The sequence below is a fragment of the Aricia agestis genome, chromosome 16, assembly GCF_905147365.1.
Source record: "Aricia agestis chromosome 16, ilAriAges1.1, whole genome shotgun sequence".
Taxonomy (NCBI): domain Eukaryota; kingdom Metazoa; phylum Arthropoda; class Insecta; order Lepidoptera; family Lycaenidae; genus Aricia; species Aricia agestis.
Genome location: NC_056421.1, coordinates 6,568,780 through 6,640,868, shown reverse-complemented (window position 1 = coordinate 6,640,868; position 72,089 = coordinate 6,568,780).

Here is a 72,089-nt window from a genome sequence, read left to right as displayed (position 1 = left end):
GGTACAATTTGGTACAAGACGCCTATTGAAAAATTTCTTTGTGAATCTTCAGGGGAACCTTCGGCAAAGAAGCCGAATATTCGCAAAAGATGCCAAGACTGTTCAGCCAAAAAAGACCGTAAAACGAATTATTTCATTTGCGAAAGTTGCAACTTGCACCAAACACATTTGCTTAGAACATGTTGTACCTTTCTGTGCTGATTGCACCAAAGATAATGATTAGATGTGATTATTTGTCAATTTTTTATAAAAATATTTTAGTATTCTTTAAATAAGTGCCATTAAAAAATTAAAACTGATTGTTAATTGGTAATAGACTAACATTTAAGTAGATGAGAAATATTTTGTTGACTTTTGTCGTTCTTTTTTTAAAGCTCTATTAAATATGGTTAATAATAATATAATATATTTATGTTTCATTAAGTCATATAAATACACATTGAATTTAATATAGACATATAAAATAAATTGATTATTATAAAAGGTTGGACTAATTTTGATATCTAACACACGGGTATGTGAGACCCACTCCAACGTCCGTGTAACACTTTTCTGCCCCCATGACGCCGGGTTAAAGTTGTCCAAGCGCGAAATTGATCTTAACCCTCCGTCGCCGGTCGACGACAACATAAATAACCACGTGACGAATTGACGAACTTACACCAATATCCTTCGGCATCTTCATCTCAACGGCTCATTAAGTCACCTGTTTGAACAGGGGTTGACTATTAGAATAATTGTTTTGTTCAGCAGTGCAAAATATCACCGAAATTTTTATCTTTTTGGGTTTGGTGGGTTATACTGTTGCGTTACGAAGTCTTATTTATGAAATCCTATTGTTAAGATGCAATAATAATATGATGGCACCAGCGATCATTGGCCTTTTTAGTGTAGGAGCGAAATGCTCACACTGTATTCTCATAAATTTAAAACAAAAATTAAACTCTTATAAAGGTTCAAGGACTATTCAAGATTAACGAAAAATCTCTTAATAAATCATAGAATTATAATCTAGAACTTTTTATGAGTTCAAACAGATTTACTGCATACTTACTCAGTTCTAACCATAAAGTTAATATACCTAGCGGAATAGAGCAAGCAACTCTACTCTCTAACCGAGTACACAAAATACGGATATCGCCCGAGACTAAAAACACCACCTGTCACTTTATTGTCAATCACAGTTTGTATAGAAAACGATGAAATACGACAAGTTTTTTGACAGGGGGTCAATGACCGCAACCGCCAGGCTTACTAGACAAAATCCTCACTACATATTGACAAAATATGCCAGGGTAGAAATATTTAAATAGAAATATTTCAAAAATACACAGCTTGAAAGTTGAAACAATATTATTTAACAATATTATATTTTAATTTTTAGCACCGGAATGCCTTTGATGGAAATATTTAAAGCCCTTATTTTATATGAGGACCCATAAAAGAGTTTGTTTGTCTGGAGGCACGAAATTCCGCGATATTAGGCGGGATCTTATACGGGGATAAATGCTTTAATGTGAAACAAAGATATAGATACGATAGAAGTGATAATATTATGATGACATTTCCATTGTTAAATATTGAAAATCGGTGGTAGAGTTTCAAGACAGTCCCAAATCAAAAATCTCGTGCTGTTTTTGATAAAACCTGCATAGCTGTTTGCTTTAGTATTTTGAAGGTTTTGTTTAGAAATTGTATTTTATTTCGAAAAAAAACATTTTATAGCTGAATTGTCAATCAAAAATTTTAACGGATAATTTTTAAAATTTCATTCTAAAATCATTTTAAAATTTTCATACACATCTACTCAAAGTGTAGTCCCAGACTTAAAAATTATATTATGAGAATATGAAAATCAGCCCATAGGTTACAATTATAGGTATCAAATACGGTACTACTGGTTATAAGAGTGAACAAATGTAGAGTCGCAAGAAAGACCAAGATAATGTCATAATTCAAAAATTAATCAAGGCCATCTCCGTAAATTTAGTAATCTATGGAGCTTTTCAAATCTGAGTTGTATGTAATCAAGGATTAATTTTCTACTTGGATTATTTTCAATCCGCCGTGTGGGCTTAAGATGTCTTCAATTTGTAGACTAGATGAAATAACAAATAACTAACACATTATACACGTATAAAAATAATAATTAACTTATCAAATAGTATGATTATGTTATTATTTGTCTGCTAAACTTAGGTTATGTGAATTAAATGATCTGAAAGTGTATGACCGAGAAATATTTGTCATTTTCGGCTACATCTTCAATAAGCTTCTAGAAAACTGTACGAAATATTGAGCGCAAGTTTTCCTTATTTATTTAAATGTTTTTACAAAACGTTGCACGTTGTACAGGATGTATTCTGCAAATGGGTATAAGGTGGCTCAGGGGTTAACATAGATTTTAAAAGGGGGTTACCAATCTTTTTCAGCCTGCGGCGCAAGTACAAGACACAATATATTGTCACAGCGCCCTACTCTACCTAGCTATTAGAAAAAGATACATTATTAATAAACACATTTAATAATTATAGAGGCATTCCACGTGGAATGCCTCTATAACTGTTAAGTTCAGCAGGTAAATAATAATAAACAAATATTGAATCATCTACCTGCTTTTGATAATTAATATTATAATTATTGTATTTTATAATATTTTTGTGGTTTTGGTTAATGATGGAGGATCGACTCACGGCGCCCCTCTTGCCTTTCCACGGCCGCGGCGCACAGCTTGGGAACCCCTGAGGTAGTTGATTTTCATAAAATGGGAAAAACAGAAAAATGCTGCAAGAACTTGCGTCTTGTTACCTCTATTTTGGCCAATTGGATAACTATAATCACTATAACAATAGCTACTCTTTGTTTTATTTTTCGGAACACCAAATCAATTTCTAATAATAATATTGATCCAATTGATTCGTAAATATTTTTAACTACGTTTTTATTTTGTTAATTTCGTTTCTTAGCACCTAATACAGACCTAATCTACACACAAATTAAAATAAAAACATTTAGGTTGGGTTGCACCAGAGGCGTGGTTAAAGTTAAAGTTATGGTCAAAGTTATGGTTATAGTTAAGGCTAATTTAACTTTAACCTTAACTTTGACTACAGAATTTGACAGAAGACGTTGCTGGTCCAACAAGGCTTTATAAGAACGTGGGACAGCGTTAGCTTCTTTTTTCGCCACGTGCATTTAAAGGTTATGGTTAAATATGGCGTCTTGATGGCGTCCATTTTTAACTTCCACCAAAGATTTGACATTTTGCATTGTAGTTAAAGTTACAGTTACAGTTAAAGTAAGTTGGTGCAACCCACCCTTATAAGCTAGGTTACGTTAGCCAAACAAATAAAGTCAGCTATTAAATATGGCCGCGATAGCAAGAAGCCCGCTACCATGTATCAAAGTGTAATAGATGTGTGGATTCTGATATTGTTGAAAATGTGGAATTTATGTGCCATATTTATCTTCACACCTACTCCTGAATGAAGGCTTCCATTTTATGGAGTAAGATTTACGACGGCGTTAAAATAAAATACAATTTCATACGCTCGCGGGGCGAATTAGAGGAATCTGCATACTGAATACAGTTTTTAGGGATCTACATCCCAAATAAGGTTTTGTAGAAATCAAATCAGTGTATCTTGAAATCATAAATCATTATGTACTGTGTATCGACTTAAAATATAAAATTAACGCTCTTACCACAAAAGATTTTAACAGCTATTGAACAGTTGTTTTGAGACCATTTTGTACTTCCTGTATATACTGTACTTTTTTCTCTAATCAACTGTTTAACAGGTGTTTAAATCTTTTGTAGTAACACCAATAGAGTTACATAGTATGTATGTGGGTTCTTATTTGAAATAATGGAAATGTACTAAAACTATGAAATAAGCTTTAATTTCCCTAGCCTATTAAAATTGTTATTTATCTTGTGCTTCGTATATAATATATAACCCACCCTGGGTGGGTGGGTTATATATTATATACGAAGCACACTTTCGACATGTTACTAAAATACTTATATTTTAGTAACACATCGAAAGTGGGTTTTTACTAATTTCGGATTTTAACACTTAGGTTTTTAGTTAACGGGAAATTAAAAATGAAGAAATTTCGTTTAGCAAGACCCAGTATTAGTACATAACGGTCTCAAAACAGTTGTTTTGAGACCATTATGCACTGAATTTTGTTCCTAATCAACTGTTCAACAGGCGTTTAAATCTTTTGTAGTAAGACCGTAAGAGTTTACTTGCCTTCCCTATACGAATACTTATTACATAACTTTACATGTACACATGAAATATCTACACAATACAGGCCGAGCCGCACTTTTTCGGCTTTTTATCGGTATATCATTATGACAGTTATTATGGGGAGTGATATACGCATACAACATAATGAAATTTCTGTTGTAATTCCACGGGACTCCGAGACTGCGGCGCGCGGAAACTTTTATAATGAACGAGAAACGACAGAATTTATGTGCGTTTTGTATTCAAATTTTTTACAATCTATACATTTTTAAAAGGCATCTCGTGTAAGACTTAAAGGCGCAATCGAAAATAGCTTTAACATTTAAGAAATGTCAAGAAATCAAAATTTAAAGATACGAAACGATCCTTGGTTGCGATTCTAAAAGTTGGTCGCTCTATTTCTTTTACGTTAGTTGAAATCTACATAATACAATAAGAAATATAGTTAAAATATAATAGAAAGCAGCTTGTATGATTACTACAATATTTACATTCGAAATTCATAGTTAATATAATAGTTGATGTATGTATAATAAGTAGTTAAGTAGTAAGTAAGTAAAATGAAAATTATCCAAGAAATAGAGCTTATTTCTAATGCACGAGCATTTATAGTTTTTTTTTTAATAATTTACCCAATATAGTAATTAATTCTGAATTGATTTTCAGTAATTCGGCGTACAATCGCAAATCGTCTATCTGCTATCAACCCTATTAAAGTTATAATTTATAGCGCCCTCCCACATTCAGTTAGCTACATATTATTACGGCATGAGGCAAGTATTTATTAAGGTATGATCTCATAATTAAGCACTTAATCATAAACTTGTAGTAGTAGGCTCCGCGTGAGACAAATAAGCGACAAAGAGCGCCTTTACATTAGACGATTATCGTTTTATGTCGTTGATACGAATTCAATGAAAAAAAAAAATAGAAATATTTAATAGTAATTTATTATTACAATGTTAACACACTAGAGGCAGCACTAGCATAGACAGTAAATAAAAAGTTTTGTTTGACGTTTGACAACGTCTCTGTCAATATTCTGATATGAGTTATGACGTGTGCAACATGTCAGATTTTGGTGAGATTATTTACTGTATGCGGTAGTCCGTAGTAGCGCCCTAGCGACCTTTGCGACATAATATTATCTATTGCTTATACTGTAGTCGGCGAAACATGGCGGTAGCAGTCATTGACTTCCTGTCAAAAACTTGTTATTTTACAGAAAATTGCACAAAGCCGCGATTGATAACATCTGACACTTCATTGTCAATCGCGGTTTATATAGAAAATGACAAGTTTTTGACAGGGAGTCAATGACCGCTACCGCCATCTTTCGCCGAGTTCAGTGTAGTCACCTTTTGCTATCCTCTTTTATTCATCAGCTGTATCCTAGATTACATACTCTTAGTCTGAAGCCTATCTTTAATCTTTTCGCTGATAAAGTCTTTCAAATCGTCCGCATTGACATATTACATACCAATTACCAGGGTTTCTATTTCTGAGGTAACTCGAATCTCGGTGTGTGCAAGTCGACAGCCCTAGAATCGAAAATATATCGTACACAAGATAGTGTTTTGTAAAAGGCCCAAGCTTTTACAAAACACTATCCCGATATCGCATCGTATCATGTAAACACGTCTTTACAGTTAATTATTTTACTCTCAATAGTGCTTACGTCGGATGCCTCGCGAATCGCGATAGACTAGCTACTTAATAGTGAATTATGAATTTTGTTAAGCAATTTCTATTGTTACATAAACGAAAACCCCAAACTATTAACACAAGATGCTATTTGCTGTATTTGTCTTCCACGTCATAAAAACCTTGTGTAAAGTATCATCAATCATGTACTTACAAATTTTTGTAATTTAAGAGGTAGATGAACTTTAAGGCAAATCAATTAATAGGCAGATGGTGGATCTATGTAATTTTGACGCGTTATATCAAATGTTTCCGGCTGATCACGACTAAGGGCCAACCCACACGTACCACAACCACACCACATTGCAACGACAAAATGTCGTCGAGCAGTGGTTACGTGTGAATGGTGTCGCTGCAGCTTTTTGTAGTTGCGTTGTGGTACCGACGAAATGCCGACGTGGTTGCGTTGTCGCCAGTGATTTCGATGTGGTTACGTACGAAAGTCAATGAAACAGAGGGGGGGAAGAGCGCGGGCGGTGTGCGCGCACTGTCGTTGCATCGACGCAACGTTGTGGTTGCGATGTGGTTGCGACGTGGTTGCGACGTGGTCGGCCGTGGTTACGATGTGGTCGGTATTTTACAAGTAGTCGACAACGACTGCAAAATGTGGTACGTGTGAATGGTCTAGTTCATTTACAATACGAAATATACGCCCGACCACGTGGTGTGGTTGTGGTATGTGTGGGTTGGCCTGGCCCTAACATTGAATTGTCATAACCGGACCAAACAACGTATGTCCACCGTCTCCATGAATCAATTTCTTCGATGGTTCATTATCTGACTAACGAGTGGATTCACATCCAGTGTCCAGTGATTGTCTATCTGGCGTCCATTTAACTAGTTATGGACGGACGGACGCCGCGCCGCCGCATTACCGTGATGGAACAGCTTTGCAATTACATTACTGCATTACCTGGGGATTACAGGTGTGTGGTGTACCTATGAGCCTTAAGTCTAACAAGCATCGTTATGACTGTTTAGTGTTTGTGACTTGTGAGTGAAGTAAGTGGCTATTCCAACGGATCGGATACAAACAGAAACACGGATAATGTTGCTATCAAAACCTTGCTAATGCCTAGTCGGTTCAGCCATTCTCGTGTTTTAGCGAGACTAGCAAAATTCTTAATTATATTGAATATTTTGATTAGCTACACATGAGGCTTTAAAACTCTATGTAAAAATAAAGATTGTATACTATATTATAATTTACAACTAATATAATATAGTGATTAGTTATAGCTCAAAAAATGTCTACTTATAGTAAAAACCTTAATAGGGGAATACATTAAAACAATAAAATGAAATGAAATGAAATGAAAATGAAAAATATTTATTTCTACGTAGGTTAACAAAGTTAACACTTATAGAACGTCGTGTCTACATGAGGCCTACCACCGGTTCGGGAACTACCCCGCCGAGAAGAACCTGCGTAAGAAACTCGCACGGGGCCACCTTTTACCAAAAAGGTGGAAAATAACAATAATAGCTTAAGCTAAATTACACTAAGTATGTAAAAATGTAGTACCATTAATTATATTATAGAAGCGGCCTATGGTTTGTCAGCCTATTTTTCCCAAGGTGTGCTGTCATTGAGAAAATCAGTTACCTTATAATAAGCCTTAGCACACAAACGTTCTTTAACAACTTTTTTAAATTTATTAATTGAAAGATTTTTGACGTTTTCTGGGATTTTATTGTATAGGCGTATACATTGACCTTTGAAAGATTTGTTTACTTTGCTCAGCCTGGTTATTGGTATATCTAGCTTGTGCTTATTCCTAGTGTTCCTGCAGTGAATGTCACTTTTCATTTTAAAATTATTTAGGTACATTTTTTTTCACGTATAGCACATTGTCCAAAATGTATTGAGAGATTACGGTTAAAATTCTTATTTCTTTAAACTTTTCTCTGAGAGACTCAAAGGATGACATTTTATAAATGGATCGTATAGCTCGCTTCTGCAGCACAAATGTTGTGTTAATTTCAGCAGCACTTCCCCATAATAGAATGCCGTAAGACATTCTACTATGAAAATAACTATAATAAACTAATTTCGCCGCGTCTTCATCACAAATTTCTCTAATTTTTCTGACTGCATATGCGGAACTGAGCTTATCAGCCAGTTTGGCAATATGAGGACCCCACTGCAGTTTGTAATCTAGTGTTACTCCCAAAAATACAGTATTGTCAACAAGATTCATTTTCTCGGCCATTCTCCGGTTTGGCATTATTTGGCTAATTACCGTTACCATTTTTTTTCTTCGTTAATTTGACTTAAACTCATTAAAATATGAAATTAATAAAAGATACGAATACAATAATAAATTTGGCGTGGTACAGTTAATTATAGTTTTTTTGGATAATAAGACTTAACATTTTTATGGGTACGGGTAATTAGACAAATGTAAAAGTGTGTGTAACGGTAATTAGAAAGCGTTCTCTAAAACATCATAGAAAAACACTGATTAATAAGTTGCACATGTATAATTGTCACAAAAGGGGTAGAATTAACGATGTCCTATACAACCATAACCTGCCAATAGTAAAAAATAGACACATTCAAATAAAATCTGAAAAATGAGAAAATAACAACAAACATTGTCTTAATCGGTAGATATTTATTAAGATCCAGGTACGATGAACCTAAAAATAATTATATTCTAAATCTCTTTGGACAGAATAGCAACTCAAATGTAGCTCACAGCTCTTACAGCTCGAAATTTACTTATTTTTGTTTTCCCGTAATTTTACAAGTTCATCTCTATTTATGAACACTTATTTCTCGATTTTTTTTCAATTTTTTTCTTTTCTTTTTGTCTTTTATAATAAGCTCTAAAGTTTAACTCATTTCTTTTTTTAATTTTCTTCCGCCGTTTTGTTGGAATTTCGCTGATAAGTAGTATTTTCTTTTATTAAGTAACCCTTCTTTCACTTTTTCCTTTGATCTCTGATATAAAACTGGGTAATTTCAAATTTTTACTCGACGTTTCCAAGGAAGAAGCCTTCTTTTCTCCAATTTCTTCTCTGGTCATTCCCACCCAAAAAAAATTGTATATAATTTTATGAATACTCAGCATATAGGGACTAACTGACAGTGTTGTGTCCACGCACAGCCCAAACCACTGGACGCATTGGGCTAAAATTTGGCATGCAGGTAGATGTTATGACGTAGGCATCCGCTAAGAAAGTTTTTTTATCAATTCTACCCCCAAAGGCCTATGAAACTTTGTACATTTTAATAATAATAATAATAACCATTTATTTCGGATCACAGGAAATCCATAGTGTTAGTAGAAAGTACGATTAAAATTTAAATTATGTTAGTACATTACATTGCAATTCTTAGAGTATAAAATTATTTATTATGAATGGTAAGGCATTGAAACTATTAATGAAACTTAATCTCTATCTAACATGCACCTCTATCCAATGCCTTATCAAACCATCAAAACTGTCAGTTTTGCCACCAACTCTTAAAATGCTGTTATGACTACTTCTGACACGCTGCATCAATGACGCCACTCGTTTCCTTAGTATGGCGTTACAGCCATCAGTGCGCATTTCGGCAAACACACCTGAGGCACTACAGTACCTCGGTAGTCCTAACAGCATTCTAAAGATATTATTGTACTGAACACGAAGAGCATTTATCGCACGTTGTGTGTAGCTCGCCCATAGATTGCATGTGTAAAAGGACTGACAGTAAGCTTTAAATAAAGTCACTTTCACCTCTGTAGAGCATCTTGCAAATTTACGAGCTAACATGTTCCCACGTACGGCCAACGCCCTTCGCTCCCTCTCAATGTCTACTTCATCAGCAAGCGTGTTAGTTACCCAATGACCCAGGTATTTGAATTTATTGACTCTAGCAAGTGGAACTTCATTTAGTAACACGGGTGGTATTGGGCTAACTTTGTGTTCACGGGGTTGAAAAACAAGAAGTTTAGAAGAAGAAGTTCACTTTTCTTAGAGTTATACCTGAGTCTTTGGGCCTCGGCATACGCTTGACACTTGCCTAGCAGTTTTCTGAGGCCACTGATCGAGGGACTGAGCAACACCATGTCATCAGCATAACTAATGTTGTTCAGCATTATTCCGCCAATGGAACAACCGACATTAGTGCTGCTCAGCTCCTCGATAAGCTTATTTACGTAAAGGTTGAACATACGAGGAGATGTTAATCCACCTTGTCAAACTCCACACCTTAATTTATACTCGCTAGAGAGAGCCCCAGACCACTCTACAACATAATTTTAAACCGATCAGGCTAATACTTCCCATGCATAAAGCTACTATGACGTAGGCATCCCCTAAGAAAGAATAATACTTTTTAACGCGGGCAAAGCGCGGGCAAAAGCTAGTATTATTAAAGACTCATTCATGATAATAATAATCAATGAAAACCGCGAGAAAACTTCAATTGATAAAAAAGTACGTATCAGTTTTTCATACAACGGTAATTAGGAACATATGGTAATTAGTATACGGTAATTAGAAAAAGTTAGATTTTCTTGAAAAATTTTAAAAACCGACACAGTTACAAAAAACTTGCTTAGGACAAAGTACGTAGGCCAAATTACTTTCTAGATTGACATGATCAACATACAATCTTATTTAAAAATCAAGTAGCAAAATAAGATTACGGTAATTAGAAAAGTTCGTTACCAAAGCTACGGTAAGTAGATACTCTCGTGCTTCATCGGCGGCGCACTATCATTAACGACGTGGGACCGCTGATGGGTCGTGGAACACGCTAAGGAGAAGTGACTCGTGCCCTTGTAATGTGCCAAATCGTGTTATTTTTGGGCGGGCACCCGAAAACAGCATGCGTTACGGTAATTAGAACTTTTGATAGAACAAGCGATTATTTCATGATAACAATTTATAGGCTGGGCCTATTGAGTCGATATTTTCCAATGCGATAACCAATGTTTATGAGCATTTAAAACGATGAATAGATCATGGTTAATATGTATGTTATAAAAATTACAAGCAAGTTTCGAGATCAAGTTGGCGTGGGGACACGTCACGGTAATGAGAAAAATATGATTTTTGAACACGACTTAAATTAATTTAGTCTGAATTACTTAAATTAGAAGCCTGTGTTTAAGTTTGTAGCTAGTTACGGATGCTATCTACCGTTTAAAAATATTGCATACTTAAATAAGATAATATTACAGAGTATACAAGCTCGGGACACTTAAATTTTCCTCTCCTGAGAATGGCCGTTCTCATCATTTAATAGCAAATTAGTTTGCACTTGTTTAACATTTGGCAAGGTAAATCTTAAACATTTCGTTTTATTAGAATTTAAAAGTAAGTTATTTACATTAAACCAATTTACTATTTTTGAGAGAGCACGATTTACCTCGTCATAATGCATATAGAGTTACCAAGCTTACATGTTATTTCCAAGTTTGGTTAGGACAATGCAGGCTGATCACCTGATTGTCTGACAAGTAAGATGATCCATGCGTCGGATGGGCATGTAAAAAGTCGGTCCTGCGCCTGATCTCTCGCCAGTCGTGTCGGTCGTCCGTCCCACTGGGTTATGAGAGTAAAGGAATAGAGAGTGCTTTTGTGTACTGCGCACACACTTGGGCACTACAAAATTACTCCTGCGTAGCTGGCCTGGTTTCAATGAAACCGGCCACCGTCACCGAAACCGGTGTGGGAGCTATTATTATTATAAAGTTACCAAGCGTCTGGTATGTTCAGTATCGAGCAACAAGCCTTAATCATGAGGTAATAGAGTTACCAAGTACAAGCTGTACAACTAGTCAGCACCGAAACCACAGAGTACCACCATACAATAGTTCGACAAAGCCGCTGTGTCAGTTGTGTGGTTCCATGCAATGCAGATTCTGCGTGTTGTCTACACTGTACTGCAGTACCAATAATGACAGTTTTACGAAATTTGGTAGAACGCGTCATACAGTTTTAGTTACGGTTAAGTAAGTTTGATAGTAGCAGTAATTCTAATTGGTAAATACTTAAACCGTAAAATTTATAATGATAATCAAAGTGCATTAATTCTTCAAGCCCCATAAGAGCACCGGTGATCGCGACAACAATAGAATACAATAGCATTTCCTGGAAACTGTGATCGAAGTATTAAAATTGTTGAATTCTAAGGAATGTCTTAGAAGACCCAAAAAATTCTATATGTTTGGTTCTCCTTTGACGTTCGTGTTCGGTATCATTTCATGAAAGATATTTGTTTTGACTATTTATAGACAAATTAACGTGTTGTTTGTTGTTTTCTTACGATCTATAAAGTGTTTGAAATTTGTAATCCAATATCATCCATTATTATAATAAGAACTGGTAATATTTTTAGATTTCCAGTTCCTGATAAGTGACGAATAGGCTATCCACTAATTAACTTGACAGATCAAGCATGGGCGTACCCAGGTTCTGGGCCAGGGGGGGGGCCCAAATCATTTTATAAGCTAGGTGTTTATAAAGAATAAAATATTAATAATTTTTTGTTGTCAAAATATTGTATTGCAAACAAATGGCAAAAATTCGTTTTCTTAATTTTTATAGATAAAAGTACTAGATAATATAGTTAGTAGGGACGTCAACATTAACGGGGGGGGGGGGGGGGGGGGGGCAGCTGCCCCCCTGCCCCCCTCGGTACGCCCATGAGATCAAGTATGGAGAAAAAGTCAAAAAAGTTGTGAATATCCTATTCGGCACTTTATCAGAGAGTGGTTTACGAATAATAAGTAAAAAAAATATGTTTATCTCTATTTGCTGGTTTTCATTTTTTATCAGTCGTCGCTTCTCTCACAACAGTCATGGATCGCTCCTGCAGCTGAGCTCTGCCCAACATTCCTTTGTGTGTGTCCATGTCGTTCAAATACCATTTTATTGTTTACAAGGACCCAAGATGCATTAAACAGTAGAATTCAAGTACAGTTCTAGAATGCCGTGAAACAGTTACAGCTATAGATATTTGAATATAAACCGACAATCCTACTGTTCTAGGAAGCGATAAAGACGGGGAAATCCTGGGGACGATACCGAATTGCCATCGACCTGACAATATGTATGCCCCTCACGATCTGATTGTCTAGAGCGGTGCAGTGCTCCCCAACCTTTTTTTCATGCGGGCCACAAACGTGGTTTGGTCTTGGTGTCGCAGGCCGCAACAAACATTTTTAGGGTTAAAAAATAACGTTGTTCAAAATTAACGATTGAAATAGAAAAGTGACAAAAAAAATCACGACTTTCATGACGACTGCATTATTTTGCGGGTGATTGTAAATTTCAAATCGATTTAACATCATGCGGGCCACAAATAAAATCTCGGCGGGCCGCGGGTTGGGGATAGCTGGTCTAGAGTCTAGACGCTATCGTGCAAGGTGGGCTGCGCGTGAAAACTATATTTTACACTATCGATTCTTAAAACTTTTACGGTAGACATATTATTATGTGATTTAATGATATTGATAGTATAAATACTCATAAAATGAGGAGAAATATGCTTGATAACACGTTATTACTGTCATAAAATTGCAGCATTGTATTAAAATTTGAAAGCAAAAAGATTGGGAAAAATCTTGAGCAGTGGACAGTGGATTTTTTCATTCATTTTGAACATTTTAAACGTAAGCATAGTATTTTACTTACTGCTATTACATAATATAATCAAACTGCAACGATATAGAGCACACACAAACTATTTGAAATGAAAAGTTGCAAGAAATCCTTTGAAAATTTGTCGTGGATGTAAAAATTAGGGTGCCAACAGCGCTCCGTCGGCGCTGGTCAGACGGAAACTTCTAAATTAATTTAGAAGTTTGATCGAAAAATGTTTCCCTCTGTCGTCAAAGCGAGTTAGTCGGGGTATCCCCCTGTCAAATGTGGATTTGTTGGATCTAATCTAATCGTATGTTTTCGAAGTTTGAAAAATAGATTTTTCTCAATTCGATTGTGTAAAGAATCATGTGATTTGTATCATATTCTTTATAGTTGTTTTTCTCACTAACAAACTTTGGTTAAACTTAAACAAATAAATTCAATATTTGTTTATTTTTTTACAACGAAATCAACCAAAGAACTACGTATTCAATACGTTGGGTTGGACATTAGTCTCAGTACTCATACAATAAGTAGTTATGTAAGAATTTTTTTCAATGATAAGATAATAATATGACGATATCCGCTTTCATCATGCACATTGCACACCCTAAATGGTGTTATCATTTTGTTTTGTTTCACCTGTAGGTATAATACCGAACTAGTACGTTGGTTAGTCAAGTACAAAGTATGTAGGTTAGATAACGACTTCACAATTCATTTAATTTACCATCAATCAAATTAATTTCAAAGTCGCAACAATAAACACTCAACTGTTGCTTCAACTTTGACTCGATGTCGAATCGATATCGCATCGTGATGGACGACGTCGATTCGAGAGACGATTTTTCTACGATTTCAAACAATGAACATCATATCATTAATCTCGGACTACCGGGAACGGGTTCTAACAATGATAGCTAACGATGAGGCCCCGAAAAGGGCGATATGCAGCGTGCAGCGAAAGCGACATAGTAAACGTCAGTTCTATGGAATTGTAGTGTCGCGTCGTGTCGTGTCGCTCTAGTGTGGTTTCGCCTGCTTCAATGACTGAAAGAAAAGAATAAGGGTGGGTTGTACCAATTTAGTTTAACTATAACTGTAACTTTAACTATAACTTTAACTACAATGTAAAATGTCAAAAATGGACGCCATACTTAACCATAACCATAGAGCTCGACGAGGCTTTAGATGCACATTGCACGTGGCGAAAAAAGGAACTAACGCTGTCATCATAATTACAAAAACTCCATTTTTGACAGTTCTCCTTTACCAGCAGCACCCCCGCCCATGTTCATTTAAAGCCTTGTCGGACCAGCTGTCATCTGTCTAATTCTGTGATCAAAGTTAAGGTTAAAGTTAAAGTTAGCCTTAACTATAACCATAACTTTGACCATAACTTTGACTATAACTTTAACTTTAACCACGCCTCTGGTGCAACCCACCATAAGACGGTTAAATAATCAAATTTTTAAAAGATAAATTCTGCTACTTTGTTGTAATTTTAAAACATCATCTTAGTTTGCAAGAAAAGCTAAATTTTTTTTTATAATTATTGTATTTTGAAGAATTCGTTAAATTAAAAATACACTGAAAAATTGTAAATACCTTTACATAGAATACGCGATACCAAAGATACTTACTATAATGTACCATTTAGGAAATTGATTCCTAGGCCGTTGACATTTTTTTATTATTTCAAGGGTCCCGTCGTGTAGACAGTAGAACTAATCGCTAAGGTGTTCGTGGCTCCACCGCACCGATGCTATCGGATGAAATTCAACTAATCGATTCCCAGCCGAGTTGACTTTCATTAAATTATTAGGCCGTTCAGATGAAAGCGATAATCTTTAGCTGCGGTTAACCCTAAACAGTTGACATACGATCTAACCCAATGGTCCCCAACCTTTTTTCATACGGGCCACAAACATGTTTTGGTCTTGGTGTCGCAAGCCGCGACAAACATTTTTTAGGATGAAAAAAATATTTTCATCAAAAAGAACGATTCAAAAGTGGAAAATATCATCATTTTTACAACGACTTTACATTATTTTGCCGGTGGGCGTGAATTTCAAAACACGCGGGGGCCACAAAATATAAAGTCCCAACGCGCAACGCGGCGCGGCGGGCCTAATGCGGCCCGCGGGCCGCGGGTTGGGGATAGCTGATCTAACCGATATCCCCGCGGTTAAATCGGTTTGAGGTACGGTACGTTTAATTGATATCTCGTTAGCCAAATTAACAGCCAATAGTATATTGGTTAAAGTGCAGGCTGATATCGTCGTTTTAATTAATGTGATAGCTAGTGACTAACATTTTTTGGTAAAATTAGATGCAGGAATTTTCAAATAGTTTTTCAGTTGATAACCCGTAAAAGCATGGCAAAACTTTGACATAATATTGTAACAAGCACTCATGCTACTATGAACTTTTATTCATTCAAAGTTTGACAGTCTGCGCATACGAGCTATCACATCTATTATAATTAATACAGTACTCGGCAAAACATGGCGGTAGCGGTCATTGACTCCCTGTCAAAAACTACGATTGACAATGTAGTGTCAGATGTTCCTAGTCCATTGTCAATCGCGGTTTATATGGAAAATTACAAGTTTTTTGACTGGGAGTCAATGACCGCTACCGCCATGTTCGGCCGAGTACAGCATAAACTATAAAGGATCATAATTTTTAGCAAATAATCACAAAAAAAAAACACAAAAAAAGGCAAATAGCCTATTCGACCGCGTTTATTCTCTATCTAGAGCTAACCACTAACCATAATATTACTTATGTAATAAGTAAGTATAAAATGCGAAAGTGTCTACAAAAATATCGTATCGTCAACAAAAAATCATTAAATCAGGGGCAATTACCTTTTATTATTGCGATGTAATAAACAAAATCAAATTAGTTTCAGCGATATTGAGATGCTCGATCAGATAACGTTTGAAAAACGCTCGCAACGCCTTCGAGTTATTAGCGGATATTACAAAAAGATGGTGCCAAGAAGGCGTATGGATCCTTTAATTTTCGGCGTTTTAATAATCGTCGATATCTTCCTTTATCTCCGTACCACTTGTAGCGATATGTATAACGGTAAAATGCGACAACGATACTAAATGATATACAAAACTTATTAGGAGTCTGTCTGTTTGTCTGTTACCTCTACAAGCTTAAGTCGCTTATCTGATTGCGATGAAAATTTCATCCAGGTTTGGACGAAGTATAGTTTTCTTATCCTGGAAAAACTTACGACTTCTGTGCGATAGATAAAATTTATAAGTAAAGATAAAGATGTAAGCAAAGTAATTTAACATTTTTACCCATCCCAAAAGTGCACGACACCGCCAAAGAAACTTTTATTTATTTCCAGCACTAAACTTTATTAATCGTCAAACAAATGAACTGAAAATTCGTCACAAAAACAGTAGCGAAAAATTCGCGACCGCAAATTGCTTTCAGCAAATGATTGAAGTGCCCATCGCGCGCTCTCTAATTTGCAAATGGCGGATTACAGGCCACATTGTGCCTCACCGATACTTACCTAATACAGCGCAGTAGTTACGCAAAGTAAATAGTTCGAAAAGGTTATTTGCTGTAGGAAAGTGGATATATAGTCTGTCAAGAAAGTGAAGAAATTAAAAAGTGACAATATCGTAGTGTCATCCTTTTTTAAAAAAAGGATGACACTACGATATTGCCACTTTTTAATTTCTTCACTTTCTTGACAGACTATACAATATACATAATATTATAATATGTCATATAATATGGTATGAATAGGGTATAAATGATGAAGTCTTGTGCACTTTTGCCATCGTAAAAATATTTTTTGAACATTTTTGGTATTTTTTGGATTAAGTCACAAAATTTAATAAATCCTAAGGCTGGCCACCTTCCACTAGGTAGCCACTACAGCTAAATCAATTATACTATTTAGCTATAGTAGCTTATATCATTATTATATTGTTGTAGATGCTGTAATTATATTAAATATACATATTTCCGCTAAACAGCGGGGCTAAAATGGTCACATTTAGCAATTCCTCTCAATCAATTCAGCAAATGAATTGTCATAACTGTCAAACTGACGAATGTCAAATTAGTACGAATAACTAGACATGAATTGCAAGTACCATTTTGCGATTTAAAAAAAATGAATCATATTATGATTCATAATATGCTTCCCCAAAGCGACTATTATAGCGCCGCAGAAGCTTGTTTGAACTGAAGATATCTGAACAATAAAACGATACCTCAGACTGGCATTTCACGGCGCACATGAATATGTATTCCTAATCTACTAAGCCCTACCGCAATAAAATATCATAAATAATTACTATCATTCTGTTAGACTGCCCAAATGGAGCGCACGCACACTTCAGCCGCATGCAGCGTGCTTTCAGATAGCTCGAAGTTCCAAAAAATGCGTATAACGTCATGTGCGTGCGTCTAAACTGTAGCTCTACCCTCATGGTAGAGCTACAGTTTAGAGCTACAGTTAAGCTATAGTTTTTGTCGATACTCGATACCGACTACTAGTCTCAATGTTCAGCGAGTTCAATTTCGAGGAAACTGCTGAGTTACTGTACTGTAAGATTTTTGTACTGTGGCCCTACGGATGCTAGTCGCCCGTTAATCTATCAGTGGGGTTCGATTCCCCGCTGTCACGCGGAAGCACATCTTTGATCTCAAATCGATAGTTATCGATACATCGAACCTCAACTCGATGCTTCGATTCGATTCTCCTACGCACATGGAAATTAATTCGAATCGCCTACGCGATTTTAAGTCAATAATAGTTAAAGCAATTGATTTCATCATAATATTGTTGTGTGTCCTATGAGTTTATGATTAAAGTTTATTTGAGAGTTTATTTAAATGTCTGCCACACGCGATTCTTTTCACCTAGGTAAGTACTCGGTACCTACCTCTACAAATATGGTTACCATGAAGATTATAGTAAAGTAATCTAGAAGATTCATTTCTGGCCATTATGAAATATGTACAATTGACAAAAAGGCGACCTCTCTAACGGCTGTTCCCAATATTTGATCTATCTCTGGTTTTGCCTTACTAGAGATAGGAATCATAGACATCAGTATATATTATGTCTATGGATAGGAATAGCCCACATTAGACATTAGAGACATATATTTTATGTCAATTCAATGTTAGCTGCGATCGGTTGTATGTCAAACCAGAGATAGATTGAATATTGGGAACGGCCGTTAGTTGGCCAACGAGGGAAACATAAAATATATGATGGGTCTAAGATTGCCATTGGGTGTGCTAAACACATCTTTGAAATCATGGCGGCAATTATCGTGGTTACTGGTTAGTTATAAACTCACAATGACCTAATGCGCAACGTGAATAAGAGCTTTTATATTGCTACATTATATCGGAAGCTCAACCATTAGCAACTTTGTCTCAGGACTTCCAAAAAAGAAGGTTATTATTAACCAATAAAGTTTGTTTGTTCGTAATATTGTTTTGTTGCATATCTCGGATCGTGTTCACAAATGAACAATAAATATTCATGCAGGTTCGACCGGGACTTTAGCGGCTAATTGTATCTTGATTAACGTTGATAATAATTCTTAAAATCTTTTAGGCACTGCCCAGTGCAGCGTCCGCTAACGGATAAAAAAAATATCACAGAACAAGCCTAACCGAAATTAGCCAATCTGAAAAAAAAAGTTACTGGTTTAAAACCCGCGGCTTCTGCCTCGCCTAATTATTATTTTTTAACAAAAAATTGAAACCAACATCCAAGGTAAAAACAATATTACTCTTGAAAATATAATCTAAAAAGTATGAAATAACTCTTATTCTTCATTAGCGCCTTTTTAGACATTCTACTGAACCTCAACCAATTCTGTTCTCGATTTTTATTCGTTTGAAGTCGGTACCAGCCCAGAACTGAGATACTTCATATAGAAGTTAGCCAGTACCAACTTAAAAAGAATGTCAAAAATCGAAATCACTATATAATAATATGTTTCCATACCAAGGAGTTCCATCGATTCCTCATGGATCTAAACCTTTATACAACACAAAAATAATTTTGAAAATCGGATCATAAACGGCTGAGTAATCGTTGAACATACAAAAAAAAGATACATACAGACGTTTAAAAAGGAGGAGGTAATACGTTCGGTATTACCTCCTCCTTTTTAAAAGTAGGTCAAAAATTTACTTTCAGTCGAACACTAATTTAGAGCCTTCCAGACACGACGATTTTTAGACATACAATACAAAAAATAAATTATATTCAAAAAAGTTTTTGAAAAAAAGCTTTTATTTTAAAAACACTCATAAATAAATTTCTCCTTGAAATGTATATTAAGGTGTAACCTCAATATACTATACAATTTGCATGATAAGAAAAGCTTGTCGCGCTAATCTGATTAATCTGATTAACTAAGCCCTTAAAAATCGTACATGATTTTAATCAGTGAAAAAACCGTGTCTATATCTAGCGAGTTGTTTAAATATGCCGTCTATTTCTACATGACTAACAACACGACACGACACGACACGACACGTCACATTACGTCACGACAAGTCACGTCACGTCACGTCGCGACACGACACGACACGATACGTCACGACACGTCACGTGACGTCACGTCACGACATGGCACGACATGGCACGACATGGCACGACATGACACGACATGACACGACATGACACGACATGACACGACATGACACGACATGACACGACATGACACGACATGACACGACATGACACGACATGACACGACACGACACTACACGACACAACGACGCTCAATTAGCCCTTTTATTTGATACCCATATTATTGCAGAAGTGCTTTAAAAATAACTATTCCCCTATCTTGAATGAGCGTCCATTTTGTATGTAGAATGACATTACATTCGTTTCCGAGTTACTCTCAATGAGCCCTTTATTGGATGTAGAATGACAGTTTTCATGATACTCTCAATGATCTCTTTCATTTGATACCCATATTGCAGTAGTGCATTAAAAATAACTATTCCCCTATCTTGGATGCGCCGCCATATTGGATGTAGAATGACATTACATTCGTTTTCGAGTTACAATCAAAAAGTAATTTCATTTAATATCCATACTGTAGGACTGCATACAAAATAACTATTTCGCCATCATGGATGGTCGGCCATATTGGATTTAGAGTGATGTCACATACTACATCGTGCATGGTCATACAAACTAAACGTGTATGCAAAATTTCAGCTCAGTCGGTTAAAGATTGAGTTCCAAAATTCAAAATTGAGTTCCAAAATTCCACCGTAACATACATACATACAGAGCTAGTTAAATAAAAGCTTTTAAAATTATATTTGTTTCATGTTTGCGCATCCTACTAAATACTAATAGCTAGCCAAATATGATGAATAATTAAAGGATTAATAGGGGTCTCTAAATTTAGAAAGGTCGGCAAGTTGTAGGAGAATTGATTTGGAATATGTCTGCGGGCGGTAAGTTGCCTCAGATGACCTCAGCCTGCGGCAAATGTTCGGCCGAATCTTGTAGCTTTTACCAATAATAAGAAAATAATGACACACCGTCTGTAGTTTCTTGATTTCTCTTTGCAGAAAACTTTCCTGTGAAATTGTAGGGTTAAAATAAGTAGAAAGTTAAAGGATCGAAAGATAAGAACTATATTTGAAATAACTTCTTAATTTACCAGCTTACTAAGTAGGAAGTTGGTAAAGTAAGAAATTTAATATTATTCTTAAATATTGAAGTAGACATATAATTAAGGCCTTTGTGAAAATATCAAGTGCCTTGTTGCCATTATTGATATCGAGCAAAAAAGGCCAAAAAAATCACGTTTGTTGTATGGGACCCCCTTTAAATAATATTTTTATTTTGTTTTTAGTTGTGGCGGTACCCACAATTCGCCTAACATTCCTGCATCGCGCTATCGAAGTTTCGGAGAACGGCAAGATATATACAACGTCTGAAATGACGTCCGTGGGCTTCGGCCTGACCGAGCATGCTATCTCGCTCGGTCGGAAGATCTTCCTTTTCGGCCGCCACGAACAACGTTAAATTGGTGACCACCGACAAGAACACGCATCCTTCTGGACATCAATCATCATATTTGTTGTTATAGCGGCAACAGATATACATAATCTGTGAAAATTTCAGAACTCCAGCTATAGCGGTTCTTGAGATACAGCCTGGACACAGACAGACGGACAGACAGACATCGAAGTCTCATGAATAGGGTCCCGTTTTCACCCTTTGGGTACGGAACCTTAAAAATGTGCGAATTGTGTAATAATCAATTAATCACGTTATCAATTCGTGGCCAAATGGTTTCATTGCCATTAACAATGATTAATTATTATGATTACAGAATTTAAAGATAAAACGCATATTGTTTCACATGCTTGGTGAAAACTGAACAGTCTAAAGTCTAAACTCTTAAGCACATTAATTATTTATTTATTTAATATAGCCTCTTTATTTACACTTAACATTATATAGGTAACATTTATTGGTACAAGTTACAAAGTATTAAATTGTTAAAAAAATTAGTCTAAACGCCTTTTGGCAAAGGCCTCCTCCAGTATATTTCATTCGTTTACGTCTAATGCTGCTCGATGCCATTTCCTTACAGCTGCTTGCCGACAAAGCTGGGCAGACGATATAGAAAAAATTGTATTAAAGAATATTGTTTTCCCGTCATAATATTATACTCGACACTGGCCATGGTTATAGCCGAAGTGCCATTATATGAAAAGAAAGAATAAGATGAGTCAGTGGTTGTCGTCAGTGTTCTGTGCTGACTTGAAAGTCGACTTAGCGCTGCCGTTGCGTTGTTTTACATATAAATAACCAAGATGTTCACACGGCGCGCTGCGTCGTCGCAACGCATACATGAGGGACAGCAGCCTCCGAGACGAAGCGGTGATGACGTTAATACAGCTTCGTAATAACGTTAAACGGCAGCGCTGCGTCGACGCAACGCGCCGTGTAGACTGGCTCTAAGTCAGCACTGACGGCAGTGGACTAACGTCAGTTACTGACTCAATGTAAATCAGCCTTTATGTGTTCACGTAACTCACCTAGACGAATTTGGTGAACTCTCCCCGCTTAACATCTCTCTCTCCTCCCCCGCTGTGACGTCTGGTATATTTTTAAACTGAAACGTACAAAATATAATTAAGTTAACGTGACTTCGGAAATAGCCCTAAACTTGGGAAGACATTTTTTTTGGGCTGTAGTAATGTCTAGTTGATAAACTGAAAAATAATGCATAAAACTGCGGCCCGCTCCGCTGCGATTCATCATTATGTGTTCTGTACTACAAATTCATTCATGCTACAAAAAAATAGGTCAGTGATGAAATGATGACGTAATCACATATTAAACATTTAATACGTATGAGTATGGTATGAGAACTGACCTTTTCGTCTGGGCCCTCCAGACATAATAAAAAGGTTTATAAATTTAAATTTAGATCAAATATAAGCAAGTATTTAACATGTAAGTTGATAAAGTGGGTAAGTAAGAATTTGAAATTTTTTTGCATACATGGAGGCTTTGGGATCTGGAAAATGATTTAAAATAAAAAAAACACTGGATCAACAAAAAGGATATCATCTCAAAGGAAAATAAATGAACTAATAATAGTATTTTAAAATGATAAAAGTGATAAAACCTACTTAAAAATTGTACGTAATTAAGAATTAAAATTCCCTATCTCAAAAACTACTGAACCGATTTTGATGAAACTTGTAGTACTCCCTAAGTTGAACAATACCTAGTAAAACAAAAAAAGAATCACTTAAATCGGACTTGTAGTTCCTGAGATATTCGAACACAACAATAAAAACATACATACATACACTTTTATTGGCGCATTTGTTCAGACGCTGATATAGACTAACATTCATGAAAACTAATCTGCCCAACATTTTAGTTTTCTGCCTCTTTTTCTTTTATTGCCTCTTGGGTACCAGTGGGTCACTGTTTTGCTTCACTTGTCTTAACCTTGTATAAGTTGTCCGGCCCATCTTCATTTCAGCTTGTTAGTCTGCGCTGTAATTTCGTTTTACCTTTATCTTATCTCTTATCGTAGAGCATCTTTAATTTTAATTTTTATCTGATAGTTTAGTGTTAAGCATGCTCCTTTCCTTTCTTTGGCAAGTTTCTAGCTTTTTTGTTAATTTTTTTGTGAGGCTCCAGGTTTGGCAGCCGTATGATAAGACTAGCAGGACACATGCATGGTAGAGTTTAGATTTAAGTGAGAGTTCGTAATCTTTACATTTCATTCTTTGAGTGACCAATATATTCTTTTCCAAGCTTTAGCCGTTCTCTGTTCTACCTCGTTTTCCATAGATTTTTGCATTGAAACTACTTGGCCGAGATATTATGTGTAGTCGTTGACATATTCAGTTATTTTTCTGTTGGTCATAATTTTTGTTTTTTTTTCAGTGTTCACAGTAAGTCCGACTTGAGCTTTGATTTAGCAAGTTTGCGAGCATGTCTTCCAGGATTTTTGCAGAATATGAGAAGAGGACGAGGTCGTCGGCGAATCTTAGGTGCGATAAGGTGACACCGTCGATTTGGATGCCGTAGTTTTTGTTTTCTTGCCAGCTTAATTCTCTGAATATCATCTCCAGGACAGCCAAAAAATAGGGCTGACGATAATGGATCTCCTTGCCGGACGCCTCTATCAATTTTGACTGTCTTACCACATTATTACTGTTTAATTCATCATTACATTACATCATTACATTAATGATTTCATAAACGATGGCACATCTTGGGAGTAGGATGGCTGCTTACAAGGCTACTTCTACATTATTGTACATGACTTACTATGTATGTATGTTGACATTGTATAATTTTAAGTTACAGCATTGTAAATTTTATTTTAAAAGATTATTTTTTTACCTCACTTTTTTTTGGTAAAAAAAGTGGGCCCCGTGCGAGTTTCTTACGCCGGTTCTTCTCACCGGGATAGTTCCCGAACCGGTGGTAGGCACCGTAGCTAATATTAACATTCTGAAAGTATTTTCTTAAAATCTACTCAGAAATAAAACATTTTTTATTTTATTTTATTTATTTTACATTTTACGTCTTTACGGAGGAAAGGAGAGTAGTGTACAATATTGCACGTCGGCCTGTGATATGAGGGCATTGAGAGGTCAAGCAAACCTCATACTGTTTATCGGCCGATGTTTACTGTTTAACCGGGTAACTAAATCGCAGTGAAAAATACCTCAATTTTCAGCCGACTTATTTACCGGCCGAAACTGGTGAAGTATTCTGTAAAGTTCCTGATTAATACTGGATAGTTTGGAAAAACTCTAGGTCCCTGCACTACCTAATGTTGTGGATTACAAAAGCGATTGTATTTTCTGGAGCCAATAAATTCATCCCGAAAAGGCTGACCGTTGATGTATAGCGGTCATCGAGGTGACTGATTCGTGTCGCCGCCAGCCGGATCATTGTGCCACGATTGATGACGGGTTAATCGTCTCTTAAAGCTTGAGAACGGCTTTAATGAACAGATTCAATCTCACGACTAATGGGATTAACGAGATGTTTGAGTAAGATGCGTTTATGCGCTGGAGTTTGATAAATGATGGAAGTATAGTAAATGTTATATGAAATGGGGGTTACCTATGGTGTTATAATGAATATTTAATTACTTTTGAAATAGATCTTGTAAAGGCTTTCTGTCTTGATATACCAACCTTGTTTGCCGAAATAATCGAGGGCGATCAAGAGCAATCTTATTGATATTATGCCCGATCGTGTAAATAATAAAACATACAGGCTCATAATCTCATATCATGGTCATGGGCCAACGTAAAGTGGTCGTATAATATGGAAAAAATATTCACACAAAATAGCAATAATAGCAACTGGTTAAAGTTTATATGTACTTCGTAGTTAAATAAGGTTTTGTTCAGATAATGTAAGTCTAGAAATTTACCTTTATAAACCTTATTACCCATAAGGTTTATAAAGGTTTCGGCGTCTAGTGGTTAGAGCGTCGCTCTCGACTCCGGAGGTCGTGGGTTCGAATCCCGCGTTGGAAACATGTTATTTCCAAGTTTGGTTAGGACAATGCAGGCTGATCACCTGATTGTCTGACAAGTAAGATGATCCATGCGTCGGATGGGCATGTAAAAAGTCGGTCCTACGCCTGATCTCTCGCCGGTCGTGTCGGTCTTCCGTCCCACTGGGTTATGAGAGTGAAGGAATAGAGAGTGCTCTTGTGTACTGCGCACACACTTGGGCACTATAAAATCACTCCTGCGTACCTGGTCTGGTTTCAATGCAACCGGCCACCATCATCGAAACCGGTGTGGGGAGTATTATTATTATTAAAGGTTTCGGTCAGAGTGTGTCTAGAAAGTACCAACAAGTATTTTTAATAAAAAAATAAAAGATGATTAAGTGCGGATAGGTAGGGTAAACAGGTTTAAAAGGGGCAAACAGTTAAATTGGACACGTGCAAACAAATCGTAACGACCTCCCCGAGGATCGCGACATTATTTATAAGTCCTTATTTGTTCACATTTTTACCCCCTTGTCGCTGGACAGACTTTATGTTAATTACTGTTTATCAGCTCAAGCCAAAATTGGTTTTTGTTTAATTAAATTATAAAAGTTAAATAAAGTTTGGATATTGTTGAGGATATTGTTTGTACCATATTAGAGAAACGGATCATATTAAATACACATGGCGGACCAATGTTATTTAGGCAAAATATTATAAGTACATATTTTGTGATTTGACTGGAATTGACATAACCCGACCAAATTACGCAGGTCTGTCATTTGCCTACACTCTTCGGATTTGACTTTGTCGCCATAAAAATTGCTAACTTGTGAATAACTTCTTCTACCATAATATTGTGAACCGGCTTAAACTAATTTTGAGTTCCTTAGAGAAGTAGGCTTTAGAAAGCAAATATAAGAAACTCCCTTTTTCTGGTTCGAAGTTTGAACGATCGTTAATGAGTAGCCGCCCTATAGTTTCATTTGTCAAGATTACATTAAGACAATCTAAGCACTTGTACAATGGCTCTACCCTAATGGCCACCACAGATGTTCAAGTAATTTCATCAATGTGGGTTCAAACCGTTTGTGAAATAACCATGAGTGTGTGGGGGAATTGGGCGAAATCATTTTGTCAACTGTTACAAAAGCTATTAATCATATTTTTGGTTTATTTGAAGCTAGATTACGTCTGCAACTCCGTTACGCAAAAATTCGTTTATCGCGCGGAAACCTTACATTTTTCTGGGATAAAAGTATCCTATGTCCTTTCCCGGGACTCAAAGTATCCACACGTCATTTCAGCAAAATCGGTTCAGCGGTTCGAAATGTAATCCACTAACCCAAACTAATATTATAAATTATTCGAAAATCTGTCTGTTACCTCAAACAACCGCTGAACCGATTTTGCTCAAAAGTATGGATGTACTTTGAGTCCCGGAAAAATGTACGGTTTCTGCGCGAAAACCGGCCGCAACGGAGTTGCGGGCGTCATCTAGTATTGTATAATGTACAGTGTGTTGTGTAAACACCGTTATCCTTAAAACCATCAAATGAGCCCGTCAAAATGAACCACTTTTTCTATGAGAACAATGCTGGGATCAAAAAAACTGCCGCCTTCATAAGCCTATGGATGTCCGGATCGGCAATTTGTATGGGTATGAAGACGGATTTTTTTGAGTTCCCAGCATTGTTCTCATAGAAAAAGTTGTTCATTTTTGTTTCAAGGATAACGGTGTTTACACTAACCTCTTTTATATTTTGTAGTCTATTGTATAACATGGAGTACGCCAATACGGGAACCTACTTTAGATAAAAAAGGTATATCTTGGATAGATATTCGTCCGATATTGGTATGATCTGCAGTGATATTGTGTGGGTGGGCCGGTAATCGCGGTCATTGCACACAGATACACCCGCCGGCGTTCGTGCCGCAATTGCCCCCCGCGGCCGCAACGAAATAGATTCCATACATGTGTGTTATGGTATTACCTTTATTTTCTTGAAATTGGGACACATTTGCCAGGAGGAAGAACAAAATTTTATATTAAAGCAACGGCAGAGACAGTACGAGCCCTATCGATACATTTTGTCACATCTATCTATAAGCTTTGTCCACACTGTGCCTTTTTCTGTTCGCCAAGGGCATGCGTTATAGTGCAGTCAACAGCGAACGTGAGGCATGCCCGCAACGCATGCCCTCTGACTGTATCCAAAACTTCAAAAATGATAATATTGGCGTTGCGTTCCTTGACGCATGCAATTATTGAATGCGCCAATATGAAAGTTGATGACGAAAATTGAAGATGAAAGTGCATAGTGTGGACATAGCTATTCATTATTGTTTTCAAACTTAGCAATGGCAAATTGGCTAAGATTGTGATTAGGTTATAATACATTTAAAGTTTAAACTACTTAATATTTTACAACTATGAGAGTTGTGAATTGTGATTGTTTAGGTTATGATGTGATAAAATAATAAGGTAAATTAATATGAGCTAGATTTTGAGACAAAAGCTGATACAGTATTCTGTAAGCAGTAATTACGTAAGAAAAAAACTTTTTATTTACTACCGATAGACTTACAAATCTACAGGATAAAATGTGCAAGATAATAAAATGACACACTTATTTTAAAAGTGTTATATAAGTAACACGTCATGTTTTTACATCTACAAAGTTCTGCGAACCGTGATCTCTAGAGCCCACTGAATAACCAGAAAAAGTTCCTCCGACTTTGACCTTATTATAACGTCAAGTGGGACCCTTTGAAGTACAGTTTCTGTCTCTCAAAGGGCGACAATGAGGATAATGGCTGGTTCTCTCCTTTGATCTCGTCCACAAATATTTGAGGTGGATAGACCTTTTGATAGTTCTAGTGGTCCTAGTCTATTTATCCACTGGTCTCCGATTTACAAAGGTTAGGCTTTGTGTTTGTATCAAGTATCTGTAAATTGTCGAATTCAAGAAATGTCATCAATAATAAAGTTAGTGAAACTGCAAAAAAATTATTATAATTACTATTATATTAATTGGAATAGCGGTTGTGACTTGTAAGTTGTAACCTAAGCGTGATAACTGATAAGTGATAACGCATAACAAAAATGTAGAAGTTATTTTTTTTTTTAATGAAATAAGGGGGCAAACGAGCAAACGTAGGAAAGGGAATAGGGTAGGGGATTGGGCCTCCGGTAAACTCACTCACTCGGCGAAACACAGCGCAAGCGCTGTTTCACGCCGGTTTTCTGTGAGAACGTGGTATTTATCGGGTCGAGCCGGCCCATTCGTGCCGAAGCATGGCTCTCCCACGTATAAGTTAGATAGAACCTTTTCCTTTTTGGAAGACGGTGAAAATTTATTATTTTTCAGAACACTTCTAAGTCGACCTACTGGTTCCTTATGTCTATCGTGCTAGACACATTATCGCTACACTTCACTTACAGTCTGCAATTACACACATAATATCTCTTCTCCCTGACTATCAATGACTGGCTTCTCATAAGGTTACGGTCACAAAAATGTACCCACCCAAAAAGTCAATGCTTTAACAATTAAATAGTACACAACGCGAGTTTATCTCCGCATATTAAATTAAACTCGGACATTTTTGCCGTAATTAAGTGGACGTTTTACAAGCTGTACCGCGTAATTGCGAAAAAAATGGCTGCCGGTATTCCGGGCGTGTGCTATTAACATACAGACAGCGATCAGATAAAATGCGTTTGCGAAAATTTAGTGGATGGTGTATAATTACAGAGATACCATCGGTCACGCCCCGACGGGCTAATGCATCAAATTTTTCATTACACTGCGTTTTTTGGCGGGAATTCGGGAATACGCTGGGGTTGATAAGGTCAATATATTCTGTCGCGTTGTGGAATTCGATGCGGTGTTTTGTCATTTTGGAACATATTTTAAATTTTGGAAGAACAGTTGCAGCTATACAGTTGCGGTTTTTGCAGCTACAAGGATTCCATATGAAAGCTTTGCCCTGACCGTCCGTGCCAGCCGTGTCCTGACTCCTGACTCCTGAAACGCTTCTGGAAATAAAGGTTATTGACACCTCTCTGGATTGGTCGAAAATTTAGACGGTGCCAGCGGTGCCACATATTTAAAATTAACGTAAAAAGTATTCATAAGACTTTTCAGTCAAGACAATCCGATGAATTGCTAAGTCTTTTAAGTAAGGTACTAATTGGTATTATTGGTTGTCAAATACGAGTATACAGGCTGTAAAAAGTTACATTTATTTATGCATTAAATCAGGCTATTCCGAAGACAAAGTCTCTGGGCGGAATTGCATCAGGGACATTGGAGTTATACGGAGCTTACGGACAAAGTTTTGACCAGACAACTTCTAGAAGTGGGTAATCTGTCGCTACGACGTATTAACTTTATAGCTTGTCTGTGGTCACATTTTATTACGAGAATAAATTAAAATGACGGTAGCAGAATTACATTGTCATACAATGAAAGTGTTATATTAATAGTCGACATTATGGTTTTTAAAGGCTTTTGAGGTATGGTTGAAGACTTGTGCTCCCTTAGGCCCAATTTTACCAAAGTCTGTTAGTGTTAAATCTTAACAGCTTGTTAAAATGTCATGTGTTCTCTTTCATTCATATGAAAAATGAAAGACGTAACGTGATGGGTACTAATTCGAGCATTAACTTTAACAGTCGTTGGTAAATTAGTTCTTATTCTAATATTTTAATTGATGCAACTATGCAGTTTTGTTCCTTACTTGAACAATACATGTTAGGCTCAAAGACCGAAATGACCGAAAAAAGAGTCAATGAGCGGAAAAAATAGCTCACAACGTGTTGTGGCTCTAATGAAAACGGCCAGTGTCACGTTCTATTGCTTGTGACTTCGCGGTGTAGCCGCCAAACCGCGCGTTTGAGCGGACGCATATAAATCGAGCCTAAGGTATTATCAATTTTCCAATATTAATGTTTGTGACACGAGTACAAAAATGTTTCTGTGACAAATCATATATCCTAAGATCCGACCGTAAAATCCTGCAGGAATCGTTTTTTTCGATCAAATATATTTTAAAATAATCTTTAGAACGTATAGAATGGATCAATGTTGGGTTGCCTTGTTAAAAGTAGCAGTAAGTACCTCTAATTGAGCAAAATGAAATTCAATAGAAAAGTAAAAACTAAGAAGGAATGACATTGAGGAATGACAGGACACTACGCATAAAAATAAAAACGCCTGTTAAATAAAAATAGCAATCCTGCGGGTTCTCGACGTCCTCAAATCCAGCTAGGCATAATAATTGTAGGCCTGAACATTTGTCATATACAAAAGTGATAGCAACCCCAGTTTGCAGCTATCGTGCAACTGGCAACCATGGATATTCATGTAAAAAATGCGTAAAACTTTAATTTTGTACCAAAATTATTTAAAAAATCGATGCTTCAATTTTGATGAAGAACTATGTCTGTTTACGGGCTGGCTACCTTAGGTTGCGGCCGACTTAGAGCTGGCAACCATTTATACCTTATTTTGTCACGTCATTTTCTTTCAAATGATATAAAATTTCCTGAAAAAAAAGATACATGCTTTATGCATTTATCTCATGAACATTAAACTTAATTAAAGGTACTTGCGGCTACTTTTGACAAGGCAAACCAACATTAATCCATTCTATACGTTCTAAAGATTATTTTAAAATATATTTGATCGAAAAAAAAAATCCTGCAGGATTTTACGGTCGGATCCAATACTAATAAGTTATATTTTCGCAGCAAAATATGCCAAGTCGGTGATTTTTTATGTCAAATCATATAGGCTCCAACGAAGCCTAAAAATAATACGCTATAACTTTTATATCATTTGGCAAATACTGACAGGAGCTGGATAGTATAAACTAACAATTTATGCCATATAGATACAATTTGTTATTTACGTTTACGCGAGTATAACTCATTATAATAATAGCTCCCACACCGGTTTCGGTGACGGTGGCCGGTTTCATTGAAACCAGGCCAGCTACGCAGGAGTAATTTATAGTGCCCAAGTGTGTGCGCAGTACACAAGAGCACTCTCTATTCCTTTACTCTCATAACCCAGTGGGACGGACGACCGACACGACTGGCGAGAGATCAGGCGCAGGACCGACTTTTTACATGCCCATCCGACGCATGGATCATCTTACTTGTCAGACAATCAGGTGATCAGCCTGCATTGTCCTAACCAAACTTGGAAATAACATGTTTCCAACGCTGGAATCGAACCCACGACCTCCGAGTCAAGAGCCGCGCTCTATACCACTAGGCGTTATCACTCATTATATTATTATTATAGGTTGAAGCACTTACGGATTTTTGTCGCGGAGCACTTTTATTAATCCCGAGTCCCGACGTTTCAGCTGCTTTACACTGGTCACGGGTGGATCAGTGTTTCAACCTATAATACAATGTTATTAATAAAATTCTTGCATCTTTTCGTACAGAGTATAGCTTTAAGGTAAAACCGCACTGCGACACGACACAGTGCGAAAATTCACTTCCATAGAACTGACGTTTTACAAACGTGAATCTGACGTTGAACAAACGTCAGTCCTATTAAAGTGAAGTGTCGCGCTATGTCGTGTTGCTCTAGTGCGGTCTTGCCTTTATTCACACTCCACACAAATAATAATGTGAATTCCCTTTTATTTCAAGAGACTTTAAGAAAATGTTGATGGACATAATCTAAATTTACCTTACTGAACCATAAAATCATTGATCAATTATGTAGCTATGCAGGTACTTCATGTAATAATAAATTATCGGCCAAGTGCGAGTCTGACTCGCGCACGAAGGGTTCCGTACCGTTATAGAGAAAAATAGGCGAAAAATTGTGGATTTTGTATGGGAGCCCCCCTTAATTTTTTATTTTATTTTAATATTATTCTTAAATATTGAAGTAGACATAATTAAGGCTTTTGTTAAAATATCAAGTGCCTACCTGTTGCCATTATTAATATCGAGCAAAAAAGGCCAAAAAATCACGTTTGTTGTATGGGAGCCCCCTTTAAATATTTATTTTATTTTGTTTTTAGTATTTGTTGTTATAGCGGCAACAGATATACATAATCTGTGAAAATTTCAGAACTCTAGCTATAGCGGTTACAGCCTGGTCTCCAGGCTGTATCTTAAGAACCGCTATAGCTAGACAGACGGACAGACAGACATCGAAGTCTCATGAATAGGGTCCCGTTTTCACCCTTTGGGTACGAAACCCTAAAAAATAATAATGCAGGCAGCTTTTTCTTCCTTCATTTACTTCCAGTTAAATACCTTGAGTATTGATCCTCATCTGATTCTTGAAGCAAGCTAGAAGGAAGGCTTTTAAATTAAATATGCACAATTCGTTGCGTGCGTTAATGTCCTTAAACGGGTTAAGTCCTGGGGTGAGATTTTCAAGCGTCGAATGGCATTTCGAGCGCACAACCTCACGCGCGAGTGAAACGGCCTGCGAGTAAAATGAAATTCAAGGTTGGAGAATCAGGCCCCTGCCTCATTCATGATATTTTGATAATGGTGTTTATGCGCTGCCTCGATCCGCATAATGACTTAGTAGCTGTTTTATGCTAAATACGAATAAAAGACGGCTAATGTATGCAGATCGCGTGGAGCAACAAGTGAACTTCTTAGTCCAGAACTTAAGCCCAAAAGAATAATATTAATTTATGTGACGAAAAAACGTTTTGATATAAACCGGAGAAAATTTACTTAAAAAGCAAAACAGCAATACTTTGTAAATAACATAGTTGTCGTAGATGTTACTTGATGGGTGAACTCTTAAACCACTGAACTGATTAAGATAAAATTTGATAATTGATAGTGTGAGAAGAAGTGAGTGGACGAATTTGTTGGGTAATTACTAATCCATACTTCCATACTAATATTATAAATGCGAAAGTGTGTCTGTCTGTCTGTCTGTCTCTCTGTCTGTCTGTCTGTCTGTCTGTCCGTTACCTCTTTACGCTTAAACCGCTGAACCGATTTTGCTGAAATTTGGTATGGAGATAGTTTAAGTACTGGCAAAGGACATAGGATACTTTTTATCCCGAAAAAATGTAAGGTTCCCGCGCGATAAACGAATTTCAGCGCAACGGAGTTGCGGGTGTCATCTAGTAATTACTAAGCACAATTTAACATACAAAAAAAACATTATATATGTAATAAATATTATAGTATTAAACTTTTAAATCTATTCAGGCTAGTGGGTGTAATTGTAATGTCGTTACTTAATGGTTTCTGGAAATAATAGTGAATGGAGATTCCATTTAACGCTTCTTATGAATTTTCATGAAAAGGTGACATACATTCTACAACGATATTTTTAGTTTCGACCTAAATGTCCTTTTGATTACGTAAAAAACCCTTGTCTTTTATACAGTTATTTCTAGTCTTTTAAGTAAAATATGATGGCTTCTTCTTTGTCCTTTCCGGGATCTTCATGCAAAATTCCATCGGAATCGGTTTAGCGTTTAGAGGTAACAGATAGACACACTTTTTCATTATTGTAAAAAGCAATATGAATTTGTATAACTCTGACTTTCTTATTTATTTTTCATAAGCGACCATCAAATCCTTTTTTGGATTACCCTAAACTCTTTTAAGATTTAGCCAATATATCAGGTGAGGGCCAGCTCGTTTGCATCCACAGTATAAAAGATACACAGAACAGTGTCCCGGCACTTCCCTGGCGTGATTCATGGCGGTGGCGGCGATTTATAGTGACGTAGCGGATAAGTGGGACAGCTGTAAGGAATTGCGTTATAAAATAGTTTCAAACACATTTGCTGTAATTGGGTTACTGTTTAAGTGAATTTTAGATGTACTATAGAATCTAGCCGTGTAGATTATATTATTGTAAAGGTTACATTGTGTCGGTAAAATTATTAAGGAAAAGAAACAGTCTTCATAATACTTATTATTATAACTAGCTATTTGACCGAGCTTTGCTCGGTATTCAATAAAACACGAATAAAATGACAATTTCCAAAAAATGATTCCTAGCTAGATCGATTTATCGCCCCCGAAACCCCCTATGTACTAAATTTCATGAAAATCGTTGAGATTCCAATTACAAATATATAATCTATACTAATATTATAATCTATACTAATATTATAAAGCGGAAGAGTTTGTTAGTTAGTTTGTTTGTTTGTTTGTTTGAACGCGCTAATCTCTCCTGAGATTAGCGCGTTCAAACAAACTTTCGTTTAAATCGGACTACTGGTCCGATTTAAAAATTCTTTCAGTGTTTGATAGCCCATTTATCCAGGAAGGCTACAGGCTATATTTTATCACGCTAATACTAATAGGAGCGAAGAAATAGAGGAAAGTGTGGAAAAAACGGGAAGAAATTATTTGAAAGGGCTTATTTGAACGCGCGAATCTTAGGAAGTACTGGTCCGATTAGAAAAATTCTTTCAGTGTTAGATAGCCTATTTATCGAGAAAGGCTATAAGCTATATTTTATTGCGCTAAGACTAATAGGAGAGAAGAAATAGAGGAAAGTGTGGAAAAAACGGGAGAAATTATTTGAAATGGCTTATTTGAACGCGCTAATCCCAGGAACTACTGGTCCGATTTGAAAAATTCTTTCAGTGTTAGATAGCCCATTTATCGCGAAAGGCTATAGGCTATATTTTATCTCACTAAGACTAATGAGAGCGAAGAAATAGAGAAAAATGTGGAAAAAGTTGGGGAAATTATTTGAAAGGGCCTATTTGAACGTACTAATCTCAGGAACTACTTGGTCGGATTTGAAAAATTCTTTCAGTGTTAGATAGCGCATTTATCGAGAAAGGCTATAGGCTATATTTTATTACGCTCAGTTTAAAAGCAGCGAAGAAATAGAGGAAAATGTGGAAAAACGGGGCAAATTATTTGAAAGGGCTTATCTCACGAACTACTGGAGAATTTTTTCTGTTATTTGGCACAGGTAAGAAGTAGACCACGTGAAGGATCATAGGCTATTTTTTGTGGACTAATTTGTCTGTGAAATATCTAATTCACGCGGGCGAAGCTGCGCGGAACGTTATATTTCGCGGGGTCACGACATCACGCGTAAACGGCTGGACCCATTTTGCTGAAATTTGGTATAAAGATACTTTGAGTCCCGAAAAAGAACGTAGGATACGTTTTGTGCCGGAAAAATAACTGCTTACTGCACAATATACTTTTATGATTTGCGCGTAAACTATTCAATCTATTTTGATGGAATTTGGTATGGATATACTTTGAGTCTCGAGAAAGGACAAGGAATACTAATTTTGTCCCGGAAAATGTACGGTTCCCGCACAATAAACTTTTATGCTTCTCGCCTAAACTATTTAATCTATTTTGATAAAATTTGGCATGGAGATTGGAGATACTAATTTGAATCTGGGACAAGGAATGTTTTTGTCCCGGAAAAATGTGCGGTTCCCATACAATATACTTTTTCTGATTTGCGCGTAAGCGACTCAATCGATGTACGGGAACAACTATAAAGTCCACGCGGACGAAGTCGCGGGCAACAGCTATTATTATAATATACAAGAATATTAAAGATATAAGATTATGTTGTGACCTTAGGAAATGTCATTTCTTGAAAACGAGCAACGAGTTATAGATACGTTAATTAACTTAATTTACACTTGATTCGAATAATTTTTTACCGTAAATGATTAAGCCAAAGTTAAATAAAATAAAATGTCAAAATCAGAACAAAATTTTAAGAGGATCGACTACCGGGTCCATCTCCATACAAAAAGCCATAACGTTTTGCTACCCCTAAAACTTATTCGATTTCAACGATTTTTCACTATGTTATTGCCTCTAGTGAAAACTATGCTTCTACGTTTTCCTTTTATTAAAATTTTTGTTACTTTGAAAGTTACAAGCTTCTGAAATCTAGGTTTTTAGGCTCAAATCTTTCTCATCTTAAATGGTTTGTATTTGAAAAGCAACGTAAATTTTCAAACAAAGAAAAACGTACAAACGTAGATTAGATTCTGCTAAAAATATTGATGGCAAAAAATATTAGTTTTAGTACAGTGTAGGGGATGCAAAACGTTATGCCCCGAAACGCGATTTTTGGCTAAAAATACCCAGAATCACAGCCGAACTGCAACTCTGCGCGGGGGCCGAGCGCTGTGGCGACTGGCGACAGAGAATGGTTTTCCAAATACCTATTTTCTACGCTCGCGGCACTACACTGTTAGATAGCGCATTTATCGAGAAAGGCTATAGGCTATATTTTATTACGCTCAGTTTAAAAGCAGCGAAGAAATAGAGGAAAATGTGGAAAAACGGGGCAAATTATTTCAAAGGGCTTATCTCACGAACTACTGGAGAATTTTTTCTGTTATTTGGCACAGGTAAGAAGTAGACCACGTGAAGGATCATAGGCTATTTTTTGTGGACTAATTTGTCTGTGAAATATCTAATTCACGCGGGCGAAGCTGCGCGGAACGTTATATTTCGCGGGGTCACGACATCACGCGTAAACGGCTGGACCCATTTTGCTGAAATTTGGTATAAAGATACTTTGAGTCCCGAAAAAGAACGTAGGATACGTTTTGTGCCGGAAAAATAACTGCTTACTGCACAATATACTTTTATGATTTGCGCGTAAACTATTCAATCTATTTTGATGGAATTTGGTATGGATATACTTTGAGTCTCGAGAAAGGGCAAGGAATACTAATTTTGTCCCGGAAAATGTACGGTTCCCGCACAATAAACTTTTATGCTTCTCGCCTAAACTATTTAATCTATTTTGATAAAATTTGGCATGGAGATTGGAGATACTAATTTGAATCTGGGACAAGGAATGTTTTTGTCCCGGAAAAATGTGCGGTTCCCATACAATATACTTTTTCTGATTTGCGCGTAAGCGACTCAATCGATGTACGGGAACAACTATAAAGTCCACGCGGACGAAGTCGCGGGCAACAGCTATTATTATAATATACAAGAATATTAAAGATATAAGATTATGTTGTGACCTTAGGAAATGTCATTTCTTGAAAACGAGCAACGAGTTATAGATACGTTAATTAACTTAATTTACACTTGATTCGAATAATTTTTTACCGTAAATGATTAAGCCAAAGTTAAATAAAATAAAATGTCAAAATCAGAACAAAATTTTAAGAGGATCGACTACCGGGTCCATCTCCATACAAAAAGCCATAACGTTTTGCTACCCCTAAAACTTATTCGATTTCAACGATTTTTCACTATGTTATTGCCTCTAGTGAAAACTATGCTTCTACGTTTTCCTTTTATTAAAATTTTTGTTACTTTGAAAGTTACAAGCTTCTGAAATCTAGGTTTTTAGGCTCAAATCTTTCTCATCTTAAATGGTTTGTATTTGAAAAGCAACGTAAATTTTCAAACAAAGAAAAACGTACAAACGTAGATTAGATTCTGCTAAAAATATTGATGGCAAAAAATATTAGTTTTAGTACAGTGTAGGGGATGCAAAACGTTATGCCCCGAAACGCGATTTTTGGCTAAAAATACCCAGAATCACAGCCGAACTGCAACTCTGCGCGGGGGCCGAGCGCTGTGGCGACTGGCGACAGAGAATGGTTTTCCAAATACCTATTTTCTACGCTCTTGGCACTACACAATAGTCTTAAGATTTTAAAATGCAGAATCAGGATTAGCCGCTGCCTGCTACGTACTTTAAAGAAGCTGTCGCAATAAGGTAACACATTATAACCTTTTTAACGTCCTAATGCATCAAAAGCATGAGCTATGCTAATGCTGATGAGAGTGTGATACACCGTATACGGCGAATATTACCTTAACGGGTCTGCTTAGTAAATTGCATACATCGCATTCGGAGAGGGCGCTGGGAGGCAATGCAGTTATGACGTCATTAGCACGTTAGTGACGTCATAACTCTGTAGCTATCTCCCGCCTGTCGGCAATTACCGCGATGCACGTGGACCGAATGCGTTTCCCCAGAATTTTCCAGAATTAAGTTCTTTTGTGAGCCTGACATTATGGACTATAATTTTTCGGTTATTCTCACTTAACTTATAGAATGAATTATAGAGTTTCCGTGGCGTTGGCTTTAGAAAAATGTAATTCAACTCGTATAACAGCATCTGAATAAATATGTCAAAATATTTCAAAACTGTATGTAGTTATGTTTGCATTTGTGTTTGTGTTCGTATATCTCCTGAACTACTCGTGTAACTGTACAGACTCGTGTCCTCTTATGCTGATAGTCTTCTTCTGCAACATGACCTTGACTCCTTAAGTCGTTGGTGCGCTCTTAATGGCATGGCCTTAAACCCTAAAAAATGTATCTACATCAGGTTCACTAAGAAACGCCAACCCCACGCGTCCTGTTATCACATAGAGGGTACGAAATTGGACGAGGTAAACGAGGTTCGAGATCTAGGCGTTGTATTGGATGGTAAGCTGAAATTCAATAACCACATCAACTCGGTCGTTAACAAATCTTTTAGTATGCTAGGTTTCATTAAGCGAAACACAATAGGTTTCAAACCAGCTACAAAAATACTGCTCTTTAACTCGTTAGTACGCAGTCACGTCGAGTACGCAAGCTCTGTATGGAGTCCTTCCTATTCTCAACCATCTCAGAGAATTGAAAAAATTCAAAGACACTTCACCAGACACTTGGCCTTTTCAGACAGAGGCATTTGACATAGGAGTCCATACGAGCAGCGCCTAAATTTCTACGAGACCACTGAGTGTTTGGAGAAAAATCCACGATCTTGCCATGCTCCACAAAATTATTAATGGAAAGGTGTCTTGCTGTGATCTTCTGGAACTGTTTTCACTGTCTGCCCCTTATAATCGACCACGACATCCTATAACTAAAATCTTGCGTGGACCTCCTTGGAGAACAAACGTGGGGAAGCATGCCCCACCACAGCGTATGTGTGACTTATACAGCTACACATGTGCAAAGGACAATAGTGTCGACATTTTTCATGACAATTTTAATGTTTTCATAAAAAAAGTCCTAAAGTGCTTTGAGTTACCCACCAATAATTAATTCAATATCTCGTACATAAGAGATATTCTTAAATCAATTAAACAATTAATCAATGTAATATAATATAAAATTGTTGTTGTATATTTGATTTGATTTACATAATATTATTACCTGAATCAATTTTGTGTTGCTCTTAAAATGTTATTAATAATATGTAATTCGATCAGATTTTAAATTGTAATTTATTAATTTATTTCTAATTTATGTTCATAATATAATTTATAATTATTTTTAAATACTATTTAATGTAATTTTGCATGTTGTTGTTAACACTATACTAATGAATGTTGTGTTGCCTATAAAGGTGTGTGCATCAGGTATTGAAGACTCTGGTACTACACTATCAACTGTAATTTTTTAAATGCATATGCTTTTGGTAACCATAATAAATAAATAAATAAACTACAAGTGTGATTTTAAGTAATTCTTTTTTTTTTGTTGTACAAGGTATCGTTCAACTTAGGGAATACTGCATCAAAATCTGTCTAATAGTTTTTGAGTTAGGGAAGTTTATCCCCCACCAGTTTTGCCAAGCGATATTAAAACTGTGTGCATCCTAGAGATTTATTAGCTTATTAGCTTATTACATACCTACGTAGAAACATAACTTTTTCCGTACATCAAAAGGGATTTATATAAAACGGTGGTCCCATAAGGAGGCAGCTAATTTGTTCACAAGAATTTATGTAAGTCCATCACGTAGGGATTTCAGTCTTACACGTGGTTAGTATGAATACTTAACGTAATTCCCTAACCGTAATCCTTCGAGTTTATTAATAGTGTGGTATGCCCTTTGAACATAAAAGCCTATCGTTCTTTGAAGTATGTATTATCTTCCCAACTTAATAAACTATTACTTAAACTTTAGAGTTTAGCGGTTCATTAATGGTTTTAATTAAATGGTTGGAATTATGCAATGATAATAGTAAACTCTTTGGAAAGTATAACTAGTAGCTAGGAACCTCATATTATAATTTATAATATGAGTGGACTTAGGACCGCAGTCTATAGAACTTTTAACTTGAAAAAGTTAGTAGCTAAAAAGTTTGTCAGAAAACGTATGGGAGATTTTAGGGACGCGCAGTCGGTAGGATCCATTAAAAGTATTAAATAACGAAATAATTATTACAATAAACAATTTAATGCAATGTACACACAAATAAATAAATATTAGTTACCTATTTATTATCAAACGCAAAATTAATTTATTTTGATAATTTGTTAGTGTTAATTGAATAATTAAATTAATAATTGCACATTGTGTATTCTAATTTGGCTTAATTAAATTAATTTATTGATAAGCAATTGAGAATAAAATTATTTGCTATTCATTTGAAAAATATGGTAAGTAATTGGTATTGGAATAGGAAAAATGTTCCTACGTGTACATTTTGGCTACATTACTATGAAGTATGGCGGACCAAATTCATAATCCAATTCATAATCCTGAATGCGTTATCGAAGTTTCTGAGATCGACGCGACATACACGATGTCTGCAGTCTGATAATATGACTACTGCGGGCTCCGGCCTAGTTCAGCTTACCACCTTTCTCAGTCGAAAGATTTTGTTATAGTCCCCACTCATATTCCCATTTCCCAGTTCCCACATTACATTACACAAAAATCTGAATATTCCTAGCTATAACTGTCCATTGAACATAATAATAAAATAAAGGCCGGCAACGCACCTGCAGCTCTTCTGATGTTGCGAGTGTCCATGGGCGATGGTAGTTGCTTACCATCAGGTGACCCGTTTGCTCGTTTGGCCCCTTATTTAATAAAAATAATAATAATAAAATTGGCAAATTATTTTTCTTACTTCGTACCAAAATATGTAATCTCTTAATTTTTTGCTTTTAATCTGACTGCTAAGAACGGTTTATAGTGACAGGCTTTTTAGGTGTAAGCTGAATGTTGACGTTAATCTTAAAGTATTTAGCTTCAGCGGGCGAAAAGTTTTTCGCTAAAAGATTAGGCGTGGGGTCTTTTTAATTCTTCCATTCCATTCACGGTACCTCGAAGGTAGCATGAGTCAACGTCAGGAAAATATTTCAGGAAAACATTTCCCTGGGTTTATACTCTATACCACATTATTACCACAGACATAGATCAAGATAGATACCGCATGTATATTATGTACTTCGCGTGCCATATCGCGTTCCCAAACGACGAGCAATGCTCGTCTTTCGAAAGTCTGTTCTGTCTGCTTTCAGAATACAAATGGAGCGACATGCGGTATCTATCTTGATCTATGTCTTTGCTCTATACTAATAAAAAAATGACTCTGTGTCTGTACTTACGTTATAAATACCAAAAATACTGTCTATAGAAAAGTTATTATAAACAAGGACAAGACATGGCATCGCGTAAATCACAATGTACGGGGTCAATTCAGACCGCAAAACGACGCGTAGAAGCATTTCTAGTACGGTTACCTCTTTCGTTTTTCATGTGAATGAAAGAGAAGCCATGACTTTTTAACAAGCTGTTAACACTAACAGACGTTGGTAAAATTGGGCCTTAATTGCTTAGCTCTTTCTCAACTTACAAAACAGATACCTATTATTGCTGTTAAGAAGCACATAATTTTGTCTGAAAAGTTGTAATGTGTTTGAAACATCTTTCCACACTAACGGCACTTTAAAATTCTTACAATGTCACTTTTTGGTATAATATCATTATCAACGAATCAACTAGGTGCATAGTGTCCATGGACGACGATTACCGCATACCATCAGGTAATCACATGCTCGTTTCTCAAATCTCTTTCATTTTATAAAAAAAAAACTAGATGACGCCGCGCTCGCAACTCCGTTGCGCCAAAATTCGTTTATCACGCGAGAACCGTACATTTTTCTGGGTTAAAAAATAGCATAATATTATATCGTTTCTGGGACTAAAAGAGTCACGATACTAAATTTCAGTAAAATCGGTTCAACGGTTTTATCGTAAAGAAGTAACAGACAAAGAAACAGAAAGACAGACTCACTTTCGCATTTTTACTATGGAAGAATATAATTTGTTACTATGGAAGTATGGATTAACGCAGCGTGTATAAAAAAATATACGTGTCGCTTGGTATGTCCGACAAAATTCTCGGCTACCTGTATTATGCAGGCTTATTTGAGAATGAAAAGGGTAAAGTGTCGCCGACGCGCGACGTAATAACAAGACCGATTTGCAATAAGTATAGGCCGTTCGGAGATATTTTTCATGTTATATAAGTCTTATCTCTTTGGCATAAAAGTTATATTGGAGGCAAAATATCTACGAATGGTGTAAATCTGAGGTTGACGAGAAAAGGTCCCGGCTTAGTCCCGTAAACAACATTTACAACAATCGCCGCTATGGGATTACCAAAAGCGGGAAGACTTAATAAAAGTACGAACTGATGACACTCTCCTTAAAATATAAGGTTTATGGTTGTGTTTTAATATTTTTTTGAAACCACAAATGAAATTAAAAAACGAACTTTTCAATAATAGATAATATTACCTAATTTTGGAGTCTGTAGCTGATTTTATTGAAAGTAACTATGCAGCAGCAAGATGTCGTTAGCAGTAAAGAAGGACATTCTCTGTTCCATTCTACCTTCGCAGCCCAGTAGGCAACATTTATATTATGCCAATCCCATGCATGGTACGTCTGGCACAAGAGAGATATTAAACCACCTTTTGTTTCTGAATTCTGATATATTCATGTTTGGCACCATCACCATCCCAGCAAGTAGAACTGTTATAAAAATAAGGAAGATCGCAGACGGCACACTTTTTGTGTGATCGAGTCTGCGGCGCACTACAGTCGGCATGGATGGCGCGGCCATGCAGACTGTATGTGCGCCGCAGACTCGATCACACAAAAAGTGTGCCGTCTGCGATCTCCCTATATTATAATACTTAGATAACATAATGCTATTGGTCTATTGTTTATTTAATTTGAAACAAATACCTTTGCGTCTAAGGGTGAAGCCGTGGATGAAGCCAAACGAGTGTAATTTTGTGAGTCGTGAGTCGCAGAATTTCTGCCGCGTAAATATCTTTGCATACAAATCATGACTCACAAAATGACGCTCGTGTGAATCAAACAGGACTTTTGTATGAAACTAAATGCAGCAGAATTTCTGCCAGCCGAAATTCTGCGACTCACAACTCACAGATTACGCTCGTTTGGCTTCACCCTAAACTCTAATTCCTCAAAAATTAACCCTGTTCCTATATTGTCTGTTACCTGTTGCGAGTACTGTCAAAAGAACTTAAACATACTTAAAGTTATTAGGCGGTAATACACGTCGTAAATTATCAAACGGTTCGCGTGCCGCTCGCCGGTAGATCTTCAGGTGCGACATAATGAGGCGCGGGCCCATACTGCGCGATCCCCCGATAAATACGTACAAGTATCAGGTGTATGGAATGTGATATGTTACATAAAAAACTCAGTGGGTGTCTTGTAGGAGGTTGTCCATAAAAAATGCAGAAATTCATTTATCGGGAACCACAATTTTTTCGGGATTAAATCCTATGTCGTTCTCTGGGACTGGAAAGTATATCTTATTATCTTCACCTAATTTCACTAAATCTGTTTCAGCGTGAAGATGCTATAGTAGACAAACATGCATTTATACTATCATTAAGTATTATGGAGACTTATGCCTTGATTACACCTACCGACTGCACGAACCTCGTGCAATGTTAGCCCCGACTGGTACACCCCGAATACACTCTGAGATTTTATTAAGTGTGCGTGCGGCGACGCATTGATACTATGGCGCACACATAGCCGCGCGCGGTGCCTTTGTATGAAGATAACTTACTTCCCCTCCTTTTACTATGGTATTTGTTTCAAATGAAATAAACAATAGACCAATAGTAGAATTATAGCGAGGCAGTGTTCTCGGCCAATCAAATTGGCGAAAAGCACTTTCTCACCACTGTCTCGCCCACCTACTCGGTAGGTGTAATCAAGCCCTAAGGCCCTTAGAACAAGCTAATATAAGAATTTTCATTGCGTTTCGACTAGCATATGTTTTCCAGTTGTCCCATAAGTTCATAGAATAAGTACTGTTTTTTTTTAAATGAAATAAGGGACAAACGAGCAAACGGGTCACCTGATGGAAAGCAACTTCCGTCTCCCATGGACACTCGCAGCATCAGAAGAGCTGCAGGTGCGTTTCCGGCCTTTTAAGAGGAAATAGGGTAATACTCCCATATTACCCTAGTAGGGAAGGGAATAGGGTAGGGGATTGGGCCTCCGGTAAACTCACTCACTCGGCGAAACACAGCACAGCTGTTTCACGCCGGTTTTCTGTGATAACGTGGTATTTCTCCGGTCGAGCCGGCCCATTCGTGCCGAAGCATGGCTCTCCCACGTCAACCTGTTTGAACCTATACTGTTTCTAAAAATAGTTTGCTCATATTTCAAACATAGTAAATAGAGATAGATAAATTAGAAGCGTAGTCTTTTGCATTTATAAACGCTTATTATATTTTTATTTATAAGCACTCGAAGAATGAAATATGCTTTGATACGCACGTCTCTATTATTTTCCTCGAGGGGATACTTAGAGAATATTGCAAACTAGAAAATATATTAATTTTACCCGAGCATGTTCTCGGCAAATATTAAGAGTGGTCTAAATGGGCACTAGAATCGCTTGTTATAATAATAAAACAAAATTCACTACACCCCTGCGAGCTGTTTATAGCCAAAATTATATTATTATGCCATAAACACCGTTTCATTTCGTGTTTTCTCACTCGGTTAGGTAAGAATTTCTTATTTAGGTTTAAATTGAAGAAAATTTATATTTAGTACTTACCTCTAAAAGTATTGTGCCAAAGTTCGTTTATCGCGCGAGAACCGTACATTTTACCGGGGTAAAAAGTCCCTTCCCCAGGACTCGATGTATCTCCATACCAAATTTCAGCAGTACAATCAGACGGATAGACACACTTTCGCATATACAGTGTGTTAGTGTAAACACCGTTATCCTTGAAACCATCAAATGAGCCCGTCAAAATGAACAACTTTTTCTATGAGAACAATGCTGGGAACTCAAAAAAAAAATGTCTTCATACCCATACGGATGCCCGGATCGGCAATTTGTATGGATATGAAGACGGATTTTTTTGAACTTTCATCCCCTATTTTAACCCCTTGGAGATGGAATTTGACAAAATCCTTTCTTAGCGGATGCTTACGGCATAACATCTACCTGCATGCCAAATTTCAGCTCGATCCGTCCAATGGTTTGGGCTGTGCGTTGATAGATCACTATGTCAATCAGTCAGTCAGTCACCCTTGAGTTTTATATATCGACGGGTCCCAAGAACAAAATCTTATGGAAAAATAAGACGAAATGTATTTTATTGCGTTTTTGGATTCTACATACTAAAAACTATATGGCAGCATATTTTTTTTATTTTATATCCTTTTATTTATTGGAATAATCAATCGAACACTATCTTATTAGAAATATTATATACCCACGAACAAACATGTAATGACACGTAGGCGATTGTTCTTTGCAACTCGCACCGAGCGCGCAGTAACGCAACGACATATACGATATTGTTCTTTAAAAATATAAATAAGTCCATCAGTAACTTATAAATAAATTCATGTAAAACCTATTTTACTTTTATATTCATAGACTATACAATGAGACTGTTATTAGACATAATATTTATATTCTAGCTTATTATTTTAACATAAGTCGCTGTTCGGTAAAAAACAATTTCAAGTCATTTATCGCTTGAGCAGATACGATTTTGTTCTACAAATTATTAATAAAAAAATTAGTCGTATATAAATAAACAATTTTGTTCTCTGTAAACTTTTTTAACATGCGTGTTTGTTTTACACAAAAGTATTTTATTTAATATTTTTTTAATAAAATAGTACTATTTTTTGTAAGTAATAAGATTTTAGATATATATACTAGCATAACATATACCTTCTTATTTGCTTTCTGTTAGAAACTGGTTGCCAACGCTACACCAACATCAGCTCGCTGGAGCCGAGAATATTGGCCGATATGGCAGAAGTTTGGCATGATATTTTTGATGAAAATAATGAAAATGATAGTTTAAGGGAAAAATAAGATCCTCATAATATCCATAACTCAGATACCTATTATGATACCTGCGATCAAATTACTTCACCACCTATGTATGGCTAATACCGGCCCCGCCTAGCGCCTACAGATGAAGTATTTACTCCATTGAACGTTGAGGTAACTCACCAGCAATATAATACATTATATTATTGAAGAGTTTGAAGAACCTGCGATTTCTACAATACCATCATCATCACATAATGCTATTAGGTCTACCACACATTCCCACCACTGCAACTCCCATGTCGCCAGGATCAACAGTAGTAACCACGAAAACTCTTTGATATGATCTCAGAGGTGCCCGAGGGACAAGCTAAATCTGTCTTGGGACCCGCAACGAACTTAATCAGAAGAAAGGTAAGAGAAGTAGGGGATAAGGCCCATCACACATTCACATAATATGGTATTATAGCTATACACTTATGCCTTCCCCAGTTAATGTACACAAAAAATGTAAAGATATTTTTTGTGCCGATCATAGTGGTTGGATTGATTCAGTCCAATCCCTAAATAATAGCACATCAAACTTAACGCCTGAAACTGCCCCGAAGCGAAAGTCAAAGAAACGTTTGGTACGTCGACAAGACTGGTCGAACGCGAAACGGAAAACCCAGAAAAATCTTGGAAAGAGTTACGTTTCAAGAAGAGGTCAATTTGTTAGTGACAAAATGATGGGAACGCCGTGTAGTTGTAAGTATAAGACGTGTGGAGACAAAATTCAGACAGAAGAACAAAGACTTGAATATTTTAATCGATTTTGGAAGCTAGGAAATAGAGACAGCAGTACCTGTATCAGAAAATGCTTACTCGTCACTATTGAAGCTAACAAAAATAAAGATTTAATAAGTATGTACGATTCTGGCGTCATAAATTCAAGCAATGCAATGCCGAATATTAGCTGGCCGATTTTGTATCGTACATTTTGTGAGTTAATCACTGAGTTAGTAACGAAACGAAGGAGTGAGTAACGGAAAGTCTCACTAGCATATAAAAGTGAGAATTTTCGTTACTCACTCCTCCGTTTCGTCACAATATACGATACAGAATCAGCCAGCTGGTAGATAATTCGAATAAAAACTGATTCGATTTAAATTTAGGCATAGCATGGTCACCATAGAAACGGTTTCTTTACGGAAGAATAGACAAAGTGACAGTTAGACAATGGAAAATTAATAATCCGCCATTTTTCGATAAAATCTATTATTATGTCGATTCTTTTCCATGTCTACTGATATGCTAGGTGAGAAAAAGAGTAAAATTTATTTTTGTTAAATATTTAGCTCACTATTTTTTTTATTACCAAAATAAATACAGCTAATTATTACTTACACATTTTTATAATAATTACGACTGAAATAAAACCTATGTAACATACACGTTGACATTGGTGTTAATTCAAAAACAAGGTTAAAAACTACTTTTTAATATTATTTTTGAGTTAAAAATGTTCTGAATTTATTTATTTAATTAAAGTTTTGATAATTACATTGTTATTTTCAATATCAATTCGAACGTTAGGGCTTAATTTTCTTTTAAGACATGAAACCGAAACATCAATTCCCTAAAACAAAGTCTTAAATAAAGATATAATATACTAGATTGTTCCAAAGAACAACGTCGTATATTAACATATGCACTAGATCGTTCCGGAAAACAAAACCTTATTGTATTATAAGAATTCATTTTATTCGAAAATAACAATTTAAATCTATAAAAAAAATATGAAAATAAAGAAATTAAGCTCTTCAATAGCTTTTGCTAATTTTTTTCTCAAAAAATGTACATTTGCTTCAAAAATTTATAATTATATTTACACAGAACTTAAAAACCTCATACCGTAAACCAATATTTTCATACATACGATTTTGTTCTTGGGACCCGTCGATATATAGATGTTTCATCCCCTATTTTATCTCCTTAGGGGTGGAATTTATCAAAATCCTTTCTTAGCGGATACCTACGGCATAACATCTACCTGCATGGCAAATTTCAGCCCGTTCCGTCCAGTGGTTTGGGCTGTGCGTTGATAGATCACTATAATATGTCAGTCAGTCAGTAAGTCACCTTTGAGTTACATATATTTAGATAAGTATGGATATATTGTCTAAGCAAAAAATCTTCGCCGTTTCAAAATAATTTTGATAATGATGCTGGCTGAAACCTCTACAACTTATTGCATTACGGACAGTGTCCATAAATTACGCTAGCGTCGGAGGAGTTTTAAAATAATTTCGACATAAAAGCAACAAGTCGGATTTTCCGACAAATCTCTGGGGCACACAGCCGCGATAGGTTTTAGTAAATGTAGAATACGAAATAAAACAAAAGGCCATTCGCGGTAGGTACTCTATCTGATTTGAAAAAAGAACGCGCGGATTCGGCGTTAATGAAATTATTTCTGGGAAACATCTGAGACGGGTGCATTGCCCCGCGAGAAATTTACATTTTGAATACTAATGACTGGCTGCACTCACCGGGGACATAAGCTATAGAATAATAATAAAACAGAGTAAAACGTAATTACTGATACGAAAGCTGTTAGTACTTAAGACGTTATTGATTTGCATAAGAAGCGACAGTCGCCATTTGCATATCCTGTTTAAGAACTATCGTATTTTGTCATTCATTTTGCCTTACCTGGGATCGGTGTTAATGGTGTGATAAGGCTGTTACCTGGACACGAAGTTAAGGAACAGGGCCCTTAGCCAAAATGCATTCGCTTGTGTCGATAACAAGTAAAAAAAAAGTAAGTAGTTACATGTAAAGTTTGTAAGTAGTTACATGTAAAAAAAATGGGATTTGACATAGCACATTGCAGGGCCTGTTTCACCAATCACCACTTCCTGATAAAGTGCCGGATAGGCTATCCACAACTTTTTTTGACAGATTCTCCATACTCTATCTGTCAAGTTAAGTGGAGGACAGCCTATCCGGTCCTAGTCTTAGATACTATGTCCTAGTCCTAGATCCGGCACTTATCAGGAAGTGGTGAAGGGCCTGTCCTTAGCGATCTAACTTAATTATCGACATCAAGTTTTGATAGCGAAGTTAGAAGTCAAAAATTACTGGGATTTGACGTAACGCATTGCAAGCGCACTTCGCGATGCGTTATGTCAAATCGCATACAATTTTGACATCTGACTTCGCGTAAATGCGTTTTGACTAAGGACTCAGGATACAGGACTATCGGTGATAGTGTATCGTAATTAAGGCTAGCATTAGGTTTCCGTGAGTTTGCTATCAGGGAACATTTGTAATAGTAGTAAAATTTTAGTGTTACCTTTTAATAGAGGTGACTGGAAAAAATAAAAAGTGGCAGACACTTAAAAACTTAATTCTTAAAATTTTAACACTATTACACTACCTGTATTATGTACCTACATAGGTACTTTAAAGATATACGAAGATTTCTAAATTCTGATACGTTATTAATGTCAAATATCACTAGAAAGATAAGGACATTTAACAATGTACCATCGAGGAAATTGATTCCTATGCAGTTGACGGACCTACGTCACAATAGACATAACTACCAGTAGTTCGACTGCAAAGAAACGGACAGGTTTCAATATCTGTCAAATTCGTCAGGTTTCACTAGGATTATGAACGGAATGTGCCTCGCGCTGGCTGATATAATTTATTTTTAAATATTTAAAATAAATATTTTAAATTGGATTTTGACAATTTAAATCGCATGTGCCAAAACACAAACAACAATACGACCAAAGAGGAACACGTCCAGCGAATATGTCATAGTTTTAAATTCGTAGGTAACAATTTAACAACCCTAGTGACGATTTTCGTCATAATACGTCAAAATTAAAAATTTCAACATCAGTTCTAAGTCGGCATACTCTATAATTCTGTCTACTCTGCCTACGTCATTTGGCCGGAATATGTCATTTCAATGTAAGTTGTGTGTTGTCGGCTGGGTATGACATAGCGCGACCAAATTACTTAGGTCTGCCATCTGCATATTAAGAATCAACTTCTCTGATAGTACAACAAAACTTCTGTATACACAGTGCATCTTTTTAGTGAGAGGGTTAAGAGGATACACCAGGGGCGAGAGAAATTGAAAATAGGTATTTGAAAATGTATTGCTGTCTCACCAATCTCAAGTCTCCCACCGCAGAGCGCGATAGAGACAGCACGACAAAAGTTCTAATAAAAGAACAGAAAATCTTCGATTCGTTGTCCGCTGATTCCTTCTCCAAAACTTAACCGATTTAAGTACTTTTTTCATTAAGAATTAAAGTAAGGCTTGAGCTGTGTTCCTATGTTTTATTTTTTTTGTATATTTTAGCCAGTTTTGTTTTCTGGGTGTTTGAACACAGAGGAAAATCTTGCCATTTTTTTGGGTTTTTGGACGTTCTTATCTTTTTTAATAATAAAATTATGAAAAAAAATAAAACATAGGGACATGCTAATGGTGGCCATAGATATTCAGGAAAAAAAATCATAACTCTACCGGCATTATCCAGGGAGGAAACAGGGGACAGCGTTTGTATGGAAAATTGGCGGTGTATACTCCTCTTAAGATGGAACGCGGGTGCAGTAGAATTTAAACGAAGAATCTATTGCCATCACGCTAATCCAGCGCCGGCACGAGTATTGTGAAAGACACCGATACAGTAAATCGAGGTAACGTAGTCCTTGATTCCTCCTTTAAAATAGAGCCTATCTAATTATTATTTTTTAAAATATCTTCAGGAAGAGTCTATGCCTCTACGTGTTTATTTTATCGTAAAGATCTTTCAAATAATTTGTTTTATGTCGGTGGATAGGCGGGGTACGAGACATACATTTTTTGCGATTTTTAAAGGGTCATATTTTTTATTTATTAGTAAGTAAATTTAGAAAAATCGAACGTAGAGGCATAGCTTTAACAGATTCTAATATTGTATAAAAATATTTGTCTAGACGCATTCATTGTCCAGGGAGTAAATTGGGGAATACGTTTGTTTGGAATGTTAGCGTTTCCTCTTAAAATCCAGTAAAAGCAACTTTAAAGCTATTTACCATAAAGGAGTGATAGTGCAAATTGAAAAATTCACATTGTCTCCTGTATTCCAGGTAAGTGCACAGCGAAAGCGGTCGTAATCCTGCAACAAACTCATGCTGCGCCCCGAAACATAATCAAATATATTTTATAGCTAATTCCGCCGTCTTGTACGCCAGATGGGATGCCTTTGTTATGTTAGAATTTTAAAGAATTTCAAGGTGTACTCCGGTAAGATTAGATTAACTTTTAGTGTAAAAATAATGCTAAAGAGGCATTTTTGCATAAAACTGAGAACACAAAATTATGTGTACCATTAACATTTCATTCTGTACCATTACCGAGACGGAAAACGAACTGAATCGAACAAAGAACGAATAAATTAAAGTTGCATTTAAATAGTAGAATCAATACTGGGGTTTCGTACAATGAGTTTTTATGTTAAAAATCTTTCAAAATTTCATTAGAAGGGGTGACACGTGCGAGTAAGACGCGGACTAAAGGGGGTGACAGACGTGCGAGTAAGTACGCGGACTTATGGCTCGACGATCTTAATCGCCTGTTTGTCAGCAAAGAGGGGCATAGATCCAGTGTGAGCTATTCTCGTGTATCACCAATGCGAGCCAAGTAAATCCGATAAAAAAATCCGCGTACTTTAAGTTCGTACGTCTATCAGGCCTTTAAAAGCCACAGTCTATAAATTAAAATATTATGTAGATATTATTATTGATCGTACTGTAGGTTCTTGGTGGAAATTCATGTTATACACTCATTGTGGAAGACTGCACATAAATTGTGTTTTATTAGTATTCAACTGTATACATTCTTGTTAATACCTCTTTCGTAGCGAGCATAACCAGCCAGATTTTAAATGTATCCCCATAAGCTGATAAAGTGGTGACTGTCGAAATGTGATTTAGTTCGGTTATGACAGAACGATAAGCATTGCTTTTATTAAATTCCCTCGCATCGCCTGACTAATGTCGACCAGCTGACGCGCACTCACTTTCTCTTTTTCATTCGTCTGTGAAATTTACACGGATTGCTGAAATCCAGACCATATTTTAAAACTGTAAATATGGAATATTTGCTACTCTGATTTTGTGTTGGAGCTAGTTTATTGTATTGGTAGCAGAGTTGTGAAATATTTTCACCAGGTTCAGAAAAATTATGTGTGTTACTTTTAACTCGCTAGGGTCTAAACAGCTTGTCGTTTATGTCACTAATGAGTTTGAGAGGTATTATAATATTAAGATTCGTCTTGGTAAGAGAGACACTGGAATACTGTATTTTTGAGAATTTGAGAAAGTCTACGCTACTATAACATTAACGCACAGTATGACTATGAAGATTTCTTTTCAGCGAACGTCTATCATTAGTATGGTACCATATAATAATAATAATACTCCCCACATCGGTTTCGGTGACGGTGGCCGGTTTCATTGAAACCAGACCAGGTACGCAGGAGTGATTTTATAGTGCCCAAGTGTGTGCGCAGTACACAAGAGCACTCTCTATTCCTTTACTCTCATAGCCCAGTGGGACGGAAGACCGACACGACTGGCGAGAGATCAGGCGCAGGACCGACTTTTTACATGCCCATCCGACGCATGGATCATCTTACTTGTCAGACAATCAGGTGATCAGCCTGCATTGTCCTAACCAAACTTGGAAATGACATGTTTCCAACGCGGGATTCGAACCCACGACCTCCGGAGTCGAGAGCGACGCTCTAACCACTAGACCACGGAGGCGTTACCGTCGTTTCAATGAAACCGGCCACCGTCACCGAAACCGGTGTGGGGACCATATAATATGATACCCAATTAACCATTGCAAAAAAAGCGAGATGTTTATCCTGATTTGGGTGACAAACATTTTGTGTTGAAACAATAGAGTCCCCAGTTAGCTCAAATCAACACTTAGGGAGTGTTAACATATTAAAGAGACCTAAATGTCAGACAGGACCCTTAGTTTAGGACTGGGGCGAAAATACTAATTGCATGTAAGCCTTAAACAAACTGAAGGTTGTCCCTTATTATATTAGAGCCACAATTATTTCGAATAATATCATGTATATATTTTTAGCTTTCTTAGGGTTAGTTCACAACGAAACGAGAAGCGAAAGAAAAAAAACTGTAAAGTTTAAACTGCATTAAAAAGACAATACTAGAATATTTAAAAGTATGAGAGCTGAGGCGTATGGCACTAGCATCACTATCATAGTAAATCACTATCGAAACACTCAATCGAACTTTTACAATAATCTAGTACAGTAGCCCTAGAACAATTTTTTATTACTATCAAGCAAATTTTTTGTGAGTAGCTTCATTTTGATAAGACGAACAACATTTTTATCTGCAAAAAATCTTAAAGTGGTAGCTAACAGAAATAGAAAGGATTTCATACTTTGACTTGATGGTCCTAAAATATGGATTGTTCTATTTGTAGGACAATGTTACTCTTAAATAATATGACTATTAATCAATACACAAAAAATCAGCTTGTTAGGGTTCCGTTTTAGGGTTCAGCAGTCAACCAAGTTTTGTTGATTACAGAACCCTATAACGGAACCCTAACGAGCTGATTTTTGTGTATTAATAGATTAATAATCATATTATTTAAGAGTAACATTGTCCAACAAATAAAACAGTCCATATTTTAGGACCATCAATTCAAAGTATGAAATCCTTTCTATCTATTAGCTACCACTTTCGAGATTTTTCGCAAATAAAAAATTAGCTTGATAGCTACGAATAATAAAAACTAAGGAAAAGTAACTCCGTCAAAAAACATGCTCCACAATACTTGTCAAAAAAGTGTACCTTAGGTACACATTTCAATACATTTGCAATATTTAGGTGACCTTGAGCGGTACTAGGCTGACGTTGCATGACAGATCAAAAGGAACCAAATTTAAAACGGTAATAGTATGGGAGTTACGATTCCTTAGTTTTTATTATTCGTAGCTTGATAGTAATAAAAAAAAAAAAATTCTAGGGCTCCCGCACTAATACCTACCTCGTTTAATTTCAATTCGTGCAGACAAAGATCACCATTTATTAGATAGAATAATGAGGCAAATTAATTAAAATCTAAATTGGCGCCAAACGCCAAAGTGGTCGATTATCGAACGACAATAGCGAAATGTTTGTTCTTGTTCACATTAATTAAGAATGTTCGTTTTGCTACACTCGATAGCAATTCCACGAAATTCGTTAATTAATTTAAACATTCATGCTTAATTATCGGACTCTTCAATTTGATTCGATTTAAATTTGTTGCTTTATTTGTTCTCGGCTTTATACGACTTGTGTCTGTTTGCTAACCAACAATTAACAAACAATAAACAGCGAGGTAATTGCGTTACAGAATTTCAATTTATTCGCCCTCGTCTTCTGCCTACCATCATGTGGGCACGGCAGGTCTTATTACCTTTTTAACCGACTTCCAAAAAACGAGGAGGTTATATATTCGGTTGTGGATATATATTTTTTTGTATGTTCGACCACTACTCCGCCGTTTGTGAACCGATTTTCAAAATTTTTGTTTTGTTATATTAGGTTTCACTCCAATTTGGTCCCATTTTCACAAAAGTGGTGATCTGATGATGGGATCCATGAGTAATCGAGGGAACTCCTCAAAATTTATATGGAAACATATGGTGATTTTGATTTTATGAGAAGCATTCTAAGCATATGCTACCAAAACGCAAGATTTTGCACCAAGGTATACTATGGTTCCGAAGATACTAAGAGAACTCCGGATTCCTTATAGGTACAAGTTTGGTGGTTTAGGCGTTGTTTTAAGAATTGAAAGCATATGCTACTAAGCAAATTACATTCATCATCATCATCATCACTACTATGTCAGGGTCACCAATGTCACAACTCACATGGTTGTATATGGTTATGGATGCAATATACACACAACACCATAAAATATCATCAGTCATCTCGTTATGTCCTTATTTATTTGGTAAATTTCAAAGCGATTTTAATACAAAAAAATATACTTAATGTTGTTTCAAAATACATAATATTTCAAGTACCACAAAATTGAACATATTAAGTAACAAATTCAACCTTTACTCCAGAGCGTAAGGCACACATTTGGGTTGGACTGGAAACGACGGACTTGGAAGGAAACGGGGCACAATGGAAAAAATACTTATAAAAATTTTTCGTCAAAATTTTAACCTCTTATATCCATCCACCCTTTTTGAATATACTAATCGATAGGGGACGCCAAGGGGAGCAAAAAAGCTCAGATAAACTTTTCTCAAAAATCAACCCCTGTCGAAAGACAGGCCGAAATGTGACCCTCGTTAGCACGGAGAAAATAATTAAAAAAATTTGGACGAAAAAATTCAACTTCTTATAACCACCACCAGTCGGTACCAGATAGCTGAATCTTTAGTTCTCTGACAGAATATTTGAAATTTTTGGAACTGGCACCAACTTCAAAATTATGAAGATTGAGTACAGAAATAGTTGAGGTTTAGCCGAATTCGGAAAAAGGCATTATTAGATAGGAAAAATTATTTAATACTTTTTAGTTCATATTATAAGGATGTTATTATTGTTTTTACCTTGGAAGTCCGTCTTAATTTTTTGTTAAAAATAATAATTTATACAGGTTTCGTATCCAAATTCCAAACGGTAAAAATTTTAACCTTGACTTCGCTTTTTGTTCTTTCTAAAAGGAAGTAGCATTCGGTAACATTGTTATGAGTTCTTATTTAATCAAATAAGCCGTGTAAATATTTTGAATTCATGCAATGAAATTATAATAATAATTTCTTATAATGTCTGCCTATCTTCAAACTAAATAACTTTCTACATTTAAAATTTCCTGGAATCATGTGCAATATTGTGCATCCACTTTTCTACCAATCACAGCGCGGGCACACAATAAAAAATAAAAATCGACAAAGTGCGAGTCGAACTCCCGCACGAATGGTTCCGTACCATTAGAGAACAAAAATAGCCCAAAAATTGTGTTTTTTGTATGGGAGCCCCGCCCCGCCTTAAATATTTATATTATTTTAATTTTATTAATAATTATTAAAGTAAAGATGTAAATGAAGATTTTGTGAAAATTTCAAGTGCCTACCGGTTGCCATTGTTGATTACAAGCAAAAAGGCCAAAAAATACGTTTGTGGTACAAAAAATATTTAAGGAGGGGGCACCCATACAGGAAGCCCCCCTTAAATATTTAATTTATTTTGTTTTTAGTATTTGTTGTTATATCGGTAACAGAAATACATAACCTGTGAAAATTTCAACTCTCAAGCTATTATTACCTTTCTTGAGTTACAGCCTGTAGCTCTACCATGAGGTTAAAGCTATAGTATTTATCGATACTCGATACCGACTACGTAAATATTTAGTATGGCGATTTTAGTTCCGCAAGTAACCGCTAGAAGCGCTGTAAAATTTGCTATACTAAATAGTTACGTAGTCGGTATCGAGTATCGATAAATACTATGGCTTTAAAATCGATCAAAACGCTCAAAATAGGAGGCATTTTGAGCGCTTTGATCGTTTTTAATATCAAATGGAACGTGGGGACCGGGGTACAGGCGGCTATTTTTTAGGGTTCCGTACCCAAAGGGTAAATACGGCACCCTATTACTGAGACTTCGATGTCTGTCCGTCTGTCTGTCTCCAGTAGCTCTAACATGAGTTTAACATCAAATGGAACGCGGGGGTAGAGACGCGCGTGTGTACTGTGATAAATAATCAAAACTATAAATCTTATAACCTTGCTAAAGATTACTGAATAGTGCTCAATATATCATTGTGAACATGAGACCAAGCCACCAAGGTGTACTTCGAAGAGGTTTGCTAGCCGGCGAAGACTCGACGTTGGTGATTCCTGTAGTTCCCGCTTTGCCAGGTGAGTTTTAATACTTTTTACCACCAAGGAGCCACATACAATCGTCAATACAAGTATTGTTAGAATATAACAACATTTTATGAAAGGAGGTTGCATATTTTGTCTTTTTGAAACATTTATAGACGACTTGTTATAAACGCAACGCGAGTAGCCTTTTTTTTCTGTACCCAGATAATATGACAAATGGTCAAGAATTTCGGACCCCAGTAGAGGGCCAATCGTATGCATAATATTATGCGAATGTCGCAAAACCTCGTCATAAATATTCAGAGATCAGCTGACACGCAAATTCGTGTTCCGCCCGAGCGACCAATACCAACTATTTGACAAGAAATTTTCAATTTCGGGACAGTTTCTGATAGAAGTTTGGTAATTTTATCGTGAAACAATAGAATTACTTTGTCTCTAATAAATAAAATTATCATGTGTGTTTATGCGGAGTCCAAAATGGCTAAACCGAATTTAATGAAATTTTGTATAGTTACAGTACATTCGTTAGGCCTGATAATAGGTTTTTATCTAATTTTTATTTTGATACTACAAATAATTTATATGGCAAAACAACTTTGCCGGGTCAGCTAGTTTACACCAAGTATATAAAAAAATATCCATAGCCGAACATAATATAACCTCCTCCTTTTTGGAAGTCGGTTATGCTTTGATTTTTGGCATTAATCTCTACAGCTGTCTCATATTCTTTAAACCTATCTTGCATGTTTACTTTATATTATAATTTATAGTCTGTAGTTTCATAGGCTATTTTGTCTGGGATTTGGGAACGGCACATCGTAACTGTTTATCTTACTTTGAACTCTTAAAAAGGTTTTCCAGGTATTGTTCTATGAACTTCCATTTTTAAAACATACAATCTATCATTAACAGTAAAATCCAAATTAAATATAAAATTTCTTTGCGAGCTAAAGTTATTACCTGTAAGCCAATTTAAAATATCCTGTTGAAAAGTTTAAATCTATTTCTCAGTTACCTTTATATTATCTCGTTAGAGCAGACTACTTGAAGCTTTTCAATTATTCGCCTACTTATTATAATATGAAAATATTGGATATAGTTATTGGATCAAAAACTTTTAATGATTCACCTCGCAGTGAAGAAGTGCTCTTAGGGCGTCGCTCAAACCGCAGCGGCAATGGACGCTTAAAATATATATTTTTTAAATATATGAAATACAAATACGTGGGAGAGCCATGCTTCGGCACGAATGGGCCGGCTCGACCGGAGAAGTACCATGTTCTCACAGAAAACCGGCGTGAAACAGCGCTTGCCCTGTGTTTCGCCGAGTGAGTGAGTTTACCGGAGGCCCAATTCCCTATTCCCTATTCCCTTCCCTACCCTCCCCTATTTCCTCCCCTAGTACTATTCCCTCTTAAAAGGCCGGCAACGCACCTGCAGCTCTTCTGATGCTGCGAGTGTCCATGGAACACGGAAGTTGCTTTCCATCAGGTGACCCGTTTGCTCCTTTGCCCCCTTATTTCGTAAAAAAAAACTTAAATATATTGTTATTTAAGTTATTCATCTGTTACTGATATAGAAATGTAATGTAATCAAAACATAATACTTACCTAAAACAAGGACTTAAAAAACATAATAAACGTAAAACCATGACACACACCTAATGTGGAATAGTGTATATTATGAGTATTATTACTGTGAAACATGAATTTCCACCAAGAAGGTACAGTACATTCGATATAATAATATAAAGCCATGAAGCTATTTCTTTCACAAAACAACAAAAGTAGAAATTCACACGTGTAAAAAAAAAAGGGGAATTAATTTTTCGCGACATCTCTTTTATAAGGTTATCCCAGTTTGAAGTTTGAACATTATACTCGTAATTCTATCGTCATAAAATTAGACTGACATTCTAAAACTTTTTCTAAGGTGTGCCTAGATGACAAGAATAATATTATGATAGCAAAATATTACTGAAAGTATACTGAACCAATCTAAATGTTAAGCCGACGCCTTGATAATTTGGCTGTAGCGATATCGATTTTTCTCAGCAATGACTAAAGCTAAGAAATTAAAGTTCATTGTTAGTATTCATCATGTCTTTGTCTTTGAATCACCCATAGCATTACAAGATTGGTCAACTTTTATAACACAGAATAATCAATCAAAAAGACCTCTGTAAAAAAGGGATTCTAATTTTGCCAACAGAGGAGAGTGATTTAAGAGGAGTCCACACCGCCGTTTTTCCATACAAACGTGATAATGCCGGTAGAGTTATGATTTTTTCCTGAATATCTATGGCCACTCATGGCATGTCCCTATGTTTTCTTTTTTTTCATAATTTTATTATTAAAAAAGATAAGAACGTCCAAAAACCCAAAAAATGGCCAGATTTTCCTCTGTGTTCAAACACCCAGAAAACAAAACTGACTAAAATATACAAAAAAAAAAATAAAACATAGGAACACAGCTCAAGCCATGCTTTAATTTTTAATGGAAAAAGTACTTAAATCGGGTAAGTTTTGGAGAAGGAATCAGCGGACAACGAATCGAAGATTTTCTGTTCTTTTATTAGAACTTTTGTCGTGTTGCCTCTATCGCGAGATTGGTGAGACAGCAATACATTTTCAAATACCTATTTTCAATTTCTCTCGCCCCTGGTGTATCCTCTTAAGCTTCCAAAATTTGTACATAGATTGGTTCAAGCATACACTTTAATTTGCCCATAGCTTATATGAAATATATTTATGGTTTTTAAATTACGCGACAAAAACCATTTTATCGCTTACGCCCTTTCCATTTCTTGCTGTTCCATTTCTTGTTTTAGGCCGGGCCGGCCTATCATAGAAAACAAGCAATCTAAAACATATCGGCTACCTTATCACGTAAAATAGCGATCAACAATCCACCAGCAATAATCGCGCGAGCGATTGCTGGGTGTCATGAATGTCACAAACAATGGTTTCATGTATAGTGATCGATTGCAATCGTATTTTTTTGGCTGATACGTGATACGAAATTGCGATTTTGGAGCAATTATCGCGCAATAATTGCTATCGCATTGCTCTCGCAAGATACGTGATTCGGGGGCCGTTATCCAACACGGTTTTTTACTTTAACGCGGCGTCACCTTAATGATCAGATGGTTCGGTGTGACACGCTCCCCCCGGTTCTGACGTCGCATAGAACTTGTTATCGGCACTGAATTTTCCACATCAACACCCTCAGCACTAAAGCACACCACTTTATAGTGCTACCTAGTTTCTTTATGTGTATACAAGTGTTTTCAATGTGCATTTAAAATTATATTACGACTAGATGACGCCCGGCCGCAACTCCGTTGACCCAACATTTTTTTTCGGGAGCCATACATTTTTCGGGAATAAAAAGTATTCTATGTCCTTTCTCGGGACTTGAAGTATCTCCATACCAAATTACAGCAAAATCGGTGCAGCGGTTTGAGCGTGAAGAGGTGACAGACAGACAGACAGACAAACACACTTTCGCATTTATAATATTAGTATATTTTGTATATTTACTATTTAGTAATAATTTGTTTCAAATAGGATTTTTTTTGTCTTTTAGACATAAAATCTACAATCCGCTGTCCGTTCAGAATCATTACTTACGTATCTGATAGGCCATCGTGCAAACGACATAAGAACTCACTGTTAAATAAACTATGAATGGATATAATCATACCCTCTATATAGTCACTTGTCAAAAATGTTTTTAAGGAACATAATAATTATTGAACTCCTTCATAGTAATTGACCAACTATAGCTGCTCGCTAGAGTAGTGACTGTAGCTAAGAACACTCTCAAATAATAATTTAATAATACATATTTTAAGATCTGTTGAATTTTGAACAGCAATGTTTACAAACACAGGTTTCCTTAAACATAAGTTTTCACCAAGCTGGGTAGTTGGTGCAATCCTAGTTTACAAAGAATAAACAAGAATAAAAAAATAGTTGTGGCGCGAAAGAGTGCCCAAGGCGTTCGTTTGGTCTAACAAAAATAGCGAAAAATAGTTTTGCAATAAAATTGTTAACTTAGGTTTAAGTCGCAGAATCACAGATACTTATTATGTAAGTTCATCTAATTGTTACACTATAAGGGTGTCATTTTCTTTTAGAAAAAACCCTTTAAAAATAAAGATTAAAAAAAAATACCTTAACTATTTAGCACAAAGTTATTGGAATATATTATTTTCGTAAAGTAACACACTAAATATGTACAAAAAATCTCTAGTTTACAGTCAAAAATATATATGTACCTAATTAAAGTAAGTGAGAAATAGCAACCGTTGGGCAAACTCTATCTGTAGTTGGGAAAAACAATTATTAATATCGACAACGAAAACATGGAATACAAAATATTTTACCCTTTATTAAAAATATGAGACCAAAAAAACCTAAAATGTTATGCTTTACCGTTTGACATTTGGAGTAGTACACCGCATCATTTGCTAAACTTGTGAAACCATTATTTTGCTAGCAGCTGTATTTCTATTTTCTATTTCTTGTTTTATAATAGCAATAATGAAAAAATAAAAAAAACTTGAGAGGTGTCAAGGGACACCCGAATGGAACGAAATTTATTTCTTATGTTCAAAAAACCTGTGTACATATTATACACTCAAAAAAATATTTAAAAAACGTTGACGCACAGGGCCTGTAGACAAGTGGCAAAGCGCTAACGCTAACGCTACAAAATGTATTTGATTTGACATAAGTCATCGCTTCGCGAATACTAATGTCAAATCCATACATTTTGCTAGCGTTAGCGTTAGCGTTATCGTTTTACCACTTGTCTACGGGGGCTTGAATACTATTAACGCCCTCTGCACCATGCGGGTACTAATAAAAAAGTGTCGATGTCAAATATAGTTCTGTCCAGCCTCCTTTATGCCGAACGCGCGATAAGGAACTTCGTTCCAGTAAAAGACACAAATACTTGCATAGTAGACAGAATGTATACTTCATTCTCAACTACATTTTCTAGTTCTCGTTATGTCCTGTGTATTGTACCACGGTCGTATGCATTTGGGACGAATAGTTAGCAGCACTCTGCAACTTTTCAGTCTGAATATTTTTAAGTGGTCGTCCGTATAAGTTATAACGCTTCCGTGCTTTGATAAATATGTTAGAATATCGCTTTGAAATATTATTACGATGATAAATGTATATCGGAACCCCGCTAGAAGTGAAATAATTTAATTTAATGAAAGACGCTATCATACAAATATTATTAATGCGAGAGTCCGTTTGTTTGTTACCTTTTCACGGCCAAACCGCTCAACTGATTTTGCTGAAATTTGGTATGGAGAAACTTTGAGTCCCGGGAAATTACATAAAATACTTTTTATATTATATACTTTTTATATAAACTAATTTTGGCGCAACGGAGTTGTCGGCGTCGTCTAATTAGACGATATACGATTGTTACATATAATTTATAGCTTTTTCAGCAATCTTTGTCTATGTGTAAGCATATTTTAAAAGTCAGAATTATTATATTATGCAAGTTATAATAATTCTATTAGTATCGATTTATGTTGTACTTATTGCTTCTCAACTTAATAGTGTTCCTTCATCAGTTTTTCTATAGAAAAATAATCATCGTACGGTAGATTTAATCCCTTAAATAGAGGTAGGTAATTATAGATTAAAATATTATTTCCACTAGAACTCCCAGTTCGAACCATCCTCCAACAAAGTATAATATCCGCACGCAAATTGAAATGAAACAAGCATAATACAATAATTTTTCATCAGACCTTTTTTTCAAATACGCCCAGAGTATTCCTTTTGTAGCATTGTCGAGTCAGGATTAACAGAAATAAAATACTAACTAGCAATCGTTAGTCCGGAACAAAGAGATCTGTGTTTTCCTAGTTTTACAGGATAATTAGAGAGGGGCGGTTTCATTTACATGTTAAACAGAAACTTTAGAATTCTAATTGTGATGTCTATTTTTAAACTTAGATGAGTTTTTTTCTGTTGTCTAGTTGCTACTGTCCCCGCTTCACAAAGGAAATCTTTATGTTCTTAGCCGTTTTATGCTAGTCGCGATGAAGTTAAACAGTACTTAGTTACATTATCCTTTGCAGTTCAGCACTTAGATTAAAAACTCTTTTATATTAATTAGAATGTTTTACGTCATGACAATATTTTGTAGATAACATACACAATAATATTCCTATTGATTACATTAAATAAACATTGTTTTATTACTAGATTAACAGCTGTTAATATTTGTTTGAAATCATTATGACATTAGGTTTCTGAGCCAAGAAGCAGTAAGGAGGTTGTTGTGTGCGTTTTACTTAACAGCATTTGGCATGGAAAAGCTTTCAGGGAGCTTGCAATAGGTCGCTCTCAGGTTTAACTCGAGCGTGAAAATTAGGTCTTCTCACATTGGCACGCTATCATACGTTGCTATTTCGTAAACAAAATTCAATATTTTCCAGTTTAAATCTGATATTTTTCGCTTAGAAGTATTTCTGAGCGTCCAAATTATAAATGTTAAAGTTATAAGCTTGGGTGAAATAGATTATTATAAATTTTAAAATAAAGATCACTTAAATCTAAGCTAAGAAATTAAAATATAATTTTAAATTAAATTCTAATGCTCCTAGTGAAATCATAATGGTCCCAAAAATAGTGTCATAAATAAAATAACAAAAAATATTTCTATCTATACAAAATTATTATTACCCGTCTAAAATAAGTGCTTAAAATAGTGTGTCGATAAGTAGTGTCACGAAGTTCGTCGCGGTGGATTTTGTATCCGAGTGAGATCCTGCTGATCCAGATTTGCGTCGCCTTAAGATGTAGTGCAGAAATGACAGTAGTATTTTTATTTACCTCTAAGACGTGCTAATCCGTCTTAAGACTAATGTTTATGTGAGTAACATTGGTATTACACGTCAATCCGGCTTAAACAGGGTATTTTGTTAGCACTCCAGCAGATTTAAGATATGTTTTAAAAACTCGGGCCGAGTTAAAAACTTTAATAGCGTCGGTCAAAGTGCATGAAAAATTAAAAAATTAATAAAACGTAATATACCTAGGAAAATAATCGGATATCAATGCTTTAGTGTTACTAACCTAAAATATACCCGTTTAATAAATCTAGTGTAAACTTTAAAATCTTTTTTACACTCAAAAATTCATTTATTTCATAACAACCGCTTACAAGGAAACGTTGATTCCTGAACTTCACATTTTCCTTAACCTTGTCACTTTGCAGGTGAGATTTTTATATCCTAAACGTAATTCGAGCTTACTCTTACAGCAAGTGGTATCAAAATAAAACGGCACATTTTGCTGTCGTCCTACAGGACTTCAAAGCGTTTGCCCCTAGACAACACTCGCTAATTCACTTTGAAGTCCCCTCCCTCGTTACGAACACGTCTTAAAACTTTAACTCGGGGTAAAATATTATTAAATGTTCGCAATTTCTAATAACCATTGTTTGAATGTTTTTGTTTCATTTGATGCCGCGCAAATTCTAGCATTGTTTGTGAGCGGAGTTTTTAAAAACATTATTTGCTATTTTTAAAAAATGTTTTAGATTTTCTTTTACATTTTTGAGTGAGGAAACAAAGTAGGTAACTAAGTATATCACGGATCTTTAATTTTTCAAGGCTTGTTCTTTTTTACTAAAACGATCAGTTTTGCAATATGTTAAGGTGACGCCGCGTTAAAGTAAAAAAACCGTGTTGGATATGTTTTAGATTGCTTGTCTCATAGAAAACAAGCAATGGAACAGCAAAAAATGGAAAGGGCGTAAGCGACAAAACGGTTTTTGTCGCGTTATTTAAAAACCATAAATACGTTTCATATAAGCTGGGCAAATTAAAGAGTATACTTGATCTAATTTATGTACAAACGAGCTTCTGCCCGCGGCTTCGCTCGCGTGAAGAAGTATACACAAAGTAAAAGTATATACAAACTTTCATCCCCTATTGGGGGTAGAATTGATCAAAATTCTTTCTTAGTGGATGCCTACGTCATAACATCTATCTGCATGCCAAATTTCAGCCCGATCGGTCCAGTGGTTTAGACTGTGCGTTGATGCGCACCATGTCAGTCAGTCACCTTTAAGTTTTATATAATATTATATTATTATATTATATATAGGCATAGATGTTGAAAGCTTCAATCACTCTCCTCTGTTGGTAAAATAGGAATCCCTTTTTTTACAGAGCTCTTTTTGATTGATTATTCTGTTTTATAAAAGTTGACCAATCGTGTTATGCGATGGATAATTCAAAGACTAAGACATGATGAATACTGACAATGAACTTTAATTTCTTAGATCATTGCTGAGAAAAATCGATATCGCTACAGCCAAATTATCAAGGCGTCGCCTTAATACTTATCAAGTCATTCAAGTAGTTTAGCATATTAATTTTCCACCCTTCAACTTTAATACATCTTGCGTCGATTAATTTGATTTCGCTTTGATCAGATGAAATTGAACGATTGGAATTATGTTGCTTTTAGCGATATTGCATTTCATACAGCTATGCTCATAACGTAGATTGAATGCGGCACAAAGCGGCCACAGGAACGCTTTGTGGTACATTTTATTTTGTCCCTCTGTTTAGCGTCGGCCACACAATTTAGTTTCTTGTTATTCGCGTTCCTGCGGCGTGTAATTATGTGCGTCTTACGTTGATGTGCACTTTGAACCTTCACGTTGTTCTCTTTGATGTATCATTGTTGTATAAGGTAGTTAGTTTCATTTACTAATTGCTGTAGCTTGTAATAATATTGCAAGTTTGATTATAAGTTCACGAAGTTGTGTATTTTAATACTTAGCTTTTATTAGTTTTGTCGTAAGTTTACTACTTAATCCATTTATCTAAGTTCATATTCACGCACGATATGAAATAATATTTATTATTATAATTTATAATGCATTGAACATTGAATAACTCCTAAATGGGAGTTAATATTACTTTAAATTATATAAATGCGTATAATAATTTGACTATCAGAAATATCTTGTTTAGATAACCTTAATCTTAATTCTCAAATGGTAGCCTTATCTACTAATATAAATATAATCTTTTATTACAACAACAAATCTAATTTTAGTCCGGAATTCAGATTTGCCTGGAGATTGGCTGTAATTACAATTAGTAAATAGCGAACAATTGAAATATGCAGCGTATCCGAGAGGAATCCGGCCTTGTCTGAGATTGCCGGGGAATACCCTACTGATTACTTAATAAGCACTAATTGTGCTGGACATACTAAATATATAAACACGTAAAATGTTTCTTACTAACTTTGTGTGGTATATGTTTTCCCAAATAATACGAATAATGTACCCAATAATGTCCAAAATATTGTTGTTCCTTTGCTGTAGATCGATATTGATAAAACAACAATACAGTTTCACTTCAACGGGTCATCTAGTTTTAATTAATAATTTAAAAACAGTTATTTAAGAGTCAATTTGAACTCTATAATTATGATGACCTACACCTATCATTAGTTACTAGAATTTACATAATTATATATTTTTTAAATAAATGATATTGTATTTCGCACATTACGTAAGATAATTAATAATTATAATAATCAACTGCAGCTCAGTTTCCCAGTGATAGTATTAATCACGTTTATTAATACCGCCGACTAGCGGTATAATTTCTAACTAATGACTACCACGGACAGTATGTTTCAGATAAAATAAGCTTATACACTTAATTAATTCTAGAACAATTTGTCTCGAGATTACGAGTAGCTTATAATGCCTGATAAGCCGCGGTACGTTTTATGCCGGCCATTTGCAAACGTCGACGATAGATTACATATTTTGACGTATTTCTCGCAGTACGTCTACTAAGTAGGATAAAAGTTTATTGCATTCATTGATCTTTCCGCCGTATAAAATTGCTTGATCTTTTGATTATCTTGCTGGAGTACTCGGGTTGAGGTATTGAGGTCCTGACTCTTGAGTTTGCGTCCCGCAAAATTTTAGTTGTTACTTTTTTTTTTTCCGAGAGTTTTAAGCAGTATTCAAATTCGCAGGAATTTTAATGAACATCAATAATTGTAAAGCTTCTATCCTTCTTTAATGTAGCCTCCTATTCGATCGTACTTAACTATAAGGTGATAATAATATATAATTATTCTCAGGTTTTTCCTGAGAATAATGATATTATTGTCACAGTGACAATTCGAACCTTTTTTTGAAACGGAAACAATTTTATTTCAAACGAGGAAAATGCTAATATTTTTCTTTTTTTAAGGTGACGCCGCGTTAAACTAAAAAACCGTATTGGATATGTTTTAGATTGTTTGTTTTCTATGAGAGGCCGGCCTCTCATATCACAAGAAATGAAACAGCAAGAAATAGAAAGGCGTACGCGACAAAATGGTTTTAGTCACGTTATTTAAAAACCATAAATATATTTCATATTATAAGCTATGGGCTAAATTAAGGTGTATACTTGAACCAATCTATCTACAAATTTTGGAAGCTTAAATCACTCTCTTCTGTTGGCAAAATTAGAATTCCCTTTTTACAGAGGTCTTTTTGATTGATTATTTTGTATTATAAAAGTTGACCAATCGTGTTATGCTATGGGTAATTCAAAGACAAAGACATGATGAATACTGACAATGAACTTTAATTATTTAACTTTAGTCATTGCTGAGAAAAATCGATATCGCTACAGCCAAATTAACAAGGCGTCGCCTTAAATAGTAGAGAGCCTACTCGACACCTCGCAAATATCAAAAACGTATTATTATATAGTATAACTTAAAAAGTGTAACTGTATTACTTACCTAAGCTAAGTCCGATGCCCTTAATTTGGTTTTCAAAAGATAATTCTGAACTCCGAAGCCGTCACCGTTATAATTTTATTGCAACCTCCACAATGAGGCAATATAATGGAATTCCCTCCAGTAAAATAATAAAGCCTAGGCTACATTCCTAATAACACTTCAACCAACTTAATAAAATGAATTTCAAGGCCCATATTTTATTATGATAGCAAAATGCCGACAAAGTAGATATTGAAATGACAACAGAAAGGCCAGAGCTTACGAACTATCAGAGATCATGAAGGTACGCTCGTGTGGATAATATCTTGTATTTTTTCTCTACAGAAATTTGCGAATTTCGGTCTAGTCGAAGCCAAAGGTTTCCGACCACAGACCACAATGTTTTGTTTAAAAACTACGAGGAAAATGTACTTTTTAAGCGTGCCCATTTAAACTTAAAAATACGATTTCCTTTACGTTAGGAAGTAACGAGTATATTATTATAAGTACATTTTTTTACATGATGACTTCCGAAATAGGATTTACCCTCATATTTTGAATTTCATAATCTGTCTTTCAAAAGTCAGTTCTTTTTTAATCCCCCACCCCAATCTATGTATTCCAAATAGCGACCAATTACAAGAGGAATTCTATATCACCGGCAATGCATCTGCACTCTTCTTTATATGTTGCGAGCCCATTAGGGCGACGGTGGTTGCTTTCCATCAGATGACCCGTTAGCTCGTTTGCTCCTTTATTTTATAAAAAAAAAATCACACTTCATGTTTTTTTTATCAATAAACGACTTCATACTTTTGCTATTAACTGTACTTCATCTCAACCTTGATATTGGTAAAGCAGGTGCCAAGTTGGCCCCATTCAATATGGCCATTGTGCCATTATAGGCGATGCATTCCTCACGCACTGTCGAATTTATTACAGACCTCACTTAAAAATACTTTTATATACCTGGATTTCTTATTAAGGCCCAATACTGTAGACCTGTAAAGTGATTTTCATCCAACATTTTCTACAGCTTCCAGTTCGAACTGCGAAGCATATTATCATTAAACAAAAAAGTCTGAACTGATAGGTATTTTTAAAGTCAAGAGACGAAGTTATTGAAGTTTTGGCCAATCAGAACACGTCTGACTAATGTTTGACTGATTAATGTTTGAATAGTTCTTAAACCTCCGGGTAGTATGGCCTATGGGGCCATGAGGCTGCATGGGGTACCTCAGCTCCGCCTCCAGAGCTTAGATAGCTCTTATTTCAACATAAAGACAACAGTAATGAGACTCAGACCATGCACCTCCATCGGACTTTCAAAGTACATCCATACTAATATTATAAATGCGAAAGTGTGTCTGTATGTCTTTACGCCGAAACCGCTGAACCGATTTTGCTGAAATTTGGCAAAGAGATACTTAGAGTACTGGGAAAGGGTAAAATGCACGGTTCGAAATAAACTAGTTTTGGAGCAACAGAGTTTTGTTTACTATTATCAATATGTATTCTGTGCTATTACCCAACTTATAGGCCCGAATTTGGAGCACAATGATTTCGCTATTAATTTCGCGTCGCACAAGTTTCCCGGTTGCGGTGTACCACTGATGTATTTACGAGGCACCGACTCGACATGCCTCCTCATCCATGTAATTTTATAGCCATTATGACACTTTAATTAATGAGCGCTCCAGTTGACCCGAATGGCATTAAATTGCAATGTTGAATTTAACATCATTATGCCCATTGTTTTTATGTAGAATGCTCATCAGTCATCAATAATTATCTGAATGAAATCAGATTAAAGTGCATTTGTGACCGATAGAAAAGTATAATTAACTTTGAATTTATTCAATTTATTTAGATTGCAAGCAAAATAATGTAATGCTGGCCATACACCATCCTTCCTATCGTCCAATCGGCATGACACTACCGATTGGATCAGTTAGATAGAACTGACCGTGTGTGGGAGTGGATTGGCATGACTCATGCCAATCCACTCCCACACTCGGTCATGGTCATGGTCAGGATGGTGTATGGCCAGCAGAAGCTTCACCAGCTTTTGAGTGTATTTCTTTATTTCACGGTTGTAACACCTATATCATAACTCATACGTCAGTCGTGACTCGTGATATCAAAATTGGCTAAGTAGCTATGATGACTTAGTTCAAAAATAACGGTCTTACTACAAAAGATTTAAACATCTCTTGAACAGTTGATTAGAAAAAAATTCAGTACAAAATGGTCTCAAAACAACTGTTCAATAGATGTTTAAGACTTTTGTGGTAAGAGCGTAAATGTTTTATGCGGTGTCTACACATAGACGCTTTCTTCTCTACATTTTTGAACTATCATCTCATACCTATCAATTGCGATAAACTACAATCTTTACATACATTTATTTTCCTTTGCAAGCTAAGGTATGTTCTGTACACAGTACAACTATATCAGACTGCAGTAACACAAATCATGCGAAGTTCTTAAACAACACGTAACCACAGAACTTCGGTAAGCATGTTTCATGTAGATAGTATTTGAAAATGCAAGTGGCGAGACTTTATCAGACCGTAACAAAAGTCCCATTCAGATAGTTCTAAAGTCACTAACTTTATTTTATAGCATCTAACTTTAGCTGAAATGATTCCTGAGAATCTTGGCTCTTTGACGACATACTACTAGTAATTTCACATCTGCTATGCAGTCTTCTTTACGATTATAGTTTATGGAGTTTTTGGCGTGCGGAGATATAATCTGTTGGTCTTTATGTCCGTCTATCTCGATAGACAGACTGACAGACACATAAATCAAATCAAATCAAATCAAAATATTTTTTATTCAGAGTATTTTTTTTACAAAAATATTTCTGAACGTCGATACTAAGGTCTACCACCGGTTCGGGAATATACATAATATATAAATAATAACGCCTCCGTGGTCTAGTGGTTAGAGCGTCGCTCTCGACTCCGGAGGTCGTGGGTTCGAATCCCGCGTTGGAAACATGTTATTTCCAAGTTTGGTTAGGACAATGCAGGCTGATCACCTGATTGTCTGACAAGTAAGATGATCCATGCGTCGGATGGGCATGTAAAAAGTCGGTCCTGCGCCTGATCTCTCGCCAGTCGTGTCGGTCTTCCGTCCCACTGGGTTATGAGAGTAAAGGAATAGAGAGTGCTCTTGTGTACTGCGGACACACTTGGGCACTATAAAGTTACTCCTGCGTTCCTGGTCTGGTTTCAATGAAACCGGCCACCGTCACCGAAACCGGTGTGGGGAGTATTATTATATAAATAATACCATAGAATAAGGGCCTGTTTCACCACTTCCTGATAAGTGCCGAATAGGCTATCCACGACTTAACTTGACAGATAAAGTATAGAGAATCTGTCAAAATAATTGTGAATATTTTGATATATTCGGCACTATTCGGCACCCTATCAGAAAGTGGTGAAACAGGCCCTTAGACTTTTGTCTGCAAAGTATGTCTATCTCATAAAGTTAATATACCTAGTGGAATAGAGCAACAATCTCGAGCTGTCAAACGATACCGAAATTGGTTTTCATCTGTGTGAAAAATATGTGTACGTATACACTTACACAAGCATGATTGAACATGAATTCTATGAGATTAAATTGTCTACGTGCGGCACGTGCCGACTGGACGTCAAAAA